The 71,125-nt window shown below is 45.5% G+C and overlaps 5 protein-coding genes across 5 annotated transcripts in view; all 5 read right to left on the bottom strand.

Annotated features, from left to right (window-relative positions):
* LOC126534526 (uncharacterized) overlaps nucleotides 1-3,261 on the bottom strand; it is a 13,524-nt gene extending 10,263 nt beyond the window's left edge. The window contains exon 1 of the mRNA XM_072289109.1: nucleotides 2,957-3,261. Within this exon, the coding sequence (XP_072145210.1) occupies nucleotides 2,957-3,211 (255 nt within the window). The 5' untranslated portion in view covers nucleotides 3,212-3,261. The remainder of the gene's footprint in view (nucleotides 1-2,956) is intronic.
* An 11,137-nt stretch (nucleotides 3,262-14,398) lies between these two features.
* LOC126533811 (uncharacterized) lies at nucleotides 14,399-19,215 on the bottom strand. Its single transcript, XM_050181016.3, has 3 exons — nucleotides 18,819-19,215; nucleotides 15,469-15,573; nucleotides 14,399-14,618 (listed from the first exon to the last, which is right to left on the bottom strand). Exons 1-3 carry the CDS (start codon nucleotides 19,068-19,070, stop codon nucleotides 14,535-14,537), a joined length of 441 nt encoding a protein of 146 aa, XP_050036973.1. The 5' UTR covers nucleotides 19,071-19,215; the 3' UTR covers nucleotides 14,399-14,534.
* Nucleotides 19,216-25,569: 6,354 nt separating this feature from the next.
* LOC129385363 (uncharacterized) lies at nucleotides 25,570-32,573 on the bottom strand. Its single transcript, XM_055071999.2, has 3 exons — nucleotides 31,819-32,573; nucleotides 27,251-27,355; nucleotides 25,570-25,759 (listed from the first exon to the last, which is right to left on the bottom strand). The coding sequence occupies exons 1-3, from the start codon at nucleotides 32,077-32,079 to the stop codon at nucleotides 25,676-25,678; spliced, it is 450 nt and encodes a 149-aa protein (XP_054927974.1). The 5' UTR covers nucleotides 32,080-32,573; the 3' UTR covers nucleotides 25,570-25,675.
* Nucleotides 32,574-44,269: 11,696 nt separating this feature from the next.
* On the bottom strand, nucleotides 44,270-51,087 carry LOC126533810 (uncharacterized). Its single transcript, XM_050181014.3, has 3 exons — nucleotides 50,839-51,087; nucleotides 46,006-46,110; nucleotides 44,270-44,471 (listed from the first exon to the last, which is right to left on the bottom strand). The coding sequence occupies exons 1-3, from the start codon at nucleotides 51,085-51,087 to the stop codon at nucleotides 44,385-44,387; spliced, it is 441 nt and encodes a 146-aa protein (XP_050036971.1). The 3' UTR covers nucleotides 44,270-44,384.
* Nucleotides 51,088-63,918: 12,831 nt separating this feature from the next.
* LOC140212782 (uncharacterized) lies at nucleotides 63,919-70,904 on the bottom strand. The gene is made up of 3 exons (XM_050181010.3): nucleotides 69,558-70,904; nucleotides 65,576-65,680; nucleotides 63,919-64,128 (listed from the first exon to the last, which is right to left on the bottom strand). The coding sequence occupies exons 1-3, from the start codon at nucleotides 70,263-70,265 to the stop codon at nucleotides 64,042-64,044; spliced, it is 900 nt and encodes a 299-aa protein (XP_050036967.2). The 5' UTR covers nucleotides 70,266-70,904; the 3' UTR covers nucleotides 63,919-64,041.
* Between the last annotated feature and the right edge of the window lie 221 nt (nucleotides 70,905-71,125).

Below are 71,125 nucleotides of genomic sequence, written 5' to 3'. Positions count from 1 at the left end.
CTAAGCCGCTGATGTAAAGAGTCGGAAACGAAAATATGGTCACCATGCAGTTCACTTTAATTTTTTTTCGACACGTCACAAAAACATCCTTAGCGCTTTTAGGTAGAACGAAATATTACGAGATGTTCGTACCAGCGTTGTTGCGGCCACCACATCTCCGGTAGCACGGTATTCCATGAAGGTCATGTTTTACGGACAAGTTCAATCTCTCTAAGGCTTACGAACAGTGATAACCTGAAAGACAGTTGCGTACTGACTCTAGAGGAAAAGCTATGCGAAAAAAAAACTGGCATCCCGAAAGGTGCCGCCATGTTGCTGCCTGCGATTTCCGTAATGCTAAACATAATTAAAATGATGCGAAAATCTACATTCACACGAAGCACATACGTACGGACAATGTGTGAAGTTCATTCCATACATTTTTGAGAGAGACCGGTGGCTGTATTTACAGATGTTGCGGTGCATGATAGGGTGCTTTCGCTAGCACCTGAACTAGAAGGCGCCCTGATACCGAGGAAACCTATTAGTCGCGTTGTATTGTGCGTCTAGTTTGAATCGCATCTGGTAGTCCGACTCCGCTAAGTAGGTTATATAAACTTCTGGAGTGGCAGTCCGAGCCGTCGCCTACGGGAAGGAGCGAAGCCGCCGGCAGCCATATTGCTAGTAGCAGAAGAGCGAGACTCCAGCATAGACGGCCGCGGTATGCGCGCGGTGCTCCGTGTGTTTAAGGTTCCGCGATGGAAAATAAAAAAAAAGATAACAAACCCCTGTAGAAAGTATGCAAGCCCGCATTTGCATGTCGCTGTTGTCGACGAAAGAAATATTCCTGCACCGAGTTATTGCCGCAGGCCTTGAGAAAAGCTGTCAGCAGGACGCTTCGCCAATCGCACTTCTTCGCTTTGTTGAATTACGAACGGTCTCCCCATACAAATTAAGCTTGTGTGATGTGAGTGTGTAATGAACATTCGTCACTGTTTACCCACTAATTAACGTGAAAGGTAAGATAGACGCTGTTGTGCGCCGTGTCAAGTGAACGGTCTTCGAACTTGTGCGGTGCATCACCGTGCAGCCTGAGTAAGGGTTTGCCGTGTTCCACTGTGTCGTGGGCATTGCTGAAATGCTGTTTGTCTAGTAGCCTTGGTAGATGTTATGAATGACGACGCCTTCCTCACCAACAGGGATAAACACTTCAGCACTCGCCTGTTCACTTTATTTTGCGACGGCGGTACCAAGTAACGATCGACTACTAAAGCTCTACGGCCACCCGCTTTTCTTGTGCTGTTTACTGTTTTTATAGTAGTAATTGCGCTTGGTACAGTAATACCTATAGTAACTTTTTCTTTTTTTTTGAGAGGCCGAAAGTCCCCATCGCGTTATTTATGTTTAAGTACGGCAATTACTTACTACATTAATACACAACACCAACAAGCTCGTTTGCACAATGTGCCGCAAGCTATGTGTTTAGTATCCCGAACAACTTGATAATCGTATGCTGAAGCCAGAGCCTGTGCCATGAACTTCCCTGTGGACGTCATTCTATATGTCATATGTGCTCATAAATATTGGGGCCATTCATCCACCCCGTATAGAGCTTCAGTCAGAAATGCTATTCAGACATAGGAACAGCAAAAAAAAAAAAATTCCAATTGAGGCCCAAATTTCTGCAATGCATAATGGTTAAGTTCAGTTAAGTTTGCTGCTCAGGATTCGCGTTCAATAATTTTTAAATATTACTACCTTGAAAGCAGGTTCACGCTTTTCCTTCGCAATTTGCTCGTTAAGTACACTTAGTGATGTGGCGTTCCAAAAGCCTTAGATAGCACCCTGCAATATCATTGTAGTAGAGCTCACGCTCTTGTGTTCACAACAGAGTGGCTTGCTGGGCTAGCTGGTGCAAAGTATTGAACAGGAAACCTGCGAAACAGAAAGGCGCGCACGCATTCAGAGCGCTCGTTCCAGCGGTTGACGCTAGGGGTTACCTATATGCGCCTGCCGAAACCGTTTATTTTCATGCCATTAACGGAAACACTCGTTTCCGTGCCATGACGCGGTGATTCTTGTTGAACTTGCATGCAAGAAAATAGAGATTTAAATAAAGTGCATAAATCCATTGCGAAAGAAAGAAACAGCGGACAGTGACAGGCGCCATGCGATTATCGAGCAAACGATGCTGGCGAGCGGCGCTTGCCACTGATAAATAATTGTGGCAAACTCAGTAACTTCCCCTGGCGTCGACTGCTGGAAGAAGCCCTCCTTGGCCGGAGTCACCGATGAGGCAGTGGTCAAAAACATATCGCATGACCGCCGGAAATTACATTCGCGCATGCCGTGTAGTATGCACTGCTGCCCTTAGCACACGGACATCTGGTCGGGCCACTGCTCGCACGCTCCATTTACTTTCTGGGGCATCTGTACGACAGTCCTGAACAGACGATGCGAGCTGATGTTACAAGTGAAACGTTACACCCGGTGTCATGTTTACACGTCTGGCGTAGCTATGACCTACTGAGGTGCCGCAGTACCCTCGGATAGCACGCCACAATCAGTTAAATGCTGTTGCAACATTGCGCAACCAAGAAACACGACGAACATACTCTGCGGTCTGCAACGACCGCTGCGGCGGTTCGAGCTTAGTGCCCCTAGCAAGATGGCGGTGACCGGCTTCACTTTTGGAGAGCCACCAGCACTCCAGAAGGTTGCGTGTACGACCTCCCTGCACTCTGCACAGCGTACATACATGTCGGGGCCCTTACGGTTGCCGATTTCAATGTATGGGCGATACGAAGAGCTTTTTGCCTAGAATGCATTATAACAACTCTATGAAGGATGCAAGAGCCTCGTTCTAGTAATCACATGTTTACTACGCGATCCCATGTAGCACTTGGGCACTGTGCTCACTTGTTACTTACGAACTACATACTTGTTGCCTGAAAGCTACGATACCACCAACACTCACCTGACGTGCTCCACGAGTGATACGAAGGAGAGTGTTGAGGTTGCCGCTGCTCGGTTGGATTCCGCCTTTCTTTAGGGCTTCGTGCGCGAAGTGCACAAAGCTGGTGCTGCCCTTAATTTCACGCGGGGGTGCCAAAGTGCACTTGCTTGGCTCCTCACGGTGACGGCGATACCGTATGCAGCCTTCAAACACGTCCGGCATGTGCGCGTAGCTGACTGCAGCGCAGAGCAGAATGACCACGGCGAACTTGAACATGGCTTTTGCTGGCTACAAGGCCTTGTCCTCGGAGGTGGCAGACTTGTGAAGAGACGGTGTTCCGCAAGCCACGAAAAGTGGACAGTTGGCTGTCAGAAGCGGCACTGGTTTTAACGCAATGCCTAGGGGAAGGGGGGGGGGGGGGGGGCTGGTTATGGTGATAAGAAGTCAGTTGAAATCGTTAGAGTTACAGTGCATTTGTATGCACAAGCGCGTGCAGACAGTATGTACAAAACGGTGGTATGTTTCGCTCACAGAATTTATCGCTTTGTCATGCCACGCTATTGGAAACCGGCGTGATAGCGTGTTTCTTAACGTGCCGCCACAGCAACTCCCTCCTTTTCTTTTTCTACTATGGGGCTGTTGAAATGAATGAAATATTCACTCGTCAAAAGTGCCTTTCCGGTTGCTTCGCCTTTTGAAAAGTTTGGCTAATGCGCACATGGAGCTGGTGTTTGCATGGTAATGCAGTGACTGCAGAGAACGCGATCAGGGTGCGGGATTCGTAATAGTAGAAAAAGTTATGCGGGCGTAAAGTTTAAGGGGACAAAGAGATTAAAACGCGCAGTCAAGGAAGCGCCCATGATTTTATTTGATATCAGCGTTTCTAAAACTGAATTGTTGTGCACTTTGCGCACATTATACTCTCGGTTTTTATCTATAACGTATTCAACACCAACATACACTTTATGTACCACGTTAGAAAAGCAATGCCTATGTTACGCTCGCACTGATTACAATGAAGGTGAGCTACTGCGCGCGTATTGTCTACGCCGTTTGCGCAGAGCCCCATCCACGCAGCATTCGCTACTTTAGGCAGATCAAACAGCATCCAGATTAAAGTGTGTGTGCCTAATGGAAATATAAGTTTTATATAAATGGTTATTTATTGGCATCATTACGTAAGCATGCGCATATAAATAGAATTTCATGTTCAATTTTAAGACTTTGAAAGCTAACCGAGTATTTAGTTGCTGATGTTAATGCATGTAGACGCAAGCCCATAAGCCAGCATGCAATATTTCTTACCATGAGTGCTAGCTGAAGGGCATCTATTTCTTTCACGCGTACAGAGGTGGTAATAGGCAAAAAAAAAGCGTGCAATTGCATATTTTATGACTGCATATATATAAAAAAACTTAGCCGTCGCTTATAAATAAAGATGTTATAAAAAGAAATATGTAAATTGTGTCAGAAAAGAAACGCAGACAACGCATCCAGAGATCATTAGGCATGGTGAGAACAGGAGTAAAGAGAAGCGGCGAAAAAAAATTTCTACAAGATATTTATGAGACCTTGCGGTTGGGCTAGTTGGTACGTGGTATTAAAATTATTTTGCGCTGTTTCCGTTATAAATGAGACTTACGCCACTAAGATAGAAAATTATATTTACTAGATCGTCAGCCATGTGCCGAAAAATATGAGCAACATGGCCATGCATGAGTTGGAACTTTAAATCGCAACGAGAACTTTGTAAGTAGATTTCATAGAAAGCCAATGACTACTGTTACGAATATATATTGCCCTGCGCCTTAACGTTAAAAAATAATTATGCAGCTGCTCGCCATGAACATTTCATGTCGAGAATAAAGGTTTCATTGTGGCAAAAGCTTTACAAAGCAAGGAATGAGTGCCCACCTTATACTGCTATAAAAGACCGCCTTCAAGCGATAATGATTTATTTTTATCGGAAGCTCCTGCTCTCTGACTTTCGATACTGTGCTACCTGAAAATTACGTTCAACAACTACATATCAACGATAGAAAGATGCAATAGGAATGTGACTACTACATTGCCATGGAAACTGTTTCGATTAGAACTACATGAAACCACGTAACAGCGTTAAAGGGGTCGGCAACAGATTAGCTAATCAAATTTTAGGGCTTAACGTGCAAAGCCACAATCTGATTATGAAGCACGCCGCAATGGGCGATTCTGGAATAATTTTGACCGCCTGGAGTTTCTTTACAGCGCACCAAACGGACGGTACACGGGCGTTTTTGCATTTCACCCTCACCGAAATGCGGAAGCCGCGGCCGGTATTTGAAACCGCGAACTTGTGCTTAGCAGCGCAACGCCAAATTCACTAAGCAACCATGGCGGGTAGCAGCAGATCGAGACGTGCGGGATTTATGCCGAAAATATTTGGAGTGGGATGTGTTCTCATACATTCGGGGAGGACGTCAGTACGTCACATAAACTCCTTTGCATGGCACCGCACTGCGAAACACTGATTATAAGGAAACGTGGCCGAGAGACAATGGGGCCATCCGTGAAGTCGCCACAGAAGCCTCCAGAGATTGGACCCTAACATAACATTTAGGCTACCGCCCAAACTTCAGCGCCGCTGGGCCAGTCTCCTCCACAGACGTAGCTGGCGCTTGCCGGAAGTTACGTGCACTTAATACGACCCACCGAGTCTCTAGACTATCGGTAGTGCCATGCGGATGAGTCTATAATGGACGTCATATGCGAGTCTCTTTAATACGTTGAACAACGACCGAAGTTGATTGATAACGGTTCGCGTCGACTGCGAACCGTTAATAGAGAAATTAGTATTGGTCCCTTGGCGCGACTGTAAATTTAGTTGTCCTACACCTTCTCTCTCCCTTCTTTCTCTTCCCCTTCTCCCTTCCCCCAGTGTAGGGTAGCCAACCAGACTATTGACTGGTTAACATCCCTGCCTTCCTGTATTCTTATCTCTCTCTCTAGTTGTCCGACCACCCAGTTCTTACTACGTAAGCTCTCAGTTGTACGAACGTCGGTTTAACGAATATTTAGGAATAACAAACTTTTAGAAAATTCCCGGTAGTTTTCCTATGCATTCTATGCAAAAATGTTTCTGTTAAACCAATTTTTTAACAGCGAACATTTCGGTTGAATGAACTTCTTTAGTGGGCCCTGGCAACACTTTGAAGCAAGATTTCTTTAGAAGACTATGTGCAGTGTGACAGTGAGCTCGTTACCTTTGCTGAACTATCAGACCTGGAAATTGTTTCCAGTGTTCTTCCCGAAGAAGATTAGTGCGGCGAGGGAGATGCAATGCCAGATACAGATTCAAATCATTTAACTCTAGCCGAGATTGTAGGGTACTTTTAAAGTTGCGAGAGTTCATGTCTCATCAGCAAGCTGTGCCAAAGTAAGTGCACAAAAAAGATAGACTCTCTGACAGCTTTGTTACCTCTCGTACTTTAAGAGCATAAGTGCAAATGAAGATAAAAGATTTTTTTTTTGAAAATTCTCTTCAGTCCCTATTCATCCAAACCACGGCGCACACTCTTAATCGCAACGAAGGCAATCTGCCGCCCATGTATGCCAGGTGCCTTAATCATGTTTTGAAACGCACATAAAAAGGGGCGCCAGCTCTGCCGCTTGTTTCATTGTGAACAAGGCTCCCATGGGGGAGCAGAAACGTAAATGACTATTTTAAACCATTTTAGTTGGTGTCCGGACCTCTTCCTTCTAAGTATGAAATAGGTAGTAACGTAACTGTTATGCACTTCGTATATATTGATGTACGTAGCTTTATGAATTGTATGAATTGCATTTCACACTTTCGATTCGATCTGTTGTGCCCTATGCTGCTCCTTATTTTAGTGGATCTTCACTTGACTCAACTTTCAGTTAAGTGAACTATTTTCTTCGATCCATTGAAGTTCACTGAAGTGACATTTCACTGTAGACTGTTTAATAAAGTAAGAGGCATGAACTTTAGGCTCTCAGCAGACCTGCCCGGTTTGGGTTATGCCTCATTTCTCTGTCATCACTCTTGCCCGTCTTGCTTCTCTTTGATTTCCTGTTCCCACTTCCCTCAGCGCCGAGTAGCTGGCAAGATGAGTCTACTCCAAATCGACCTTTCCGCTGTTCTTAATATTAGACTTTTCTGTTTCTCTCTAGCAGCCGCCCCAGATGGAAACAGCTTAGTGAGCGTTCTTTTGCTGTCATGAAATGCACCGTGTTTTTTTTTTCTTGTTTTGCGAAGCTTATCGGTATAGTTATGAATTTAAATCTTTTAATGATCTCCTACAAAATGAAGAATGTTTATACTTACACGAGAAGCTGCCGTCACGGCGACGACTAGATTTGTCACACTGGGGCATCGAGTGGCTTGCATGCGTTGCTTAGCGCACGTGTAAGTGCATCGCTGAGAAGTAAAAATATGCAGACGCAACGCGCATCATGGAATCCATGTGAAGCGCAGCTTTCACGAAGAGTTGAATGAAATGCTGTGAATTTGTCCGTCTCACTCGTGTGTCTACGGCGTGAATGACACGAGCGTGCGCACATGTGCTCTTGCGCACTTGTGTTGCTCATTGCAACACACACGTTGATCATCTTAAATTGCTAGTTGTTGTTGGCCTGATAGTGAGATTGTGGCTTAATGGTATACGTGAAGCTCTGAGGCCACAGTTTTTGTTTAGGAGGTTTCTTTAGGAGTCTACTCCAAATCATTATGTCATATCTCCCGCCATTTAGAAGCGAAGATGTGTACTTTTGACATATGGTAGCTACGGGGCTGCACAATTTATGGAGAGCTCGCACGCTGAGCCGGAATGCGAAAAATTAAATCACGTGGTCTTACGCGCCAAAACCACCATCTGATTTCCGGAAATTTCGACTACCCTGGTGCTTTAACGTGGACCTAAATCCAAGTGCATGGGTGTTTTCGCATTTCGCCCCAGTCCAAACGCGGCGGCTGTGACCGGGATTTGATCTCGCGACGTCGTACTTATCAGCCCAACACCATAGTCACTAAGCAACCGCGGCAGGTGTGCCAGAATACAGAGCAAACTGTATCTTCACAGTCAAACTTGATTCAAATCATTTTGCACATTGAAGACTTTTATAAACCAAACAGGTTTCCCCCCCAGACTGGTTGGTGTCCACGCTTGATGATGTGTATCGGCTTGCCTCCCGTTTCAAGAACGGTTTACTCGGATAATTGGCACGTGACATTTTTTTTTCTGCGTGTACATGTGGCTATGGTTCTCTTGGCCGTTATCTGTATGAACTTAGTGCAGCTCGAGTTGACAATTTGTAGTAGGTATAATGGAAGAATGCTAAGCAATCGTGGCCCAGTGCTTAGAACATCGTGCTGCTGTGCAGGGGCACCGATGTTCCACCAAATCGCAGTGCACACAATAGATTTTTGTAAGAGCTCGTTATTCGGCCACACAGCTGCAACATCCAGCGCGGTCAGGAATTTCCGGAAAGGTACGCAAAAAAACTTCGCTTTAAAAAGCATGGCAAACACATAGTGCTGTTGCACGGGAACGATCTTGTGATTTGCGAAATTTTCTCTACGATGGGAGATACAGAATGTCTTGGAACTGTTTGTCGTATATGGACGCTGTGCGACCTTCGCGGTGGCTGAGTGGTTATGGCGTTCTACTGCTACGCACGAAGTCGAGGGTTCGAATTCTGGGCAGGGCGGCTGCATTTCGATGGGAGCGAAATGCAAAAACGCTCCTGCAGTTAGATTTAGGTGCACGGTAATGAACCCTAGGTGGTCGAAGTTAACCGACAGCCCTTAAGTAGGGCGTACCTTGCAACGCGCTGTACAGTTTCGGTAACATTAAACACCACAATTTAATTTAATTTAATATACACCTTTCGGAGACATTTGTCAGCCATTCCAGATTAGCCTTACCGGAAGAACTTTGATTGGCTTGGCTTGGAAATGATGGCTAAAGAAAGAGCAGCTTGACATTAACAAATAAATTTTGTATTTTCGTAGCAAGTGCTGATCTGTTCAGTAAGCATGATCTAAATAACGACCGCCCTGTTAAACTAATCATAAATTTTTCACAGCTGAGACTGCACTTGTCGACATTGTCATGCATGCTCCCAAATGTTATCAAGCTCACGTATCGCTGTTTTCAGCATAGGTATACACAAACACAATCTTCACCATATATTTTTTTTTCCTTGAAAAGTGCTTTTGAAACTAGGGGAGCTCGTCTGATTGTGATAACATAATGAAAAAAGCAGGTAAGACTAACACAAAGAAAGGAAATTAAAATACAGCATGCTGTGTACTGCTGCATCTTCAGCTCAAGATTCCTCGTGTCTAATACCAAATGAGGCGCCACAAACTCCTCCTGTACTACGCCGAAAAGAGTGTTAAATGGGCTAAGTAATGTGAGATTGTGCGCGAGCATAAGAAAAAAGACAAGTGTGGCACCCCCTCCCCCCCCCCCCCCTCACAACGAAATACTTTTCTTTTATCTCAGAAGGCAGTCGTCATGTCGCTCATGCTTTCTGAACAGCACGTGGGATTTCGTATGCATCGCCCTGGGTAGTAGTAACCCATAACATAGTAGTATTAGTAGCTGGGACGCGGACACATTGCAGTTAACATTAAAGCCTAGGTTCACGAACGAAATGCAAAGGACAAGCATAAATATGATGGAAGAGCGCGGGCACCCTCTCCACCTGCGGAACCCCAGCAGAAGTGCCACCTGCTGTTGCTTCCACTGGTCTCCCCATTCCCAAAAAGATGCTTGCATCGCCGCTAGAGGGAGTCCTAGTCGACGCAAGAGAGACATTTTCCAGATTCCCATAAAGGGATTCGAACACTTATATCCGACCGTCATAGGTGTACATTTCACCACAGGCTCACTAGCATTAATCGCATTTTTGTAGGTGACTTCGCATTCAACATTTCCAGCGGGGTCACAACTGCCGCGGCTTAGAGCGCCCAGACGTAGTGAAAAATGCACAACGTGCTACAAAAATTCTACAAGAACCTGAAACGCCCGTACGATGAAAAAAGAAGCTTAAAGATTATAAGGAGCTACATCATCTGCAGCAGAAGGTGTATATATGGCGAACAAAATCAACACGTAAGTAAAACTGCTTTTATTGTGATGAAATATATTTTCGCTACCGAAGGGGTCGTCTTTGGAAGACCTCCAAGAGTCATCGTAATTTTGTATAACTTGAGGATTACAGATGATGTCTTCAAGCTTAAGGCGATAAACATTGCGAAATCTTGTCCGGCAGAGCCCGCTTTTCTGAAAAAAAAGAAAGATGAAGTAGGTAGACAGGCGGTAAAAGGACGTGTAGACTGCTTCATATTACCATGTAAATTACATAGGCGAGAACACACACAAACGCACACACGCATACGCGCACTAATGCAGATGTGGGCAAAATTAACTGAAACACGGGAGCTGTGGCCAAACTAAATCCTGTGATGCCCCTTTAGCAGCCTTGCGGAAACGAAGAAATGACATTTAGAAGGGCACACAATTGGCTAGCTCAATTTACATTCATGGCTGCGGGAGCACCACTAGAAACAAGCGCTAAGAAAGGGTGTTGTTCCTTACCACATTATTTTTGTGGGTTTACATATTTTCCTTCGAAGTACCCTGCACCTTCATTTTTTTTTTTAATTTTCAACTTGAAAGTTGTCTTCTGATAGTAATTCCTTGTGAATGTGAGAAGGTTGAAACAAGGTAAGAATTTTTTCTGGATATATGTATTGTTCGTTTTGCTGCAACAAACTTCAATTGGAAGCGAAACACCGCCGAGACGTGTGCTCTTTTTCTCATAGCCCCAGTCTTTAGTCGCGCTGTTGCACCTACGAAGAAAGTGGATCACCCTTGCCTGCAAGTCGGCCCTGCTAGTAAGCTCACGCTTTTGGATCTGTTTCTTTACCTGTGGACCGGAGCATCGTGGGCACCTTCTGCGGCTGAATACTTTAGCGTCGTTTGGCTGATGACACAGCTTCTCCGGCAGTTAGTACGCCCAAGACACGCTCTCCTGACACAAGTGAGTGCAGCTATGCTATAATGGTTTTGCGTATGGATCAACAGAATAAAGCTCATAAACTGCTGGCTTCAATATAATATGTAACCTAGGATGTCAGATAAAGGTGAATATTTCAACAGCCTTCGCACGCATTCTATTACTAGTGTGACAAAGGTGTACTAGCGTATAGGGGAAAAAACTGGGCAGAACACATCCCTGATGTCTGTCCACGTAAGCGAAGGATTCCTTGTTTTAAAAATTTTGCATTTAAATGCAGCACATGGTATGTACAATGTAGGGGACTTTCTATTTAAAGATTTAGACGTTTCCGTCTTCTTCTTGTTCCACAGCTGTCTGGATCTTGGGAGAGGGTGTCATTCATCATGGAGAAGTATTCTACTGCAGCCCCTTTTAACTTGATTAGCATTTTTGGCATTTTCACATCAGTTTTCTATCGGACATAACTCGCCTGCAAAAAATTCGACCAGTACTCAGCTGCGATGACTACCCAATTATGCGAATAGTATTCTTGGCATTGTCGGACCACATGGTACATAACCATTTCAGCGAAGTACCCAGCATGGTCTAGAGCAGCAGTTTCAGCGTAGAAGTGCTATCAAGAGCCCCGATGAAGCTAAATTGGGGAGTTTAGACTTCGTTCCGAGCCAGGGGAAGCAGAAGACGATCCAAAATCTGAAAAGAATGCTTTTCGCATGCTTGGATATTTATTTTTGATGAGATCTGTGAGAACTTTTGTATACGTCTCATGACTTCAATTCTGTTTTTTCTAAGTATGCTTTGTTTTTAACTACTTGCGAGACGCTACTGGCCATTTGTTCAGCGGCAACACCCTGTGCTTACAATATGCATGCAATAAATCCCTTCCCAATATGCGCATGCTTGATAAATCACGCGAGTAAACCATGGAACAAATGTAGCGCACAACCTCTAGTCGTACCCTGCCGTCGACCAGGGCTGATTAGATATTCATGAGTGTTAAGAGAGCGGAAAAGGTGGAGGACGTGTGCTTTGTAATGTATTGCGCTCGCAGCTAGTTGCTAGCAGTAAGAAACGGTAAAAAACAAACAGCAAAATGCAGAGAAGCGGCCAAGACAGCTTTGTTGTAACATGTGTTTGACGGTTTCACTGGATGTGGTCTCAAATGGCTGGGAAAATCCGCGATTTCTCAGCTAACGCGGTCGGTCACCTATTGCCCCGGGATTCACCACAACCCAAAGATTAGACGAAATTGTCAAAGTCTCGCCAGCAATAAAATGCCCTGAAGTTCTCCATACATAGGAGATTGTGCATGCATAGAAAGTTTTCCCGATTGTACACGTGAGCTCATTTTCTTAGTTTTTCTGCCCAGCGTGTGTTAGCGGTGTTAGCGTCACTTTATGAGCTACCACGACAACACGCCGGCGTCTGTAGTAAGTTTTGAACCCAGTCGACCATGGCTCTTGTACGTGCTGTATACGGTGCTTGTAAAATCAATAGGCAAAGAAATACACGCTCGTTTATTCTCGTATTAGGTGGACGATGTGTCCCCATAAATGTCGATGCCCTTAAGGGGCCACTCGCCGGGTGCTATCTTGGTTATACATGATTATAATGACGATGTTAATATCTATCCCCTTTGAGAAGGAGCGACAACAAATAGTCGCATAGCCTGCTTGATTTATTCGAGTTTTACTTTATCTATCCCAATCTAGCTTATTACGCACCTTATCTCGATCCTAACTTTTAGATTCAATACTTCTATCCCTAGATTAACAGCGATGAGCTTGCAATGACTCTGGTTCTATCAATCTCTTCCTCGTTTGTTTTTTTTACCATTAGCCTAAACGTCTCTTACTTATACCGACTGCTGTCCTTTCATCTTCTTGAAATCCCACCGCTTCTGGAAGGCGAACCTTCCTAAAGGTTTCGTCGGGTGAATATCTTGGCAATCCTTGACGATGTGCCCAGTCATTTCTGGGCTTTTTTATTTGAATCACACACATGGCGCTGATGACCATGTTTCTTCGCATCCCCTTTGGAATTGGTTGGATGTAAATGGTCGCCTGGCCTGCTTGATTTACTCAGGTTTTACTTCGTATATGTCGCTGTAGACATTGCCTATCTGGCCTTTATCTAAACTTTCAGTAGTGCTACATTGATGGATGGATGCTATGCCGCCCCCTTTAAAACAGGGGTGTGGGTTGCGCCACCACGCTCTTCTGGTCATTTAGCCAAATGGCTACCAATCACTTTTTTTAACGGACAGAAAATTTTCAATATCAAACTTTCTGAAGCTTAATTTCGAACTTCGTTTTTATAAGCCTCTGCTGGAACAAAAGTAGGAAGGCCACAAACAATCTTCCGATCTCTATAATCTCTATTGTGGACATGTTTACTTTTCCCTTGCTATCGCTGTACCCAAGGGCTTCAACGAGGCCAGCGGATCCTAAACCGTCAGCTGAGTAGACATCCTCACATTCTCATAAAACATGTTCTCTTGTTTCCCTAGCTCTATCCTAGCACGCACATGTTTTGTCTTTGCTGTACCTCGTTTTATAACTACGAGTTCTAAGGCCTCCTGATCTCTGTTGAAAATGCAAGGAACTTGCCTTCGAGTTATCACGAATGACTTCTTTCCTGATTTCCCTTTTCCATCTTAGTCAGTTACTCCTAGCCGGTCTCTTTCTTTCACTGCCGCCACCCAGAAGGTTAGTTCTGCTTGTCAGATTGTGTGTCTGACGTCCATCGTTGCCAAGTTGCTTACTATACCGGTCGCATACTTGCAGGTAAGCTTCCTATAATGCTTTTGCCACCACTGTGAGTCACTATATTTCCGTACAAATACTTTAACACTGTCGCAACCCATTTACCTGCTTTCATATTTTTAAATATTTCTTCAAAATGAATTCCACTCTGAGCTCCCCTCACTTTAAAGATTGTCCAGCCAATGTCAGCCTGCGCAGCTTCATTTATAGACTTCCCGTGTGAGTGCTGGAAGCAACGCGTCCCTTTTACCTTTGGCAGCCAAAGAGATTGCATTTCTGGCTTTAAGCAAACAACCGCATGTCCAAATGTCCGTCCTTAAACCATTGCACTTGAGGAAAGGACTTTGCCCGTCAGGAATGGATGGGTGTTGTAAGTAAGGAAGAAGTGCTGGGAGACAACATCAGATATTGCTTATTAACTTGCACCTTCTCACTAAAAAGCAGCTGTCTCGTCGACACCGTATGAGCCAACTATATGTCTGATGATTATTTTCACAAGTTCAGGCTGTTCTAGAAAAAAAAAAAAAAAGCTGTATGCAACTGATCAGCTGAAAGACACTAAATTATTCGCAAGGAATAATCCCCGTCGTTATGGGGGTGTCAGAGTCATTCCATGTCTAGGGTCACCGTAAACGTTATTGTTGAGACCTTGTATTAACATGACACAAAACAGCGATGATGAGCTTTATTGAATGCCTAAAATTGCGCTGATGCTGCGCCTGAGAGCTTGTCACGTGACGTTTTGTGCCAGAATAAAAAAAAAAAAAAGAAGATACTGCGCTTTGTGTAAAAGCCGCAAGCCACTATCCGCCGACAGGACCACACCAGGCATATTGAAGCCTCAGATGGCCATAGTACCGAAACCTAGCCTGACACTGACCGTTGGCCTGCAATAAAAGAAGAAAATGTATGTTTAACAAACTAAATCATAAGCAGACACCATAAAAAGTAAAAAGAGAAATAATGCTTGTTACCATAACTCACATCTATTGTTCGGATAAATTGCACATTTTGTTCGTGACGGCTTTGACAGCTGGCACTGGACTAAAAACAATATTTATGGGAGTATTTGTTTGTCCTGCCTTAATGGGGCAATTATTCACAAACCGTAAATACGGGATTGCAATGAAGAAACCAGTAAATATGGGTGTTTTGAACCCTGTCGAAATGAAAACAAACTGAATATCAGATATCGGACCAGTAGTATTTCACTGCAATACAGGGTTCTCAGGAAGATAAATATTACTAAACGGGAGGTTTATTGGCCTATTCTTGCTCTAGACTTTGTAGATAGACGGTACGAGTTCGCCAGTGGTATAATTTGCCCACGCATGCGTAGTAAATGATGGGAACTGAAAGCAGGGTCCCTATAGACTTTACATCCTCAAGCTCATAATAGTTGTTTCTCCAGAGGGAACAGCACGTGCATTGTGGTACACGATTAAAGAGGACACATGAATGCGCAGCAGGTGGTAACTTCCCGTTCTGACAAATGTACAAGCAACTGGCTTTGCAGCTGACGCCAGGTGGCGCTGATAACGTTACAAACTCGACGCAGTGCACCAACATTCATTCAGCCGGTTCTTGTCGCCAGAACGCCTGCAAAGTACAACAAATAACAAGCCACAATGGCGTGTTCCCTCGAAGAGTCTACCGCTCTGCAGTGGCAGAAATGGGCTGTAATAATGGTATCACTTGCTTAGCCACATTCCCCGTAGAGTAGCTGCATACACATACCTCATTTCCAATTGGTGGGCACCGATTCTCGGAGTAGGCGACCGAGCTGTTGCAGGCGCTCTTGACGGTCGTGAACTCGAGTCTAATTATAAGGCCATTGGACAGCTGCAGGAAATGCGAATAAAGGTGAAGCATGCCATGAAAGCGACGCAAGAAATATACTACGTCGTAGGAGAAACATGAAAGCAAAAAAAAAGAAAAAATATTCAGGGTTATTACACTCTGAAGGTTGATGACCAGTAAAGCTGTGTATAGTATTACTATATTGATTGGACAAAGACACATGCATGTAACTTCGCGATTCCACCGTGTTTTATTTTTTGTTACCATAGTGATCATAGCTTTATGGTCACTACGGTAGACGGCCATGGGCTGAACCACGATGCTGGAAAGATGTTTAGTAAATTCCAAGTCTACACATGACCGATGACGCGTAGTTGGTACGTTAAAATGTGTATAGCATTGCATTCCGAACCTATCCTCCTCGCGGTATTCGGGGTCCCGACGGACATGGCGCAAACGCTTGGCATTGGCGGCCCGTTGGTCGTCGGCGGTCTCCTACTGCCGTGCCCATTCCTGTTTCTGTTCGCGAAGACGATCTTCATGGGCACGCTGCTGCTCTTCGTTGGATGGAAGGCGGCTAGGCGACGGTCCAGACCCGTCAACCGACGCGCGCTCGGCGTTAGCGGCTTTCCCCCGACTTCGCGCCCATTCCCGCTGCTACTGAGACGCCCTCGCTCTCGAAGGCCACGCTGCTCTTCCTCGATGCGCACCATACACGTCCTACCCGTAGCACGGCACCAGAACGAAACTGCTGACAACTTCGGTAGGCGATGTGGACGTCGCAGGAAAGAGGCGCACACGCAGTGCTGCACTATAAACGCGCGTGTAGCATTTATAGAGGAGGATTCGCGTTCTACACGGCTCGATAGACGCACGCAATTTCTTTCAGAACCTAGCCACTTACGGCTATGTTGTATAACAAGAAATCCGTGCATTCATGGCGGGCGTGCTTGCCACCCTTGTTATGAAAGCCGGAGCAAAGTACGCCTACATGTTGAAAAGGGCAGTTTGGGGGCTTACCCCTCTTTCCCCTCCTATTTAACACAGCGCCAGAGACGTCACAAATGGGCCGTTTTATTTTGTTTCAGATTTGTTTTGAGTAGGATGCCCGGCAACCGCTAGTGGTGGAAACGGTAATGGCGTGGCTCGCAGGTACCCGACCGTGGCAGTTTTGACATCCCAGTGAAGCTATAGCGAGCGTCCGCACCTTGGTTATACTATGCTGGCGAAGAGCGGACTCTACAGTCTACGCTTATCAGCACAGGTGTAGCGGCACTTATCCAGCGCGCCAGGCGACGTGCGGCGCGCTTTCACGCTGCTAGTGCCTCTGGTCGAGAAGAGTGCAGAGTGTAGTAGCTTTGCTGGCCGAGCAGCATTCGGGTATGCGATTCGGGTGGGAAGAAAATAAGCGGGTCGAGTTTGCGCACTCACCACATGAAAAAGTCGCTCGTTCAACACGCGCTTGTGAGCATGCTCTTTGGCAACAGCTCATCGCCTAACCGTGCGGCCGACGCACGGCGCTAATTGGCAACACTTCTGTCGGAGCCGAAGTGACGTATGCAACTTCGGTTGGCCGCTGTATGACACGCGGAAACACGGAACTATTGTTCTCTCCGATACTACTGCAATTTATGCACTGGATCAGGGTGCGGAGCACTTTTCAATTTTACCACGCAACGCTCGCCACCGGCACCATGCCGTGGCGATCGATTATGTGCAAGCGCAGTTCTGCACGAGCTCAACAGGCTGATCCAGCGGGCAGGTGGAGTGGCGCGAGCCAATGCCCCATTGATTCGCACCACTAGGATCCGCCCTACGAGGATGGCTCCATACTTCATTAGAAATAAATGTTTTCTCTCACTCTGCCTTGCACTCACTACTTTGGAAGTGCAGGAATCGTGCAAGCTCCCGATAGCAGACGACATGGTGAAGCGCTGGTGAAGCAATCGTGCGTGGATGCAAATGTCGCCCGAGTTGGTTACAACAGTTCTTATAGCTGGCATAAGGATCTGAGGTACAAGCCCGATGCCCGAATGGTTGCGAAACCAGATTAGTAAAGCCACGTGACGCGTGAAATCGATCGCATGTTTTTGTTGAAACGGGGGCTTCGACGAGAAAACGGGATCGTCTCCCACCATATTGGTCTCGCGACGTGGTACTATCAGAACATTGATTACCGAAACAACGATAAGATACAGTCCCTGCGTCTACGCACAAGTTTGCCGAAAATGTTCAGGACAGCCCTACTCAAGTAGATGCGAAGCTGCGCCAGATTGCAGAAGCATGGCCGCCTAGCAGCCAAAGTTTGAGCACAGCTTACTTGAGGCAAAACAGTTCTCGAAGCGCGAGGAACAGCAGCAGTTCAAAACGCGCCCGTACGACGATGTCGCCTCGGTGACGGACGCTACGACACAATGAGCTAAGCAAGCAAGCAAGGTGCGTGAAGTAGTCGACAATGCTTTAACCTTTACAGTCATTTTTGAAATAAACGTGCAGGGCTCGTGAAAGCACTGCGCTCGCACGGTACTGCAAGAGAACTACGGCAGAAAGCGCCGCCAAATCGAAGAGACCTCGCATATGCGCGCCTTGAAAGCATCACAGCGGTAACGACACGGCGCAATCGACGTCACTGCGGTCGCGTCGTCCAGCGGACGTTTGATGCACGTAGCACCACGGCTGTCCGGTAACTTGTGGTATGTCAATACACCCAAGTCATACCAGATCGTAGTCTGGACGTGATTATGTAGATGATAACACCTAGTGCGGAGCAACAGAATTAATTTCCCTAACGCGATGCCCAGAAATTACACGCAGAGATAGCTCGAGCTGCAAAAATGAAAAACAAGCGCCAAGAAACGAAGAGTATGCATCTTTGTGCAGACTCTCCCGGCCTCAATTTTTTCAAGGCAGAATGAAAGCTTAGCTCTGGCGTTGCGAGACTCATTCTTTCACTTTTCGTGCAGCTTCATTCAACAGAAGATGATCTAATCTGACAAATTAAGTTACTAAATACTACACGTTAAGAAGAAGCCGACGAGTAGCACTGGTATCTATGACTTCGAGCTTTGAAACAAAGAATTAAAGGTGATCCAGGAAAAGGATAAGTTGGACTAATTGGTATAAATTCGTGTCACTACAAGGCCGGCGTGCAAACACCGAAACAAGGCGAATTAAAAGGGTTGTCCTTTTTCTTCCTTCGTCGGTTCCTGTTAGCGTGCATGCCTGCCTTTTATTAACGTTAGCAGAATGAGTTGATGAGGCGTGGCAACTTGTAGAGTAGCACTTACTTGAGCTGCTGCACGAGTCACATTAAGAAGAGTGTTCAGGTTTCCCTCATCCGGTTGAATAGTGCCGTTCTCCAGGGCTTGGTGCGCGAAGTATTGGTACGTGTTTGTGGTAAGCCAACTTTGGGGCGCGATGACGCAGTCACCAGGCTTTTGTTCCTCCTCCGGTTTTTCAACGCAACCTTCGAAAAAGTTGGCTATCTGGCATGCGACATAGGCCGATGTGAGCAGCACGACCAAGGCGAACTTCAACATTGCGTATCGTCGTAGGGGAGTGGTTAACGTAGCGAGCAGTATTGAAGAAAAGCGGCGGTAGGCCTCGGAAGAAGTGGTTGCACTGGCAGACAGACTATGCCGGGTCGTCCGGGCGGATTTGACAGCGGGCAAGGAAGAACGCACCGGCGTTATTAAGGATGTGTACATGGGGGCGCTGGCGACGCTGATAAAATGACGATTCAGCTGACGTATAACAATCTCGCTGCAGAAAATTTGGATTGTGAGATGTAGCTGCGTCTCCATGAAAATAATAGAAAAGCAATAAGTGCGGGTGGCGGGAGCGACTTCGTTGGTCACTGTATGCCTTACACTGTGCTTTGGGAGAACAAAGATAAAAGCTTTTGCTATCATAAGCTTGATAAAGGGGAACACTTGAGTGTCTGGTAAGTAGCCTCATTTCGTGGCAAAGGCAATTCGTTCTGCCCAAAATTGAAAGCAAGGTGCTGCAACCTGAGCTGCCGGCACGCGCTGCAGTAAAATGGCGATGGGTAGGGTGACAGGAACGACGCATAGTATGCTGCGCTGCTACGCGTGGTATCTGTGCAATCTTTCTATATAAGCATGGAATTAAAACGAATCTGTTGCCTAGGTAGGTTACATCCTGGTGTGTCTGGGCAGTGATAACTAAAAGGCAGCTTCGATTGTCTCCTGGTAGGCTCACACATGCGTGCTGCAGCAGTACAGTGATTTCAACGCCGAAACCGCTGAACGCAGACACCGTTCGAGTGATATTTAGAAAAGAAAAACATTGTATAGAACGCGCGGACAAGGTTGTGGCCAGCAAACGATAAACGTCAGCACGTTATCCCACTGTTTTCCATGTCTTATTTAGAGAGTTGCTACGGTTACCGTAAGCTATGAGCTATGATGTCGCGCTATGCGTTGAAGTTAGGTCAAGATTGCAGTAAGAGAGCTGTGTTTTCTAACTACTTCATTAGTTGCCATCCATTTTTATCATACATCTTGCCATGGAGTGCACCCGGACGATAATGACAGAGTGGCTGCGACCAAGAAAAATGTGAAGTGCATGAATAGTTTAACAATAAGCGCATGTTTAAAATATCGGGTATGTGTCACTATAAAAATGGGCGCAATAATCGAGAACATCGGTGCACTATCGTATTCGTGCGGAAATTTGTATTTCCTTCCGCGCATTCCGGTGTACTGTGGCTCTCAATTTTATCTGCGATACGCGACCCTTGGCTACTGCTGCGCTATCGATAGAGATGTGGTGAGGCTGTCTTCATGCTGAGCAATGCGCATATTTCTTAATTTCCGTCGTCTGCTTTCTTCACGGAGTGATAAAACACTGGTCCACCGAATAACTACCACTCCTTGGCGGATAAAAACTAGAAAATAGAGCACCGAAGCTACGGCAGCATGCGCCGTGAAGAAACACGCTGCGCAAAATGCTACAGACTGACCAGCCACTGCATTTTGGCCCCGCGAGGAAAGTGTAAAGCACACGGGTATCGACATTTCTGGAATGGCATAAGAACACGGTGTAGAAATGCACCGGTTCGGGCATGTTTGCCGTGTTCGCAGGGGTCTTTGCTCAACCTACGACACAAAACATTCAACTGGACTTGGCAGAATGCGGCATTGTCGCGTGCAACACAACTGCATCTACGAAAACAAGCCGTGTATAGCGGTGGCACCGACTTCGGGCCGTGCGGTGGTCACATCAAGCTATCGGGTGGTTCCGCGAGGTGTTGCCACCTGTTCAGCTGTCCGGCGCTAATACTCTACACGTGAAATCAACAGCAGGGTTGCCAGAGTCGGCTATTAATAGCCAAATTTGGCTACTTTCTATGCGGGTTGGCGTCTAAAATTCCGAGTTGGCTACATGGCTGTATTTGTACCATGTAGGGAACTCATTTATTGCCACTATATTTGTGATGTCACTATATGACCACATATAATGACATCACGAAGCACTAGAGGTTATAGAGGGGCATATTCCAGCAACCTCACGCAAAATTGACAAAAAAGCAGTCTGTCGCATGGCGGCAGTTACAAATTAGGACGTATCCGAATCCTGCACTCTCGCACATCATATATACGGATATATGTCAAACGCACAAATGCAACACGTGAATCCAGAGCCAATCTGGAGCATATATTATGGGAATTCCGAGGGATATATAACAACGACGGGAACGCGGCCTCTAGCAACAGCCTTTGAACGCGCTGTGAAGCCGCGCTGCTCAGCTCCGCCCGCGAGGATCAACTATATATGGGCCTTCCAGCGGGCCGAGGATGCCGCCAGGACCCACGAACTACTGGCCTTCCTCTTTGGCCCTCCCCACCAACTCGCAGGGCACGCAATAAAGTTACTTAAGGACTTGCGAGTCCTGAGGACCACGTCCACACTGATGAAATTCGGGAACGCTGGTTTGTGAAAACACAAAGCTCATTGCGCCTAGAAAGGTATATAGGCAATCTCGAAAATTGTGTTTTTAGGCAATGCCGGCCCTTGGAGGACGGCGTTAAGTCATGGCTGCCATATTTATACGTCATTTCAGCGCTAAGCTCTCTTCTTTTTGTTTTGGTTTCAGCGTCATCTGCTGCCGCTTCACGTGGGCTTCAGTAAGAAAAACGGTAAGGCTGACAGCTGTCAAGTACGTGTTCCGTGCCAGCTGCCATACGGCAAACTATTATGTGGGCTTACGGAACAGCTCAAGTATTCGCACGCATGTCGTGGCGCGTAATTTTCGCCCATGGTACTTTCAGTGTTTATCAAGGGTTCCTCGAAGCCTATTTCTTGGTTTCCCCGCAAATCAGCGCGTTATTTCTTTACCCAATAACTTCACGCAAAAATCCGCAAGTCGGTTTAAACGAAAAATGTTCCCCTGCCGTCTGAGCTTACTTTGTCCCTATACTAGCGCTGCCTCTTAAAAACGCAGCCGTCGAACACGTGTTCAGCCAGGTCTCGTTGACGAAGAATGATTTGAGAAACCGCATGTCGAATGAGACACTGCAAGCTCTCCTTCATTTTAAATTTCGTCTGTAGAATGGGGACCGCTGCAAATATTTTGAGCCAGATGGACGGTTTGTGGCGTTTCAACTCTGCAGTTCTATATGGTCCAACTGAAAGCGGAAGTTAATTAAAATGGCGTAGACTGTATATTTATTCCATTTGCGTAAATCCCCAGTGGGCGAGGTATTAATTGGGACTCTACGCAATGTCTTTTTTTTTTCGTTCTTTGTTTGTTGTAGTCAAGGGACTCCAACTACAACGATACGCACTCTAAATATATGAAAAAGGTTGTTCGTCCACAGTGAAGATGGCAAGGCATATGCTCATCAAAGGTTGGCGAGTGATTGCCTTGCCAACGTCGGGGTGATAACTCGTCGCTTTTCATACCGTACTCCTGCGATAGTTTCTTTCCCTTTAAACTATGGGCGTAGGAGTAACTGCAATTATGACTTAGTTTTTACATGCATGTACTTTAATGATCATTGTAAGCCCTCTTTGTTCGTCTTACTTGTCATTGGTTTCTATTTGCTCACGCTTATTTTTCAGCTGTCATGATAAAAACAATCTGCGTTCGATATACATAGTAGGTGTTTCTGGTACTGTTAATACGTGCATACTTTATTATTTTTGCACACAGCCCAGTGGTGGTTGGGCAGAGTTCTGGCCAGTTTGTAAAGGCATATATTGTGTTATACTGACTTCGTATTCTCATGCATAGTCTGTACAAGCTCAAGCTCTGCGAATTTGTCTTGGCCTTCCCAGGTGTGCATCAACGGCAGCAACAATAGCCATCGCGTATGACCACCCTATCAATACGTATAGTCATGTCAACTCCTTAAGGATGCACATCAGGTACTTCGCCCGACTACCATCGCGTCATCTCGCCTTCCTTTCTGCCGCTCCACCTCGTTCAGCGTTTAGCAGAATTATTGCCGCCAACCACAGAAGTTTACCGTCAAACTTCCCACCTGCAGCACGACAATCTCTACCGTTGTGGTGCCTGCATCCACTCCAGGCCCTTTTTGTCGTTCCCGGCATCAAAAAGAAAACGGAGATGTCATCTTTCGCCCTCAAATAAACCGTTCTTTCATTCCTACATGTAAAACACAACGAACGCCCCGACGTTTACACGGACGGTTCTGTCTCCTATAGAAGTTCAGCTGGAGCAGTGGAGCTTCCCGCTCAATCTGTCACTATCAAATTCAAGACGCCTCACGTTACATCATCGACGGCTGCAGAACTCGCAGCTATCCGTGCTGCTATGGAGTTTATTGGTCCCAAATCACCAAATCCATGGTCCATCTTTTGTGATTCAAAGGCAGCTCTCCAGTGTCTGCTGTCCCCTTTCAACCACGGACCAAATGTGCAATTAGTCGCAGACATCCGACTACTCCACCATTACGCAATCGACAAGGGACGCATCATCTACCAGTGGGTACCGCTTCACTGCGGAATTTCGGGAAATGACAGTGCGGATGACGCTGCCCGGTCGGCCCATGATGGTGCCCAGATTATACCCATACCGCTGTCAAGAACAGATGCAGCTGTCAAGATACGTGCTAGCTTCAGATTCTTCTCATTGTTGTTGCAAACGTAGCTGGTCGCGTTTTTTTTTTTTTGCAGGCTCCTGCGCCCAACCTCTCGCCTGAGTTCTAACTGCGCCTGGGCAAGGCCACAACGAAACTCGCCAATCGTCTCAACGCGCTCTCTTGCTCATGAAAAATTCATACGCCGCCTGTCGATGCATGCATCTATGGTGTAATGGTTGGAATACCGGGCCTCGGTACTAGATGCCGTGTGCTCGAACCCTGCCGCTGGATAATTTTATTGGTGTTTATTTAATTCTTCAAGAGGCACTACTTTGGTGAGACTGATGAGCTTACGAAACCATATGGAGGCAGAAGTTTAGACAAATCTTTGTACAAACCATCACTCCCTTGGTGGGTGACGAAAATCTCGCCTCGGAAGTTCGTGCTCCCACAATTAGCTAGGTGGTGGTAAGCGCACGGGCTTGTGTACTCACAGGAGTTAAACCGTTTAATCCTAGATGACAGCATGGACGTTGTGGAACACGAAACGGAAAGTCGAGCGGAACGGAGCATGCCACAGCTGCCGCTTCCCAGCAACTGGAGCTTATGGAACCGTAATCTCAACTGGGAAATGCTTGCCGCGAACGCTATGCACGAAAGCGAACTTTCGGGTTCTTTTTTTTTCTTTCCTCCGCATGGCCGGTGCCGCGGCTGCGCGGAGGCGAGCGCGATCTGGTAGCGCGGGAAGTAACAGAACGGTGCATGCGGGGCGCGCCTCCCGCTGATTGGTTGAGTTTTTGCCCACGGATACGACAGATGCAGAGGCGCGTAAACGTATGCAGCTTCGCTGTAAAAATCAATTGCAAGGGAACACAATTGCTGCATTTATTTTTTCCATCAATTATGAACAAACAAAGAAGTGCTACGAGGCAAAACCATACTTGCCGAATTATCCTTATCTCAAGAAAAAAAGATGATTACAATACCGATGATTACAATACTCCCTGACGCGACATTTGAGCGCATCCGTATAAGTGATTTTACTTCCTGCCTAATTGGCTTACGCGGACAATATGTCTCGTGCGGCACGAACAAACGGAGCGAAGTCTACCTCGCTAATCGGGAGATCGCGAACGGCAGCGCGTAGGTGACGCGTGGGCGCGATTCACGTCATTATTACTTACAGCGCGAACCGAACAACAGGGTCAAGGAACAAAGACGTAATACGAGCGCTGTGTTATGTTTGTCTTTCTTGACCCTGTTGTTTCATTCGCGCTATAGGTAATATTACACATGTACCGACTTTTCCAGCTAGTTACCGCACTTTGATTTACAGCAGCCTTCGTGATCTCCACTCATGCAGCCCTTCCTTCCATATATCGTATCGGTGGAGTCATCGGTGAACAGACGACGTGCGCTGTTGTGGTGCCATCTCGTAGCTATCTTTGACGCAAAGCCCGACTTGCGCGGCACTACGCTTTACTTCTCATGCTTTCGGCATACCCTCCTCCTCAGCTTTCCTCCTCGCGCTCTCTTCGCTATCGCCGTCTTTCATCCACGCTCCGCGTTCGCTCTTTCGTTTTTCGCTGCGCTCGTTCCCTAGCTTACGAGCACGCCGAGGGACGACGCCGACGCTCGCCGCAGGGACGGGCGCCTGAGAACTGCGCTCTAAGATGTGTCTCGTCGGTTCAGTCATGCTCGGTCAGGAGCGCGCGTCTCGCGCACCCCTGACTGTCCGTGGCTCAGTATATTCGAAGTATTGGATGATTGCCTTTTTCACTTTGAGAAGAACATAAATTTCATGAAAACAAATTGTGAATTATTTAGCTTGAATATTTGATGTGTTCGGATGATTTGTGCCGCAAAAAATAACGCCAGTCATTATCGTAAGTACCGCAGAGCTTTTCCTAGTCGGGATAACTGCAAACATCGATGTTGTGAGCTCACGACGCAGTGAGAAAAGCGATTATTAGCTTTATTTATTGCCGACGTTTGGCTGAAGGTGCGCTTGACCGCTGTTCATGTTTTGTTCTGGAAAAAGAAATTCGGTTGATATGTAAAAGCTGCAGGTTGCTCTAGTGCTGAGCGAGTGGAAAGCACCAGGCGTCTTCAAAGCCAAGATCGCTGCTTCGAATCACTGCCTGGCACAGCCCGTTCGCCTGTAACAAAAGAAGAAAATGAAACTGTAAAAATCATATTAATAAGCAGACGCCATGAAGAAGAAAAAACTACTGGTGCTTGTACATATACCCTTGCTCGAGCCACATCTGTGATCAGTCGGCTTAAACGCAACTCCACATTAGGCTTGTAACTATGTTTTAGCAGGTGCGAGTCCTCGAACCTTCAGTAGCATTTATAGATAACGAATGGGAATATTGCTTGTTCCCGACCTATTTTTACCACTATACAGCAACCCGAAATACGGAATTGGGATCCCAAAACTGCAGTATATGTGACAGTTTCAAACCCGATCGAAACTAAAACAAACGAAAGAGCACAGGTATTAAAATAAGTTACTTTTAATTGCTCTACAAGTGTCAGAAGGTCCCACTGATGCTAAAGGGGACGTTTATTTGTCTGTTCTTGCTGTAGACACTGCCAGTACATTCTGGGGGTTCGTCGGCTGTCTAGCTTTGCCCACTTATAGCTCTTGCTCAGCGCTATTTCATAGATTATGTGAATCTATTGCAGAACATGTTCTAGCCTTTAAATCCCGAAGCTCACTAAAAATAGCTTCTACAGAAGAAATTGCACGTACAGAGTGGTCAATTGCTAAAGGTAACACATGAGCGTGCTTAGTGCGCGAATGTTCCCCTCTGGCCTATGCAGAAGCACTCGACTTCGCCGCAAACGATGCGCGGTTGGTGGCGCGAATAGATTTACGGGCGCATCTCGAGTGCGCTGACATTGCTTCGGTTGGCTCATGTTGCTGGAGTGGCAGCAAAGTACGGGTGCCATTGGCGTTAGCCTTGGGAACGCGCTTGATTCAAGTGAGAACAGCAATAAGCGACAAACACACAGAATTACACGACAAAGCGTTTATCGAACAATGCGTGACAGACAACTGTTTTCTATACGTTGCCATATATAAAACTGTAAAGGAAGGATGGTACGCAAGTGACAGAACACTACCCGCCCTTTCACCATATCACTTTTCTTGCGCATTCGCAATAAGGGGAATTTACACATATGACGAACTGACAGATGATACTCTCGCAAACATTTCTACACCTTAGTTAAGTCATCACGAGCGATCAAAAAATCACTCTGTTTTTTATTCGCTCTATAACTTTATTTTTAGCAAAATGCCTTCCTCCTAAGCGTCGGTTAAACTGTGTATAGCTACATTTCCAGGATGACTTACATGCCGACAATTGTTTGTATAATTTGTCTTCTAAACCTGCTTGTCTGTCTCAGTTATATGTTGTGTGCTTTGAAGATAGAAACTTGTTTGTCCCTCTCTGGTACCTGCGGCGTGCTTTTCAAGTGAGGCCATTCTCGAAGTTAATAGAAACTAGCCGAATTTATTTTTCTGTTAGCATTCCTATGTTCCCTGTAAGCGTAAACCATAAAGGTACATGCAAAAATTGACTTTGTATGGCTGGCATCGTTCCCGTAGCCGCATTCCAGCAGCCTAGCTACATTCATACCTCATTCCCAAGTGGTGGGCACTGCGCCTCGGAATATGCAACGGAGCTGTTGCATGTACTCTCAACGGTGGTGAACTCCAATTTGATTGTGATAACGTTGGTCCCCTGCGTGAAACAAAAAAAAACAAAAACAAGAACAAATGAGAAGCACGTCACGATCCCGACGCTCTTGTAGTGTCCAACATCCACGTATTCTCCGAATACATGGATTGGTAGGAGAAAATACGGTGGCAGGAGCAAATAGTACATAATCACGTTGAGAGAAAGCAAACATACACCACGTGCGCTAAACGAAGCTCAAGGCATTTCTCAGCAAAAAGGTGCCATACCAGAAAGCTATTGTTTCATGTGCTGGATGTCCTAAAAAATTGAAAAAACATCAGAGATTCTCCGAGCAAAGCATCTGTCATGTTCAGAAGGTTGCAACGAGTTCTCGGTTCCTCATGCGTTACAGTCTGAATTTTTTATTTCTGACTGTTAAAGAGCACATCGCAAAGAGGTTTGTGTATTTATTTACGACTACTTTGTTAATGTACTAATTTTTGGGTCATCATAAGCATAATGCACAAGCAACAAGGGACGAATTTCGCTCGCCGACGGGTGCGGACGCCATCGCATGGTTGGGGCTGTAAATGATTTGTTAGAATCAGGCACAGTCACGCGCGATCGAAGCTTAAAGCAAAAGTGCCAACCACGGATGTAACCTAGGAGAACGTACTTTCTTTACGTAGCTCACCATGGTTTCGTGCCATTCAATTTGTCGAAGGTAAGCCGTATACAGAGTGTCCCAACTACCATGCATCAAATTCGAAAATACACAAATGCCACGTACTAGGTAATATTGCTTGGCGTCGCTGGTAGATACTCTGATTATTTTTGCATAGCGCCTAAAAATATACTTAGTAATGATTATTTACTAATTAAACTACCTCTCGAATTTTATAGTTAGATAAAAAGTGTCAATGATAAAATTCTAGAGCGACATGACGAACTCCCGTTCCAATAGGCTCAATTTGGCGGCAAAGATGTTGGGCCCGAACAAAAGGACATACCGCAAACAGGGTGAACTTTCCGAAGTTTGGCAATCGCAATAGCGACAAAAAACATGCGCATATCAAGTCTCATGGTATGTATCTTAAAAGCAGACAGGTCTTGTAATATAACAGCATATAATATTCGACGGTTCCTTTGAAATTTCTTATTTAACTGTCATTTCAAAAATATTATTGGGGCCCTCAGAGAGGGTATTTGATAGGGAACTTGGGCTAATATAATGTAGGAATGTTGTAATAATTAGTAAATATTTATACTGAAATGTTAATTCTAATCTAACCAGTGTGAAATAATCAGTAGCGGAACCAAATTTGGAAAAATTGCCCGCGGCTGATAGCACAGTTTTAAGCTTTGATTTAAATTGGTCGATCAGGAGACCATTCCTTCTACGAGAAATAAAAATGTTTCATTCGAGTTTATCGAACATTTGTGGTAATTAACTTTCAAATAATAACTTGACGGTACATATTTTAGTGCTAGTAAGTATGCAAGGCATATCGACTTCGAAGGAATTCATAAGATGTCACTGGTTTCAAGATATGCGCTGTCATACTTGTGTAAAAATACCTTTGTTCCACTTACATTGCTAAGGAAGCAATGCTTTGTACATTGAAGAAAAAAAAGTAAATATAACGCCAATGGATTTTGTCAGACATTTTGTAAATTATCTAGAAACTGGCGTAGTCCTTAGAACTCGTTTTAATTTGATATGCCTTGCATAATCATTGCCTACAAATAGTAGACAGGAATATATCTGCCACAAAGTAATTATTTAGAAAGTTAATCAGCGTAATCGTGGTATTCAAATAAGCATTTTGATTTTTTGTAGCAGTAATGGCCACCTAATCTATCTATCTATCTATCTATCTATCTATCTATCTATCTATCTATCTATCTATCTATCTATCTATCTATCTATCTATCTATCTGTCTGTCTGTCTGTCTGTCTGTCTGTCTGTCTGTCTGTCTGTCTGTCTGTCTGTCTGTCTGTCTGTCTGTCTGTCTGTCTGTCTGTCTGTCTGTCTGTCTGTCTGTCTGTCTGTCTGTCTGTCTGTCTGTCTGTCTGTCTGTCTGTCTGTCTGTCTGTCTGTCTGTCTGTCTGTCTGTCTGTCTGTCTGTCTGTCTGTCTGTCTGTCTGTCTGTCTGTCTGTCTGTCTGTCTGTCTGTCTGTCTGTCTGTCTGTCTGTCTGTCTGTCTGTCTGTCTGTCTGTCTGTCTGTCTGTCTGTCTGTCTGTCTGTCTGTCTGTCTGTCTGTCTGTCTGTCTGTCTGTCTGTCTGTCTGTCTGTCTGTCTGTCTGTCTGTCTGTCTGTCTGTCTGTCTGTCTGTCTGTCTGTCTGTCTGTCTGTCTGTCTGTCTGTCTGTCTGTCTGTCTGTCTGTCTGTCTGTCTGTCTGTCTGTCTGTCTGTCTGTCTGTCTGTCTGTCTGTCTGTCTGTCTGTCTGTCTGTCTGTCTGTCTGTCTGTCTGTCTGTCTGTCTGTCTGTCTGTCTGTCTGTCTGTCTGTCTGTCTGTCTGTCTGTCTGTCTGTCTGTCTGTCTGTCTGTCTGTCTGTCTGTCTGTCTGTCTGTCTGTCTGTCTGTCTGTCTGTCTGTCTGTCTGTCTGTCTGTCTGTCTGTCTGTCTGTCTGTCTGTCTGTCTGTCTGTCTGTCTGTCTGTCTGTCTGTCTGTCTGTCTGTCTGTCTGTCTGTCTGTCTGTCTGTCTGTCTGTCTGTCTGTCTGTCTGTCTGTCTGTCTGTCTGTCTGTCTGTCTGTCTGTCTGTCTGTCTGTCTGTCTGTCTGTCTGTCTGTCTGTCTGTCTGTCTGTCTGTCTGTCTGTCTGTCTGTCTGTCTGTCTGTCTGTCTGTCTGTCTGTCTGTCTGTCTGTCTGTCTGTCTGTCTGTCTGTCTGTCTGTCTGTCTGTCTGTCTGTCTGTCTGTCTGTCTGTCTGTCTGTCTGTCTGTCTGTCTGTCTGTCTGTCTGTCTGTCTGTCTGTCTGTCTGTCTGTCTGTCTGTCTGTATGTATGTATGTATGTATGTATGTATGTATGTATGTATGTATGTATGTATGTATGTATGTATGTATGTATGTATGTATGTATGTATGTATGTATGTATGTATGTATGTAATGCGAATTGATAGGTAACAAGCTATTTAGGAACGCGCGATACGAATATGCTTATATGTTTTAGCCGAACGCCGTTCACGTGCAGTTGGGGACAGAGGGTTCGGGAGGCTGCTCGGGCAGAAACTTGCAGGCAAGTCTGAAACTTGCCCGGAGCCCCAGCGTTCTTTTATAAACTGGAATGTTGCAAACACGACGCTAAGCGTAGTTGACGAGAACGATCGTCAACCGCACTTGTAGCCGTTTGGCGAAAACAAGTCAAGAGATTGCGGTCATGCGGCCTACTAAATGGTCACACAGATGTGTTCAGGGAGGCGCGATACAAGCCCTTCTTACACGACAAATCGGTGAAGTTCACCAGTAATGCTTATATGAATATATCTAGCAAGGTATTGTTGATTTCCATACTCCGTTTCATACGTAGCGTGTAACTACGCAAGAAGTTCGGTCATCAAAGTGAATCACTCTGCGCCTTTCGGGGTCACTTCTAATGGTGATACTTAGTCTCTCGGGCATTCGTGTGAGACTGGCGTAACGGGGTCCTACATAAGCACCAGAAAAGGAAAACAGCGAAAAGCAAGATCCTTCATAACGCTTTAATAACAGTCGTAAGAATCAGTTTGTTAAGTTTTAAGGGCTGAAAGCTTGCGGTTATTACTTAGCCTTAATAAAGAACCGTTTCACAAAACATCTCGCAAAAAGTTGTAAACGGTTACTTCTTGCCAACGCAACTACGGCAAGAAGTTTTGCTAGCCTCCACAGCGTTGCAAGCTACATCAAACAGTGATTATATCTAGGGCTCTCAAAAAGAAAAAGCCAGACAGCGACAGTTAAAACAGATGAAAGACAAGGGCTTCCGGAGCGCAGTAGTGTACTAAATGATTTGTTCTTCCGTATGTTTCCACGTTTTCTATTCGCGAGGGAAGGCAGATTTCCCCAGTAGACCTTCTCTCTTCGATGTCAACGGCTGTTGAATGTAGCCTTATCATCACCATCGGCACCTAAGTCTGCTTAGTACAATCTGACCATTACTTAAAACACTTTACTCAGCTATTATTTTCTTTACTTCCCTTTCTCTTCAGACTACACAACATTGGGCATCGTCCCACGTTTTCAGACTGCAGTATCTTTAGGATCGGCCTACGTTTTTCGAGGACTAAATAAAGTCGAACTTTCTGTTCCTGTTCCGATCTGAATTCGTCAAAGCCCTTGGCCGGCATAATGTATTACTGTTTCGATCTCTTTTTATTCCAAAGGTGCCAATTAGCCTTGAGTAATAGGTGAAAAATTGCTCGGGCCTCGACCGTCTGGACTGACGTTGCGCACATAAAGTAGGGGCCCAAGCACTTGTCTTCAAACAATATGTTACAGCCCTGCGTGACTCACAAGCGCCGACCTGAAAAATAGCACTTGCCTCATTTGCCATGCGCGTCAATTTGAGAAGAGTATTGAGATTCCCCTCAGCTGGTTGAATAGGGGCTTTCGCCAGGACCAGGTGGGCGAGATGGCGGTACGCTCTCGAACGCAGCCAAACAGGGGGCGCCAGGATGCAGTCGCCAGAATGTTGTTCTTGTCCCGCGTCTACGCATCCTCCGAAAAAGTCGGTCGTCTGGGACACGACAAGGGCCGAACTCAGCAAGAAGATTAAGGTGGACTTGAGCATTACGTATTGCATCTGGGGGCGTCGTTCTTGTAGCAAGGGTACTTGCGGGAATGGAACCGTAAGTGCCGGTATGAATATCTTAGGGGTGGCAGATAGACGGGAGGCGGAGTTGTCCGGTTGGATTGAACAGCGGGCGAGGAAAAACGAAATGAAGGTTTTCACGATGTTCAGTCGAGGACGCTGATAACGGCGCGATCCGGGTTTTGCGTTAGACTGACATTTCAGACTGACGGCGGGACATCTGGAATGCGAGACTTCACTTCGAGTGTGCGCATATAAAAACGAAAGCAGAGATAGTGCTGCAAAAAGAAAAAAAAAACTGTCCTAAGCTTTATCAAAGTGAACATGTTAACGTGTGACAGGCAGTTTCGCTTTGTTGCAATGAAAATGCGCGAAGTGACATCAGCCCCTCATAGAGAAAGCTATAACTAAAGAGCGTCCTCCCAAGTAGGTCGTTGTAACCTAGCAACCACGCGTGCACTAGAGCCCGCTGAGACAGATCAGATTGTTATCAATGTATTCCGAGGACGGCAGGCAAGCGCTAATCCATGTTCTGGTTTTCGTTTCGATAGTAAATCTTTTTCTTGTCGGTTGCTATTTCGTCGGCGTCTCTTAATGTGACACTTTCTAATGTTTGTTATTTAGCATGCCACATTTACAAACGTGTTAAACTGGGGAACTGCAATTTTTTTTACTCGAAGCGCACCAAGCTGGCATGTTTCATTGATGGCGTCATTGACTGAGCGCTTGACTGTAGCACTGCGGTGCACTTGGGTTCAAATTGCACCGCCAAACGGCCTTAGACAAGGTCAGCCGGGCCATAAAATTTTGGCTAGGAGAGCCTCCAATAGAAAGAAGCTGGCATAATTTACTAACTCAAAGTCCTCATAAGTAGATTCTGTCCACAGTAGGGTGGGAGTTCAGGGAAGCACTGGAGCTTATTCTTTGATGCGACCGCTGAGGACGCTGACTTCGGTGTAGCCGTGTATATGAAAGTGCAGGTACCGGTTAATTTTCTTTTTCGCTAAAGGTGTACGGTAAGAAGAGGATGAACTTCCTGACCATTGGCGACAAGGTTCGCATTCCAAGAATGCTGCGGTCGTAATCAAGAGGTTAGGACAGGAGACAAAAACATCTGTACGCCAAGAATGAGGCCTGCAATAACAGCGTGCAGCGATGCCTTCGGCAAAATGGTACCACTTGTGTCTAGACAATATAAGAAAGGGTGACCGACATATAAATGGCAAAAATAGGCGGAATATTATAAAGAGAAACAATTACGGCAATTCTTACTCGCGCATGCGTTGTCTCTAGATTGAGCTTGATCAAAGACGAGTACTATTTCATTTAGGACATGTTCACGTTCATGATAGAAGGCAGCTAGAGGTGCATGTGACTTGTATGCCTGGCAGGTTTCTCATCATCAGCTGGAAGCGCGAGTCACCCCACTTGAACACGGGGCAGTTCCCGACCCTCTGGCTGCTCAAGCTCGAGGCTTAATTTTACTTGAGTGGTATCGGGTAGCAACGCAACCGGTGTGACAACCGGCGCTTATTCCTGTTTGGCGCCCTAATCTCCCCCATTCCCGAAAAAGGCTCACGGTGCTGTCCGGACATTCTTGTAAAGCTACCTTGAACCACGTAACGCAGGCGATGTCGCTAAATGGAGTGTTATTCCGGTTCGTCTCATACACGTGCTGCGCCTCCGTCAACAGCTTTGAGAGCTTCCTAGACTGCAATCTCACACTGATGCGTGTTGCAGGGCTAGTTTATTCACACTGGCGGACAGCAAGTGGTGTTAACTTGGACGAAGCCATCAAAGAGGACAAGCACACCTCATGTGCAATACTGGGGACATAATTTTGCGGTTTCGAGCAAACGTCCACTTTTTGGAAAGAAGCAAAATCTGCGGAGAAAGCTTAAATCGCACATAGAAAGAACGTGGCGGTACATGAAATCAAACTTCTTCAACGTGGCGTAGTCGCAGCATTTCTTCAACGATAAATTCCTCATCACGGCGCAGAATGGGAGGGGGTATCACTGTTACAAGCAATCAATTCTGTTTCGTTTACGTGCCACAATTGCGATACGATAAACGGGCGCCTTTGTGGGAGTCTGCGGAAGAATTTTTACAACAAGGGGTTCTTTCTTGTACACGCACATCTAAGTACGCCAGCTAATAGGTTCCCATAGTACGCTCCCGCCTGCGGCAGCAACGTAACCCACGACAATGCTCTTACCATCTCAACGCAATAGCCACATCGGCTCTGGCCCAAACAAGGGGAAAATGAGCACTATATGCGAGTGAGAAGACAGTACACATTAAATGCACCTGCAATTTTTGCCCGGCCGGCTCTTCCACCTTTGATTAGATTCACGACAGGACCCACGGGTCGCGAGATTTATTTCTGTTGCAGACGTTGCCGGGAGTTACATGGGCTGTCTAAATTTGCGCACGCATAGCTGTCACTTCGCGCATGCATAAAAAATTACATGCATTCAGTTTCCAAAACCTGTATGCTTTCAACCCTACACCTCACAAAAGTAGTTTGTCTAGAGAGAATAGCAGACATGGTACGGTCCGCATTTACAGGTGAACACATGAGCGTACAGTAAATAGGCCTTTCCCCTTCATTTAGTGCAGAAGCGCCCGGCCTTGCAGCAGACGTCATATGGTTTGATGGCGCTGCTTGCTTTGATCGCCCTTCTCTGCTCTGATATTGCTTCAAGCAGTTGGTGCAGCTGAAGTGCCCACAAAGTGATGAAGCTCATGGACGTGTTGTCCACGAATTTATGCGAACTGCTCTGCACGCACGCAAATATGAGCGGTATTATTCGCGTACCCGTATTTCCGTGGAATCGCTACACACACATACCCTACTTCCAATTGGCGACCACTGTTCCTCGTAAAAGGCAACCGATCTCTTGCAGGCGCTCTCGAAGGTGGTGAACTGGACCGATGACGACACATCCTGAAAGCTTCATGAAACGGGAACAAATGGGAAGTATGTGTTGATTCCGATGGCTGGGTGATGTCGTACGTCGACACGTCGACATATTTACTGCAAAATAGTTGAAGTGCTCAGTGACGCTCAGTGATAGAAGATTATGGCACATGGAGAGATTGAGAGAAAAGAAACGCACGCCGGGTGCGCTAAACGAAACCCGAAAGTTTTTTGTAAAGGGTAAAAAACTACGAACAAACATCGGTTGTCGTACACGCGTCCTCTACCTACAAGGGCCTGTGCAAGTACCTGACACCGGCAGCCTTTCATTATATATATATATATATATATATATAGTGTGTTCGAGGTAGCATTAGCCAAGCCATTCAAAGGAAATAAAACATTCAGAGATCTCACGGACGCACTACGTAGAAGTTAATACATTATCGTATTTTCCACCGCAATTTATGAAATTTTTTTTGAAGCTTGACTAACGTTAGCGGACACAAACTCCCGCACACGCCCCCCCTTCTCCTCCCGCCACACACACACAACCGCGAGCGCGCGCGCGTCTTTACCGCTGTAATTTGACCGCCGAAAAAATGGCAAGGCGTGCACATCTGCTGTGCATAAACGACAAATGACGCTGGCTTGGCGCTCGCGGGCAAAAAGAAAAGCGTCGACTTGAACCCCAGGTGGCCGAAATGCTCGGTCTGTAATTCTGGGCTGAATAGATATCTTATAATACTAGCGCTAACGACACGAAGGGTGTTCACGTACCTGTAAGTGCACCCCGGCAGCTAATGTAAATAGCGCCTCAGATTCAATGCATCTCTTTTATTTCTTACATTAGGTTTACCCGTACTTTCGCGATACAGCGCATGCGACGCTTCATATTAGCCCATTTATGGCTAATACCCCCGCATGGCTATTGGGAACTGTGACACAGCAGATATCGAAGCGTTAAATGTACAGACAAACCTTTACTTTGACGCAAAACTTACATTAAATAAGTGCAGTTTTCCATGCGTACAACTTTCGACAACATTCTTCCCCCAACATAGATCAAACATCACCGAAGTCTCACAGTGTGCATCTACCTCAACTGGCGGTTACCCTTATGCATACCTTGTAGGCATGGTAGTACCAAACGTAAGCACAGCATACCGTTAAGATTGTGTTCTGTGCGGTGTATAAACATTGCATGAGAATACTCGTTGGATGATATGAGTATATATATAATCGTAGGCGTTCTATTTAGTACTATACCACATTTAGCCGTTACGTGATAGTATCACTTCACATAACCTTGAAGATGCGCATATTGACTTTTCATCATTTTTTTCTGGGTAGCAGAGAGAAGCTTATAGTAGTTTGCACTCTGGGTTGCTTTTTTTTTGTGCAGTAGACAGCACTTCCACTGAGATGAAACAGGGATTTTCCGCAACAGTTTTCTGCCATGTAGCACCAGTATGTTACTTCGTAAGTCTCGCACGCCATGATAACATGCTTCTCACAGGCTTGAACAAAAGCAACGTCACAACTTAGTGAGTGTATCGCACGTGCGTGCGATACAGTGGCAAAATGATAACAGCAATGACAAGAAAGACAGGAAAAGAAAACTCGTGTCGAAAAAGTACCCTTATTGTATATAAATATATATTGGGCAACCATTTAACGAGGAACATTGATTAGCAAAGGGAAGCTCTGTTTAAGGCCTTCAGGGAGCTTCGTAATTTTCTGCAACTTCAGCGTCACACATGAAGTCTTCGAGCTTGAGGTCATGAAGAAAGCGGAATCTTGCCTGGCATAGTCCGCTTTGCTGAAAAAGAAAGAACGAAAGAAACTATTACGGAGACGCGCAGCAGAACGAAGTGTGTGCACACACACGCAAACAGGTTAAGTACAATTCAACAGGGGGCACCAAATGAAAACTGGGTATTATTGCTGGATTGCGTCAGGGGTCCAGTGGCCGGATGAATGTCGGGCAGCGGACGAAACACGGGGTGATAAAAATCGAGATAGCAACGGCGAGAGAACGGTCTTCACCTCGGGGCCCACCGGCTTGCACTGTTTCTTGGAATAGCTGGTAGAGCTGTCGCAGGAGCTTTTCAGGACGGAGAACTCCAGCCTGGTAACTATCCCTCTCGACACCTGCAACGCAGCAGAAGCGTGGGACGCAATGATGCGGGTCTGCTGCTACAGGGCGATGAACAAGTTATGAGGGAAGTTTAGATGTCATATATTTCTTCATCGGAACGCTAAAGGGACACAGTAGTTAAGGTAATTAGACCAATTAGACCTGTAAACTATTGCATATAGGAGTCTTTACGAGAGAAGATTTTCGGAAAGATAGAAAGGCGCCTGTATAGGAAATACTGGTGGAAATACTGCCTTTTTGATCCGGCATTGGCTGTATATTATGTGAATAATTTCGGCGGCGTTTTCTTTCTTGTGTTGTCTGTTACAAATGCACCTCTATCCACTTCTGATTATTTTTACAGAAGAACTAGCCAATTACATTCGCTTTATTTGGAGACGTCAGGGCGAAAGCAAACTTCTTTAATTGGCGGAGTTCATAGGGCAGTTATGTTCTTTGGCGCGGAGATACGGAAAACAGGTGTAGTCTGTTTTGTAGGTGACACGCGTACTTTCTTCTTTGTGTTAAAACGTCAGCAATATAATGTTAACAGGACAGTTCCATGCCCTATGAGCTATTGAAAGTGGAAATAGGGAATTAGAGTCGGAGTGCCAAGGGGTCCACATAGGTGGTATACGAGAGGGTGATGCAGGCAAACGGCTTCGTTGCTGTTGCCCTCATAGTAATTAGGCTGTCGTCTCGGCAATGAATCTTAGAAAAATACCCGCATGGCTATGAGCATCTTGGATGAAATATAGCAGAGGTGATTATTTGATCACTGCTTTTACGGAACTTTTTCCCCAGTCAATTTTGACGATACTACGCCCGTGTTTTCACAAGCGCCCCTGTGTCGTTCTTGCCCAAATATGGCATATTGTTAGGTTATTTATGTGAAGCCAGGCAGGTGGCAACACCTTGTACAGGACAAGAATAGAGCTTTTTCCTCCTCCTCCTCCTCCTCCTCCTGCTCCTCCTCCTCCAAGTTTTGGTTTCGGGCTGGATAAGGTCTCCTCTGAAGCTTGTACTTGATTGCGAGGTTTATACCTTGGTACATTTAAGACATATCAACATATATGAGTTTAGCTGTGTTTCTACGTAATAAAGGACGGAGCTTAGAACATTAGAAAACTGCGCGTATATATACGGTTCAAGTCACTAAATTACGCCTATAACTGTCGCCAGAGTGCCGATATTGTTTCAACGGTTCGTGCTGAATAGCTAAGCAAGAAGAACAAAAATTCCCAAATCATTCCAAGCGTGCCAAATGATTATCAGTTCCCAAAAAGACGCCAAGACCGACTTTCAAATCCTTAAATATTTATACCTACGTCCCAATAGGTGAACTAAAGTATTCAGCACATTGGATTCAAACAGTTGCTTGCTTACCCTTAGAGATCTATTACATAGGAATGTTACGCAAACCGGCTCGGAATGATGTACTTAACAGTAATTCCACTACCTGAAACAGCTCGCTTCTTTTTTAACCACATAAATCACCACAGCCAAACAGATGCAATTTTATTCAACTTCCCATACGCTTTCAATAAAATCTTTCAGCAACTACTGCCATAAAATTAATTCCCTCTGGAATACTCTAGCACTATAAAATGTTTTATCCCTCTACCAACCTGCCGGAAGAAAGTGTGTTGTGCTTGAGAGATGTCAGTGCCATTCTTTTCCACATTGTTTTATTCTAATTTACTAAACGGTAGCGTATCAGTACGTTTCCAAATTAAAATTGTTAATGGTGTGAGTGGCTATATTATAGTACTAATTAGATTTCCTGTAGAAGATTAGATTGTACATAAGAGCGTAATGGACTAGATGATCATATTATTCTAAATACACGTTTACTAGATTTGTTAGGGTAGCTGGCAAAGAGCTTTGGATATAAAAAAAAATATCAAAAAAGGACTGCTCATTATCAATGTTCTGTAGAAAATATATATCTTTAGGAAAGTGTACAGAGACAAATATTTATGTATAACTATTTTTCATCATCACAGCAACATCCTAAGAGAGTTTACATCTGCGAAATAGTTTACGATGTTTCGAAACAGGACATACCTATGGAGATGCCTACAAATATTACACGAGGGAAGCGTGATACTAAAGTACATAGCAGGTTAGTGGACAGGTATACGAAGTAAGGATAGTAGTTTTATCGGCCGTATAAGCATGTAACATGGGCATACTAACCAAATTACTAAGCACGGTGTCACGCGCGCACCACCAAACATGAACACACCTCACCCGATGACCTAGAAAACTCGACGTCAAAACGATGTGGTTAGGAAGCATGGCAGCATCAGCGAGCGAATTGACCTTCGTGCTGCATCGCGTACCAACGCGAACTACGCCGCGAAAACGCAGCGCGCGGCGGACTCTGTCCTCGTCGCAGGTGGCCTTTTTATTTACTGCGGGCCGGAGTAGAACGCAGCCCACCTGGAGCCTTCCACGCGACAGAAGACGGCGCGCTTCCTCCGCGCCCCCCTTCCTTGCGTGCGCGAGATTGAGCCGCGATCGCCGGTTCACCGTCGCAAGTTTTGACTCGCACATACAGCAAACGGCGCGCGGCTACGATTTTATCGCCCCTGGACTTTATACGGAACCTCGCCACGACACCAACGGCAAAAATGCGCCTGCAGTGACCATATAATTGCGATCACAGTAAAAAAAATATGTACCAACCGTCTCAGTTGAGTGACAGCCGCGCCAGTGTTCTCTATAGCTGTTTTTGTGGCAAGGAGTATGGCTTTAACAGTTGAAAGGAACTCAGGGTTGCTTAAGCCTTGGAATGGCTAAACCCAATTCCACATCAAAGGTAATTAGAAATTATTGGTATAGTAATCAGAACAAATTTATTTGTATAATGAATGGCTTTTGAGTTAGAACTTAATTTGTTACTGATTCATTTGCTACACTTTCGTATACTAAAAGAAACTTGCTCCAGCGTACCAATACGCTAGCACATGGTAAGTGTTTAATTTTCTGTGCCCAAATGAGGTTTGTGAGTTTTAAAACGTAGAGAGACTCACACAAAATGTTCAAAATTAAGCTTTATGGTTTGTCTTACAATTAGGCACTGGGAGCACGCGAAGACCACCTGTGCAAATAGGTTATGTGGCCAGGTGGACACAAAGTGACACGACAATTATCGCTGTCAGCATGCCAATGAACTAAAATTAAATAATTAACTTTTTGTTGACTGCAGTAAGTGGGTATGCTTGTACTGCAAAGCTAGGGACTGTCGTGTTTATGCACAGTATCAGTTGGAAGAATTCTTCTAGCATGCTTGTGCTCCGAGATCATCATCATCATCATCATCATCATCATCATCATCATCATCATCATCATCATCATCATCATCATCATCATCATCATCATCATCATCATCATCATCATCTTTTGTGTCCACTGCAGGACGAAGGTCTCTCGCTGCGATCTCCCATTAACCCTGTCCTTCGCCAACCGATTCCAAATAGCGCCCGCAAATTTCCGACTCCAAATTTTACTTGTCGTTCGCATCATTACGCATACAAGAGAGAATCGGCACAAAGTTCTTTCCTGATCTGACGCGGCTGTTGCGTGTGGCATTTGCCTCCGCCCCGTACAATGGGGTAGAGGCATTGGCAAAGATAACTGTACCCCTTCCCTTCTGGGCTGGCGAAATAAAGAATCGAAGAACTTGGAAACGCTGTCGCAACACGTGACCGTGCAGCCTGTAACGATGGCGGCAGCTGCTATGCCGGTATAATGGCGCGAGCGGAGAAGCCGGAGAGCAGTGCACGTGCGTAATATTGACTACACAAGCGGGCTTGGTCCTTGCCTGGGCTGCGCAAATAAAGTGACTGCTGATTTCCAAGTACTGTAAGTTTTATTCAAATCAAGACGCAACAACTGCATGGTGCAGCGCGCTGTCATATCTTTATTTGGCCAGCAGGGAGGGGAAGGGGAACAGTTACGATCACTCCCTATGGCACCGCCCTGTTGTCAGACTAAACGCCGCACGCAACAGCCGCTTCACATCAGGGAGGAGCTTTGCGCCGATCCTCACTCTCTCGCATGCGTAATGATACGAACGACAATGAAAATTTGTGGAGTTGAATATCTCGGAGCACTGACATGCTAGAAGAATTCTTGCAAGTGAAACTGTCACAAACGCGACTTACGTTTGAATACAAACATACACAATGCAGTCAATAAAAAGTTAATTATTGAAATTGAGTTAATTGGGCTGCTGACAGTGATAATTATCATCTCACTTTGTGTACCCCTGGTCACATAATTTATTTTCACGGGTGGTCTTCGCGTGCCCCCCAGCGCGTAACCTTAAGGAAACCTTAAACCTTAACTTTGGACACCCGGTATAATGCGTCAGGCATTAGAGGGTGTTACATACTTATCACGCGACGCTACATGAGGCTCTGTCACCAAAATAACCTGGTTCGCTGCTTGCGTGACGTCGAGTACGGTGTCGCGATTGCCTCCTCGCGGGAAATGAGAACCGGTGGCCAGGGCAAGGTGGGCCAGATCGCGGTACACCTCCGCGTCTAGCCATCGTGGCGGAACGAACACGCAGGCGTCCGAACTGCGGTTTCGGACAGATTCTTGGACGCACCCGCGGAAGAAATTGTCAGAGGCCGACACCACGAGGAATTGGAGTAGAAAATGCAGGACAAAGTGTGGCATCGCGCTCCTTGCGCTTCTCTAGAGAGAGAGGAGGAGGAGGAGAGAGAGAGAGAACATTTTGGTAGGAACCATCTTAGGATGTCTGTCGACGTTAGGGCTCCTTTCGCATCCCCAAACATATGTTCCCGCACGAACTTTTGAGCTTTCTGCTGCATTGACGCCAATACCTTACACGAACTTGCCGAAATCACTATGCTAATTAGTTTATTTCTGTATTTCAGTGGGAAAAAAGTTTAAAGAAACAAAAAAGTACCGTTCTAATTGGAGCTGCGAAAAGTCACATGTTTTAACCTACCGCAAAGTTGGCTTCTGCGATGAAATGTGGAACGCACTGGAATGGTACCGAGCAAGAACATGAATGATGTTTCGAAAGCCTTTTGCAATAGCAGTTTTAACAAATACAAATAATACCAATATGCAATAGTTATATTCCATGGCTTTCAACAGCTATCGCGGTCTAAAGATTAATTATACTGAGTAATTTAGTTAATAGAGAGCGAATACAATGCAAAAAGTATCAGAATACACATAAAAAACAACATATAAGCTATAAAAGTGAGATGAGCACAATACCACGCCCAACTTCATATGTATATATATATATATATATATATATCTGAATACAAAAAAACGATGCACTGCGACGTATTTGGTATAGAATACGGTAGAATAAGAAAAACAGTGCGTAAGACACAAGTTTGAATGCATAAACTATGCTAGATATCGATAGCAGGCATATTACGTACACAATTGGTGTTTCGGTGCTTCTATTCCAAATAAGTAAATCCGACAGGCAAATAAAGTTATCGAAGGCCTTGATCGGAGATAATTGACCAGGTAGGGAAAGTTGATCCGAACACGCATGTTGACCTCGAAGTTATGGACAATTTGAGGCTGTGGTTGTCGTCTTTTGGAGGTATCAGTAGATGATGCGATGCAGCCTGACCTAAGGGTACAGTATCGCTGATATAATCTGGGAAGCATGCTATATAATCGTCATTTCAGTAGTGCTTGCACAGATTGCTGAACGTTGATAATACGAAAAGAAGACACCTATACGCTTTTGGGAAACGTGAGCTACCGATATTTTGCAAGCATGATATATTAAAAATGAATATTCAAAGTCTCGTCAAATATAATTACTGTCTTGCTTTGTATTCAGACGAGAGTGCGTGAGGAAAATGTGGTTTAGGTTAAATACTACAGCACGGCTGTCTGATGGCATGGTAGGACGTTTTAGTGATATTATGAGGCATGGCGTTTTGCTCGAATAGAGGAACAATTGAGAATCTTTGTGACAATTCAATGATTCCTCTCAATACCATGGCACACTGCTACATTGTGCACCATCCGTCTGGAAGCCGGCGGCAGAAGAAATATGGAAAGGAACAAGCTTTCGGAACTCTTACCTTGATCACTTTTCTTCTTCATCCTCGCTTTCTTCATTCGGCAAGAACATATGCATGAAACTCGGAGAAAACTTTTTCTTGAACAGGCGCGAACACACACCTGGCGTTACGGCAACGGCAAGGAGAAATATATTCGAATATTTCAGGTTGTATTAATTGGTTATCGATGAGCCTTGCTAATGCAGGCAGACGACCAAAATTAACAAGCATGGTGTCACGTGCGGACAAGCAAAGATAAACACATCCCAGCCACAGATTGCGGAAACTCGCGGTCGAAGCGCTTGAGCGAGAATACGCGGCAGCTTAAGCGAGCGAATTGACCTTCGGGCTGCCGGTCGCATCAACGCTAACTTAGCCACAAAAACACAGCACACCGCGGGCTCTGTACTCGTCGCAGATGGTTTTTCAGATAGCGTCTTTATTCCGTGTCCCTGCTTGTTCATTCGCGCTGTAACTAATAATGCAGACGTACCGAGTCTCCCAGCCAGCTACCGTACTTCGATTCAGAGCAGCCACCGCCGACCTCCGCTCGCGCAGCGCTTTGCTTCAATATATGGTATCGCTGGAGTCACCGGTGAACATATGACGCGAGCTACTTTGGTGCCACCTCGTAGCCGTCGTCGCCACGAAGCCCATCTTGCGCGGTGGTGCGCCTGCCTTCTCACGCTTTCGTCATACCCTCCTCCTCCGCTTTTCTCGCCGCGCTCTTTTCGCTATCGCTGTCTTTCATCCGCACTCCGTGTTCGCTCTTTCGTCCTACGCTGTGCTCGTTGCCTAGATCACGAGGACGAGGAGAGACGACACCGACGCTCGACGTAGGAGCGGGCGCATTTTTAAGCTTGACAAGAACTTGAATTCCGAGAAAAGAATTGTGAATTATTTAGCTTGAATATTCGATGTGTTGGACTTCATTTGTGCCGAAATGTTATTACCAGTATTTATCGAGTTGCCACAGAGCTTTTCCTCGTTGTTGGAAACCGCAACCTTGCATGTTGTGAGCTCACGAAGCAGTGAGAATAGTGAATACAAAATTTATTTAATGTCCACGTTTTGTGCGGAAGGTGCGCTTGACCGCTTTTTGTGTTTTCTACCGAAGAAAAAATTGCTTTATGTTTGAAAGCTGCAGGTTGCTCTAGTCCTCAAAGAGTGGAACACACCAGGCGTCTTCAAACCTCATAACATCGCGGTTTCTAATCACTGCCTGGCACAGCCCATTTGCCTGTAACAAAAGAAGAAAATGTAAATGAAACATTCGTAATATTGAGCAGACAGCATGAAGAGAGAAAACAGTAGTGCTTGTTTGGTAAGCTTATTGAAGCCACATCTGCAGTCACTCGGCTTTAGTGCAACTGCAACTTTACGTTGGGACTAAGCTTTAGCATGTGCGAGACCTCGCTTCTTTAATAGTATATACAGAGCAGTATTCATAGCAATATTGCTTGTTCTTGACCTATTTTACCCGTTATACAGCAACCTGAAATATCGTATTGGGATGCCAAAAAAGCAATGAAATGTGATATTTTCGACCATGTTCAATCATGTTCAATAAGGAACATGTTCAATCACCAACTCGCCCAGCTTGCTCTGTAAATTCAGATACTTCCGATCTCAATTGAAACCAAAACAAAGCAAAGAACAAAGGTATCAGAAGCCGTTAGTTTTTATTGCACTACAAGTGTCACAAGATCCCATTGATGCTAAGGAGGACATGTATTGGTCGGTTCTTGCTGTAGACGCTGCCGGCGAGTTCTGTGGATTCGTCCACGCATAGCCGTTACCAGGCACTCGCGTTGACAATTATGTGAATCCATTGCAGAACAGATTCTAGCCTTTAAATGCGGAAGCTCACCAAAAGTAGTTTCTACAGAAGGAATTGCAGGTACAGAGTGGCCAATTGTTAAAGGTAACACACGAGTGTGCTTCGTGTGCGAATGTTCCACTCTGGCAGATGCAGAAGCACTTGGCTTTGCTGCAAACATTTCGCGGTTGGTGACGCGACCAGACTTACCGACGCCTCTCCAGTGCGCTGACATTGCTTCGGTTGGCTGATGTTGCTGGAGTGCCAGCAAAGTAAGAGTCTCATTGGCGTTAATCTGGGAAACGCACTTGCTTCAAGTAAGAACACCAAATTACCCACAAACACACATTACACGAGAACGCGTGTATCGAACAATGCATGACTGGCAACCAAGCGTCTTCCATGAGTTGTGATATATAAAAGGAAGCATGTAACGAAAGCGACAGAACAACACCGACCCTTTCACCACATCACTTTACTTGCGCATTCGCAATCAGGGACATTTTCAACGATGAGAAAGGAACAGATGGTGCATTCGGAAATATTTCTATAGCCTAGTTAATTAATCACGACCGATAAAAAAATCCCTCAGTCGTTTTTGTTTTTGGCAATATGCTTTGCTTCTAAACGTCAGTTACAGTGCGTATAGCAGCGTTTCCACGATGGCTTACACGCCGACATTTGTTTATGTGATTTGCCGTCTAAACCTGCTCGTCTATGACAGTCATAAGCGGTGTGCTTTGAAGATCGAAACTTGTTTATCTGCCTCTGGTACCTGCGGCGTGCTTTTCTCTAGGGAATTCTCGAAATTGTTTGCAACTAGCCCAATTTATTTTTCTGCGAGCATCCGTATGTTCCCTGTAAGAGTAAATCTTAAAGACACATGCACAAAGTAACTTTGTAGGAGTAGCATCATTCCCGTTGCCGCATTCCAGCATCCTAGCTACATTCATACCTTACTGTAAAGTGGTCGGCACTGGTCCTCGGAATATGCAACCGAGCTATCGCACGTACTCTTGACGGTGGTGAACTCCAATATGATTGTGAAACCGTCGGTCCGCTGCATGAAACAGAAAAAAAAAGAAACAAATGAGAAGCACATCATGAAGCCGGCGTCATTGTAGTGTCGTATGTCAACGTATTCTCCAAACAGCTGGAGTGCTAGGAGAAAATCTGTAAGCCTGTAACAGGGAGCCAAGGCACAGTCGGGATTACAGCCTTTTGCCTTGGATGCCACTTCAAATAAAAATTTGGTGGTAGAATAATATATAAAAAAATAAAATTACGGTGGTAGAAGAAAATGGTACATATACAAGTTTAGAGAAAGCAAACGTACAACAGGTGCGCTAAACGAAGCTGAAGGTCTCTTTATCAGGCGCAAGAAGGTGCACATGCCACAATGCTATTGTCGCATGTGCTGGATGTCCTAAAAACTTTGAAAACATTACAGATTGTCCGAACAAAGCCTCAGACGTTTTCAGCGGGTTCCCAGCTCCTCATGCCTTACAGTCTGAAAATTTTATTTCTAGCTGCTCAAGAGCACCTTGTAAAGAGGTTTGTGTATTTTTTTGCGACTACTTTCTTAATGTACTAATATCTCGGTTATCATAAGCATACTGCACTTGTAACAACGGACGAATTTTCCTCGCCGACGGAGGGGAGGGGGGGGGGGGTGGTTGCGTGGTTGGGGCTGTAAATGCTTTGTTCGAATCAGGCGCTGTCAGGCGCTATTTGAAGCTTAAATTAAGGGTGCCGACCACACGAATAAATGCAGCGTGGGAAAACTTACATTCGTTTCCTAGCTCACCACGGCTTCGCGCCATTCACTCTTTCGGAGATAACCCATATACAAGGTATCCCAACTATCATGCACCAAGAGTCAAAAATATGCAAATGCCACGTAACTGGACCGAACCAAGGTAAGGTTCTTTTCCTTTGCTTGGAGATAATGAGATTTTTTTTTTGTATTCCGCCCAATAAATAATTAGCCTTATAAATTATCAACATTTCAAATAGTATAATTAGGTGGCAAGTCTCAATAAGAAAATTGTAAAGAAACATTAAAAACTCCCGATACAGCTTCCTGTTGCGTATTAAGTGCAACGTATTTGTGTTATTCCGGGCGTGAAAGAACTCGCGAATACACGCAATATTGCCGTGCGATTGGCCAATCGATTCACAATGCACGTGTTCGCGGGCTACCGCCATGCTTGGGAAAACACTTTTGTGTTGCACGGGTTAGCAACAGAAAGCAGTATCGGGAGTTTCTCATGTTGCTCCATAATTTTCTCACTGACACTTGCCACCTATATTATACTATGTGAGAAATTGAATAATATAATTGATTATTAACTAAGAGAATAATTGTTTCATTAATTAACGCCCCCTCGAACTCAGCGCGGGGCACCTGCGTTATATGGCAGATAAGATTGTCTGAATATAAAAGAGGTGGATTCAAACTCCGCCCACCGCTAGCCAAATTTCACTATATTTTTTTTTCGTCATTGAAGAGTGGTCTGTAACCAGTGACTTTAGAGAGGTCGATTGAAGAACTGTGCATGGCCCAAGTTGGTACCGAAGAGGTTCATTGAACAGCTGCTCAATCCCAGTTTCACATACTCATTGACGCAAGTTTTTCCATTGGTTGGTTTTGAACCAGGTTCCCTCAGCACGACAGCCCGATGCCCTACCCATTGGGCCACGCACTACCCATTGATAGAGTTTGGCGGGAAATACGTAAGGGGAGAACGAAAGGACATACCACAACCTGAATCAAGTTTCCCAATGACGTAGATCGCAGAAGCAACGTAGAACATGTGCATATAATGCCGCGTCATATGTATCCTGAATGCATACAGATCATTTAATGTATTATCTTACAATACTTGATGGTCTGGTTGAAATTTCTTACTGAATGTACATTTCAAAAAATGCCCCTTAAGGCTCTCAGTGGGGGTGGCGGTGGGGGTAATACACATTGGCGTTGGGGGTAACAAAATACAGGAGTATTGGAATAAATATAGAATATGTTATAGTGAAATCACCATTCTAATGTAGATAGCGTGGAATAACCAATAGCTGAACCGAATTTTTAAAACTTGCCGGTGTTTTATGGCACGAATTGTAGCTCGTCAGTATGCAAGGCATAGCGACTTTGAAGGAATTCAGTATATGCCAGTTATTTCGGAATATGCGCCGTGATACTTGCGAAGAACTACACTGTTGTTCATCTTGCATTGTTAGGGAAACGTTGTTTTATACATTGAAGCACAAATTAAGTGGAATACCAATGAATTACACCAGATTCTGCAAATTGTTATCTCGAAACTGGCGTAGTTCATAGAACTCTTTTTAAGTCGATATGGCTTGCACACTCACTAGCTACGATTCGTGGACTGAAGTATGCGTCGCAAAGTAAGAACTTGGAAATGTAATTAGCGTAATTATGGTATCTTGCACATGAATTTCTCGTAATAGTAATGGCCGCTTGATCTATCTATCTATCTATCTATCTATCTATCTATCTATCTATCTATCTATCTATCTATCTATCTATCTATCTATCTATCTATCTATCTATCTATCTATCTATCTATCTATCTATCTATCTATCTATCTATCTATCTATCTATCTATCTATCTATCTATCTATCTATCCATCCATCCATCCATCCATCCATCCATCCATCCATCCATCCATCCATCCATCCATCCATCCATCCATCCATCCATCCATCCATCCATCCATCCATCTATCTATCTATCTATCTATCTATCTATCTATCTATCTATCTATCTATCTATCTATCTATCTATCTATCTGTCTGTCTGTCTGTCTGTCTGTCTGTCTGTCTGTCTGTCTGTCTGTCTGTCTGTCTGTATGCGTGCGTGTGTGCGTGCGTGCGTACGTACGTACGTATGTATGTATGTATGTCGGCCTATCTATCTATCTATCTATCTATCTATCTATCTATCTATCTATCTATCTATCTATCTATCTATCTATCTATCTATCTATCTATCTATCTATCTATCTATCTATCTATCTATCTATCTATCTATCTATCTATCTATAATGGTAATTGATAGGTAACAAGCTATTTCGGAACGCGCTATACGAATGTGTTTATATGTTTTCGCCCAAGGCCGCTCAAGTGCAGTTGCGTAGAGAAGGTTCGGGAGGCAGCTCGGGTAGAAACTTGCAGGCAAGTGTAAACGTACCGCAGCCCAAGCCTTCTGTTATAGACTTGAATGTTGCAGACACGACGATAAGCGTAGTTCGCGAGCGAAACGTCAACAGCACATGCGGCCGTTCGTCGAAAACAAGTCAAGAGATTTCAGTCATGCTTTCCACGTTTTAGGTCAAATCCCAGCTGCTGCGCTCACACAGTTATCTTCGAAGAGGCGAGATAGAAGCCTGTCCTACACGGCAAATGGGTGAAGTTCACCAATAATGCCTGTATAAATATATCTAGCGAGGTGGTGTTGATTTCCCTATTTTGTTGCAAACACACTGTGCAACTCTGTGGAAACTACGCAATAAGTTCGGTCATCACAGTGAATCACTCCGCCCCTTTCGAGGTCACCTCTAATGGTGATACATAGTCACTCGAGCATTCGCGTGAGACTGGTGCAACGGGCTGCTAAAGCAGCATCAGAAAAGAAAAACAGCGATAAGCAAAATGCTTTATAACACTTTAATAACAGTCGTAAGAAACAGCTGGTTCGTTATGGGTTAAGGGCTAAAACCTTGCACTTATTACTTAACCTTAATAAAAAACAGTCTCACATAACATTTTGCAAAAAGCTGAAAACGGTACTTGTTGCGAACGAAACTACGGAAAGAAGTCCTTCTAGTTTACACAGCGTTGCAAGCTATGTTTAACATGGAGTATATTTAGGGCTCTGAAAAAAAAAAGCACGACATCACCAGTTGATATACATATATATATACATAAAAGACTTCCTGATTACAATAGCGTGTCACATGGTCTTCCTTGTGTGTCCATGTTTGCGTTTCGGGAGGAAAGGCAAGCTCCCCCAGTAGACCTCGTGTTTCTCTCTTCGATGTCAACTGCTGTTGAATATAGCCTTAACATCGCCATCGGCACCTGAGCCTGCGTTAGTTTCATGGGATGTTTACTTAGAGCCCTTTGCTTAGCGATTACTTTGCTCAACTTTTCTTTCTTTTTAGAGTGCATTATGTTAGGCATCGGCCCACAATTTCGGACCTCACTATCTTCGGGATCGATCTGCATTTTTCGGTCCGCAAACCACACCTTCGGTTCCTGTTGACGCGTGCCGCTTGAACCGGCTTATACGGGTTTCGATTCGACCTTTTTTGACTCATCACGTGTCGTTACTTCTCCCTGTTTAGCTCTACGCTAACTTCATGCGTTTTTCAGGCTTTATTTCAACGTCTTTCTTGTTCTCCTACATCCACTAGCGGCCTCAAATCATCACATTCACGAGAAGAATGTGTTTAGGTACCTATATCTCATGAGCCTGAAATTGATCTGAACTCGCCAAGGTAGAGTTTAGCCAGAATATAGTATTGGTTTTCAACACGTTCTTATTTTAAATGCGCCATTAGCGTTCCATAATAGGTGAAACATGGTTCGGGCCCAGCCCTTTTGGATTGGCGCCGCGCACATAACTTAGGGGCGCAAGCCCTTGTCACCAACCACGAAAAGTAAAGTGCGGATGACGGAGCCCCTGCGCTTGTCTTCAAAAATTACGTTAGAACATTGGGTTATTTGCGAACGCCAACCTAAGCAGTAGCACTTACCTCAGTTGCTATACGAGTCAATTCAAGAAGAGTGTTAAGGTGCCCCTCGTCTGGCTGAATATGGGCGTTTGCTAAGGCCAGTTGGGCGTAACGGCGGAACGTGCTCATACTGAGCCAGCTTTCGGGTGCCAGGACGCAGCCGCCAGGGTCTTGTTCTTGTCCCATCGGTACGCATCCTTCGAAGAAGTCGATCATCTGGGGCGCGACAAAGGCCGAGCCAAGCAGCACGAGCAAGGCGGACGGGAACATTTCGTATTGTCTCTGGGGCGCCCTTTTTCCAGCCAGGCTATTTGTGAGAACGTGATTATAAGCGCCGGAATGAATACCGCAGTGGTGCCAGACACGAGGCGGCTTTATCCGGCTGTATTTAACAGCGGACGAGGAAGAACAGAATGCAGGTTTTAAATATGACAAGACGAGGACGTTGATAACGCTGCGATTTGGGTTATGTGTTACACTGACATGTCAGAGTGCAGGCTGAAAATTTGGAATGCGAGACGTCAAAGCGAATGCATGCATAAAAAGATAGAACCAGAGAGTGTGCTAGCGACAAAAAAATATGCCCTAAGCTTCATGAAAGGGAACATGTGAGTGTGTGACAGGCAGTTTAGTTTTGTGGCAATGATAATGCGCAAAGTAAAAAAAGATATATTGGGTTTTACGTGCCAAAACCATTTTCTGATTATGAGGCACGCCGTAATAGAGGACTCCGAAAATTTTGACCACCTGGGGATCTTTAACATGCACCTAAATCTAAGTACACCGGTGCTTTCGCATTTCGCCCCCACCGAAATGCGGCCGCCGTGGCCGAGATTCGATCCCGCGACCTCGTGGTCAGCAGCCCAGCACCACAGCCACTGAGCAACCATGGCGGGTGCGCGAAGTAACATCAGGCCCTGATAGACAAAAGCTATACCTAAAGAGCGACCTCCCATGCGAGGTCTTGTATCCGAGCAACCACGTGGGCGCCAGACCCCCTAAGACAGATCACATTGTTATCCATGTATTTTGAGGACGTCAGGAGTTCGGTAATCTATGTTCTTGTTTTCGTTTCGATAGCAAGTATTTCGCTTATCGGTTCACATTGCACGTTGTAGGGTATGAACTCATATTTCGTCAGCGTCTCCTGATGTGCAGCTTTCTAAAGTTTGTTATTCAGCATGCCGCCTTTAGGAACGTATTAAACTGGTGAACTGCAAACTTCGTACCTGGCGCGCGCCGAACTGGCATGTTTCATTGATGGCGTCATTGAGTGAACGCTTGACTGTAGCACTGGGGAGCACTTAGGTTCAAATTGCACCCCCAGACGTCCTATGACAAGGTCAGACAGGCTATAAAATGGTGGCAAGGAGAACCTCCAATAAAAACAAGCTGGCATAATTTACTAACTCAAAGTCCCCTTAAGTAGACTCTCTCCACAGTAGGGTGGCAGTGCAGGGAAACACCGGAGCTCATTCTTTGATGCCACCGCCGATTCGGTGCAGCCGGGTATATGAAAGTGCAGGTACCGGTTAATGTTTTTTCGATAAACACGTACGGTAAAAAGAGGATGAATTTCCCCACCATTGGCGACAATTTTGCATTCCATAAACGAAGCGGGCGTAATCAAGAGGTTCGGACTGGAGCGAAAAACATGCATACGCCAACAATAAGGCCAGCAATAACAGCGTTCAAGGATGCTTTGACAAAGTGGTAACGCTAGTGTCGAGACAACATCTAAAAGAGTGACGAATATACTGTTAGCAAATATGGGTTGGCTATAACAGAGAAGCAATTACCGCAATTCTTACCCGCCCATACATGGTCGTTACATTGAACTTCATTAAAGACCAGTTCTATTTTATTGAGGGCATCATCACGTCCTATTTGAAAATCGCAGAAGGCCGCTAGAGGTGCATGTGACTTGTACGCGTGGTAGTCCTGTCATCACATCGAAACGCGGATTTGAGGACGGTGCCATCTCTGACCCTTTTGCTGCTCAAGCTGGAGGCTTTTTTTTTTTATTTGAGTAGTATTGGGTAGCAATTGAACAAATGGCACATCCCGTGCTTCTTTCCGTTTGGCGCCCTAATCCGCCCAATTCCCGAAAAACGTCCATGATGTCGTTCGGACAATCTGGCTAGACTGCCTTGAACAGTCAGTGCCGTTAAAGGTGAGTGTTATGTCGCTTCGTCTGATACAAGTGATTTGCAGCCGCGAACTGTTTTAGAACTTCCTAAACGCCAATGTGACAGTGTGATGTGAGGTGTACATGGCATTCACTTGAAAGAAGCCATCAAAAAGAACAAATATACCTCACATTCACTACTTGGGATTCAATTCTAGCGTTTTGAGCAAACGCGCACTTTGCCAATACGAGGAAAAGCTGCGGAGAAAGCTTAAATGGCACAATGAAGGAATGTGACAGCATATGAAGTGAAACTTCCTCAACATGGTGTAATCACAGCATTTCCACAACAATAAATTGATAATTACTGCGCACAATGAGAGAGGGACATCACTGTTACAAACAATAAATCCTGGATTTTGCGTGTCACAATCACTGTATGATAATGTGGCGCTGTATTGAGAGACTACAGAATGATTTTTTACCACAAGGGGTTTCCCATATAGACAACATGATAGAGGCTCATTGCAAGGTGCTATGCAAGCAGCAATGGGACGAGCTGTGCGACTCGGTGGAGGGCCAGCTCAAGAACGGTAAAAAGCTGGGGTCTCCTGAGTCACCTACTGCACGATGGCAACACCAAGTGAAATCAGAAGAGAGCTTTGGCGAAAGCTGTTCATTTGGCCACCGACTCGACTCCAGATGAGGTGGTCACAGAGCAGCTCAGAGACAAGTACCTGGCGGGCACGGACGATCCGGTGCGCCCCCCCCCCCCCGTTTCCCGAGTACGAAGGGCGTGACGTACCATCTATGGACGAGGATTTTACCGTGGCTGAGGTCAAGCGGGTTCTCGCATCCCTAAACGGCAGATCTGCCCCTGGGCCCGACGGGATCACCAACAAAATTCTCAAGCGCCTCAACGACGACTCAGTCGAGTTTCTTACACACAAGATGAATGAAATCTGGTGCAGCGGCCTCATTCCCAAGAGCTGGAAAGCTACCTACACAGTACTCATACCCAAGCCAGGTAAGGCGCCGAGGATCGACAACCTAAGGCCCATCTCCCTGAGGCCGTGTGTTGGGAAAATGGCCGAGCATGCCATTTTCATCTCACCGACCATCTCGAGTCTAACGAATGCTATACACACTACATGTTTTGCTTTCGGTCGGGGCTTTCGACTCCGGACGCCAGGAGGCTGATCAAGCACGAGATCATTGACTCTATTGGATCTGGAAAAGGCTTTTGACAACATATCGCACGCCTTTATTCTCAAGAGCCTGACAGAGTGTAACGTCGGCCAACGGGCGTACAATTTCGTGCGCTCCTTCCTTTCCTCAAGGTCCACAAGACTCAAGATTGACGAGTTTTTGACCCACGAAATTCAGCTTGGGCCAAAGGGAACACATCAGGGGGTGGTGATCTCGCTAACGCTGTTCAACATGTCCCTAATCAACCTGTCGACGGCCTTGAAAAAAATCCCGTACATTAACCACACGATCTACGCGGACGACATCACCATGTGGTGCCCCAGCGGATGTGAGGGTCAGGTCGAGGGTGCTTTGCAAGAGGCCATCGATGTGACGGAGCGGTATTTTATCCCCACCAGGCTAAGGTGTACGCCCGCTAAATCCGAGCTCTTGCTCTACAAGAAGAGGCCCAGAGGCGGTTCTCACCGGTACCGGAAGCCATCAACAGAGTGCCACATTACGTTATTCACCGGTAAGGGCTCCCCAGTTCAGCGGGTAGATACTATCAGGGTCCTAGGAATGTTTATCGAGTCGAACGGGGCCAATGGAGACGCTCTCAAACGCATTTGTTCCAAGACCGAAAGCGCCCTCGGCCTGATCCGAAGAATCGCCAACAGGTACCGCGGAATCAGGGAAGACAATCTGATCCGGATTATCCACGCCTTCCTGCTATGCCACCTAGCTTATTCAGGGGCTATGATCAACTGGATCGTATCGGAGTGCAACAAGATCAGTGCCCTAATCAGAAGAGTCTCCAAGGTTGCCCTCGGCCTTCCCATTCGAACGCACACAAAATACCTGCTCTATTTGGGAATTCACAACACGTTCTAAGAAATCGTTGAAGCCCAAGAATTTTCCCAGTTTATCAGACTCTCCGGTACCCCAGCGGGCCGAGCCATACTTGGCAAGCTGGGACGTAACCCTGCGGTCGTCAGTCTCGACGCTGTGAAGCCGCCCAGCGACGTAAGCTCGAAGATTTACATACACCAGATGCCACGCAATATGCATCCCACCTACAACGAAGGACGAAGACGAGCCAGGGGTAAAGCTCTGCTCGACAGTGCCCGCTTGAACAAGGACCGAACATGCTTCGTAGACGCTGCTTCGTACGTTCAAAAACAGGCCTCCAACATTGGCAGCACAGGATGACGGAACCTATCATTTCTCATGCTTGTTAGTTCAGCCTCCCGCGCTTTACCTCGCACCCATTGCACACGGCAAGTGAGTGTTGTCCCACTTATACGTTATGTGGAACTTCATGGCGACGCCGATGCCAACGTCAATGACGACTGCAAACATTTGGCTGGAGTGTCCATTTGATCGTCATCGCAATAAAAATGCAGTCGTAGAATATGGTCACCTCTATTAAGCAGAGAAAGGGTAAGTGCTTTAGGAATGCATTATTTGACCCCACAGCGTTTCTCCGACTTGCAGGAAGCGTTCATCACATACGGGCAAAAAAAGTTGCAACCAATTTACACATGTCTATTCGCTCCATTTATTCACCCTATTTATTCACACTATTCACCCCACCACCTCGTACTTCGGCTGTAACATGTGGAACGCAATAATAATAATAACAGTAGTAATAATAAGAACAGTAAACTTTACGACAAATTTTTCCAACACCGGAGGGTTATTGATATATTTCTGCTGCAGACGTTGCCAGTAGCCTCTCCCTAAGCATGGACCGTCTGAATTTGCGTCCGCAAAGCTGTTGCTGGGTGCGTACACGAAAAATTACATGCATTCACTTTCCAACACCTGTATAAGTTCATCCCTATAGCTCACAAAGGTAGTGTCTCTAGAGAGCACAGCGCGCACAGTATGGTATACATTAACAGGTGAACACATGAGGGTACAGCAAACAGACTTTTCTCCTCTATCTAGCGCAGTGGCGCCTGGCTTTGCAGTAGACGCCAAGCGGTTGGTGGCGCTACTTACACTGAACGCCCTTCTCCACAGCGCTGATATTGCTTCAAGTAGCTGTTGCAGCAGGAATGCCGGCAAAGTAACAGTCACAAATCGACGTGTTCTCTACAAATTTATGAAAGGCTTTCTGTACGTACGCAAATATAATTTGTATAATTCGCGTACCCACATTTACGTGGAGTGGCTACACGTACATACCTCAGTTCCAGTTATTGGGACTGCTCCTCTGAAGAAGCAACCGATCCGTTGTAGGTGCTCTCGGAAGTCATGAACTGGACTGATAACGGCACCTTCGGACAGTTTCATGAAATGGGAACAAATGGAAAGCAATTGATGATCCCGACGGCATGCTAGTGCCGTACGTCGACATATTTAGTGCAAAATGCCTCAAATGGCCAGAGACGCTCGGTGATATAAGCGTATGGCACACGATGTTATGGGAGATAACAAACGGACACCAGGTGTACCAAACGAAGCCTGAAAATTATTTCTAAAGCGTAAAAAAGGCAAAATACCTTAATTCTACCGGCACACGTGTTCGATGCGCAAAGAAAATACGTTTGTTAGAAACAATACAGACACCCAGGGAAAGGCATAAGTCAAAGCGAGACCGGTGCAACTTCGTCCAAGCTCCCCACGCCATCCAACTTAAATTTGGCTCATACGGTAAACAGCACTCTGAGGGGGTCTCTGTGTTTATTGCGACCCTTATGCAAAACCACTATTTCTTCTGGCATCATCAGAATTTACCTGCCGAAAACACAAACGACAAATATATAAATGCGCACTTGCAGATTGAGTACGCACTTCGGAAAAAAAAAAAAAAAAGACATCGGTTTGTCGCACGTCCGTCCTCAACCTACAAGCGCCTGCTCAAGTACCGAATCCAGGGAGCCTTTCACTATGTATGTGTATATGTATACCACGTGTTCGAGCCAGAGTTAGCCAAGCCATTCAACATAAAAAGAAAGATTCAGACATCTGACGACTGCACATCGTAGCAGTTAATACAGTATGGCATCTTTCACCGCAACTTTATGATGTTTTTTTTAGAAGTTTGACTAACCTTAACTGACACACACATGCGCGCGCACATACACACAAACAAACACGCACGTGCTTCTTAACCATTTGAATTTGACACGTTGCATGAAATGAATATAAAGACAATGGTGCTATACTTTACTACTATACAGCGTTTAGCTTCTTCACGATAGTATCGCTTCGCATTATGTTCAAGATGCGCATTTCTCCTTATAACGGAGGGAAGCCTATTGGGTGTCAGCCTAATGTTCTTCCTCGCTTTTGTGTGTGTCTGTGTGCACTAGACAGCACTGCCGCTGATATGAACTAGACACTTTCTTACCAATTTTCTGCCAATGTAGCTCCATTACTTTTTTCATAACTCTCGCGCACGCCATAGTAGGCTTCCGACAGGCTTAAACGAAAGCAACACCACAACTTGGTCAGTGTATCGCACGTGCGTGCGATACACTGAAAGAAAAAATGATAGCAGCAAGACAACAAAAACAAAAGAAAAGTCGTGTCAGAAGGTTACCTTTATTGTATACAAATATACCTTCAGAAACCATTTAACAAAGAACATTGATCACCGAAGCGAAGCTCTGTGGAAGGCATTGAGGAGACATCGTAATTTTCTATAACTTCAGCATCGCACATGGCGCCTTCAAACTTGGACATGAAGATAGCGGAATATTGCCTGGCAGAGTTCGCTTTTCTGAAAAAAAAGAAAAGAAACAAGAGAAAATGTTGGGAAGGTGCGTGACAGAGCGACGTGTGTAACGCACACCTGTGTAATGCGCACGCGCGTGGTGCACAACCACGGGCGTGCGCTCGCTAAGTACGAATTCAACAGGGCGCATGAAACGAAAACTGCTTATTATTGCTGCATTGCGACCGGGGTGCAGTGGCCGGATGAATGTCAGACAGTGGAAGAAACGCAGGAAATAATAAAGAAGAGAGAAATACCAGTTTTAACAACTTCAAATGATACAAGTACTGTCAGCCCGTCATGGGCTGACAGTATCATCAAATAAAATAATAACGATAGGCAACACTTAGGTTCTAAGCCTTATTCAAGCGGTCGAAAAGCTAAATATACCAAGTAATTTTGTTAATGCAGAGTGAATACAATGAAGAAATTTATCATACTATCCATAGGATATAAAAAATAAGCAATACAAGTTAGATGTACGAAATACGAATATATACCTTATCTTTTAATACAAGAAATGATGCACTGCGAGCTCCGTGTTAGAGAATGATGCAGAATAATAAAAATTGTCCGCAGGACGCGACATGTTCAAATGCAGAAACTATGCTAGGTAGCGGTAGCATGCATATTACGTACGTAATCGGTGTTCAGGTGGCTACTGTTTCGAAGAAGTGAACGGGGCTGGCAAATAAAGTTATGAAAGGCCTTTGTCGGGGATAACTGATCCTGTATGGAAAGATGATACGAACAAGCATGTTGACCTTGAGGCTATGGTCTGTGCCTTTTAGAGGTGTAAGTAGATGGAGCAATGTAGCCTCACCTAAGCGTGCAATACTGGTGACATAATTTGAGATACATCCTAACCCTGGTGATTTTCCTCCCTCTGAGGATAACTGCGATTGCAAAGGCATGTTCACTTTAGTAGCGCTCGCACATATTGCTGATCACTAATACTACGAAGGGAAGGCTCCTATACGCTTTTGGAAGCGTGAACTACCGATGTTTGGCAAGCATGCTATATTAAGAACGTATATTCAAGGTCTTGTCAAATATAATTGGTGTCTAGCTAGGTCTTCAGAGGAGAGGTTGTTAAAAAAAGTTGTCCTTGAGGTTAGGTCGTATAGGACATTGCTTGATGGTAAGGTAGGACGTTTTACTTATATTATGATGCCTGGGATTTTGCTCGGATAGTAGAAAAAATGAGAAAATTTATGAGAATTCATTTATTACTCTCAGTACCATGGCACACTGCTATAAGGCGCACCATCGGTGTGGAAGAAGGCGACAGGTGCAATAGGGAAAGGAACAAGCTTTTGAAAATCTTACCTTGATAATTTTTTTCTTCATCTTCGCTTCCTCCATTCGGCTAAAGCAGATTCATGAAACTCAGAAGAAATAGTTCTTTTTCTTTTGTGAACAGGCGCAAACGCACCCTTGATCTTACGGCAAGGGCAGGGAGAAATATATGGGATCATACCAAAAAAATATTCCAGGTTGTATTAGTCCGATGAGCGTTGCAAGTGCAAAAGGAGAAAAGATGAGGAAGAAGAAAGCAGGCCGAGGAACACTGTTTGACGTTGCATACAATCAACAAAACGAATAACTTTTTGATTGCTCTCTTGTAATTTGTTTGTTTTTGTAATTTTCCTTTTCTTTCCTTTTTTCCTGATCGAATTCGTAACACTCCAAAAGACTAGGTAATCGTTTCAGCACGCAATTGTTGGCAAATCCCCCAGTGTGGGTATGAGCCATAACATGAAGCCGCCGCCGCCGCCGCCGCCACCACCACCACCACCACCACCACCACCACCACCACCACCACCACCATCATCATCATCATCATCATCATCATCTTCTTCAAATTTGGACCCGCGTATTGATGTGTCCAGGTAAGACAACGCAAAAACTTGCACCTGTTCAATAACAACCTATAATGACACAACAAAGAGGCAGCTTGATGCGCGCGGATGCGCGCAGACAATTTCGTCGGTGATTCGGACATTGGCGGTAGTAACGTGAGAGTCGGTGTTGAAATCGACTAACAATTTTTCCTATTTTATTGAAACCTTGTGGGGAAGTTGTTTAAATGCGCCGTTCTTTATAATCAGAAAAACATCATTTAACTCTAGGAATTCCTTGTCGAACTTCAACGTTAAATCCAGGTGATATTGAAACCGCGCACGCTGTGAGCGTAGCAAAGGCTGCCCCGCCATCATATCAGATGAAAACGCCCCGTGACGAAAAGCGCTACGAAGTTAAAAATTATGGGGTTTTACGTGCCAAAACCACTTTCTGATTATGAGGCACGCCGTAGTGGAGGACTCCGGAAATTTCGACCACCTGGGGTTCTTTAACGTGCACCTAAATCTAAGTACACGGGTGTTTTCGCATTTCGCCCCCATCGAAATGCGGCCGCCGTGGCCGGGATTCGATCCCGCGACCTCGTGCTCGGCAGCCCAACACCATAGCCACTGAGCAACCACGGCGGGTCGCTACGAAGTTCGAAACTGGACATCGCGGCCTGTCGCGACACATACCAATACATCATAGCTTGCTCGACATTTGAAGCGACTTCCACTATCAACGTTTGTCGCGACGTGCCATTGTGGAAACTTTGTCAAAAACTTCTTCATGGGGTGCTTCTGTGTGGTGTAGCAGCAGCGCCTGCGGGGTTTTAATGTAGCTTTGGCAGAGCTTTAAAATTCGGTGATGAATATCACAAATTAGGAGTTGTTTGAAAGCTAACTATCTTAGCTTGAGGCACCTTTTTGTAGGGATAGGGCTTCTAACGCCCATCACCCGTAACAGAACGGTGGCGCCATCTGGGAACGGGGTAGAGAAGGAGCAGTTTAGGAGGGCCACGAGGTAACACGAAGCGGCGCCACCCATTGAAGGGGTGAAACTAGGGAAAATGCCCGCTAACACCCCGAGCGGTGTCAGCGTTTCCAGGTTTGGCTACTTTACGCCAAATTTGTTACCTTTGAAGGCTCGTGGCGGGAAAATTTTCGCGTTGGCTAAATGGCTACTTTCTGGCTACTTTTCAATAAAAAATTTTTCTAGAACTGCAGAGAAACCAGACAAAATGTTACAACTAAATAGCATAATTCTCTGTACTACACCTCTTATGACACACACACCACGTGCAACGACCATCCTCACCATGTGTATTTGGAAGGGAGGACAAACCACCGCCTTGCGACCTGCGAAATTTATTCAAAACGAACACCTTCCGGCTCATTCCATGGCACGTCTCCTTTTATTGTTGAGACCTCAGAAAATCATAAAGTGGAAAGGCGTTTTATTACGGTTTCATGAAGAATTTGAGCAAATACGTTTGAGAACACATCGATATATGGTTACGAAACTACTATAAATACATTTTTCTGAAGTGATAAAGAAACCTGACTAGTACACGATATTTCCTTGCAAAGTTGAGATATGACACAGGGATACACTGACAAATGACTAAAGAGCGAGAATTGTTCGCAGGACATGTTACCTGGTACCAAAGTGCAACGACAACTATCGGCGTTTACTTAATCAGTTATACAGGGCTCCCATATTCTCGAATACGAATATGGGAGCCATCAGTCATATAGAACTTGTATCCTGGAAGTCACGTTTTAAGTTAGTCGAAGGGCTCTAAACATAGCCGCTCCAAAAGGATGAGTTCATAATCGGTCAGAGCAACCTTTTCTTATTAAGTGATTCGTCATGGCGGCCACCTGGCGACTTTTTTGCTACTTTTCAGTACATCAGTTTGAAATCGCTGCTTCTAAAGCTTTCTCATCGACATGGACTGCGTTTTGTAATGATTGTGTGACGCCAGACATTCAGGGGCCCATGGCTGTGTCGCCTGCTTTGAAACAGTTGAAGACAGCATCCTATGTCATGTTCCGCAAGCTCTGGCACCCAACCCCGGATCAAGGGCATCGGCGTAGTACGGTGTCTGCGATTCACTCGAGTGGCAATAGCAGCAGCAAACTACCGAGACGCCCATGCAAGATCAAAACGATGCATGGCGGTCATGACGTATTTCCAGCTCTGGCAATCACTTCCGGCGTTTGCAGTAAACAAAAGCAGGGCCTTCTAGATTCCATTTGCTTAAGTGAGAGCCGTTTTGTGGGCTGTCTACACGTTTCTTTACTACTTAGTGTCACTGAATGCCTTACGCTTCAACTGCGACAGAAAAAAATATCAAATAGACGTTTTACACTACTCGGACACCGCTAAGATTTTGGGAGTCTGCTGCAGGGATGCGTACAATTTATAATGCAATGCATAACTGAAGCTCGGAAATTTGGCGTCATGTCACCTAAACTTCTCGCCTCGGAGCAATAGGAATAACTGGTGAAAGTGCCGATGCTCTGAAAGAACGACGCGCAACTACAATAAAGACTTGTTTTGGGTCATGGAGGGAATGCCAGTATTCTCAAAGCACTAGTTTTTCATGAGAAAGGTATGTATCCTTCGCAGAATGAATCCGTAGTGCGTCTTACCTTCCTACTGGGCGAATACCTTCGTTCAAATTGGGACAACATGTTATTCTTGGTTCACGAGACCTTAGACAAGGCCAGAAAGGTATCGAAGTGTGTGGCTGGAATAGTCAAAGATTGCTCTGAATTAAACGAAAACTATCATATTTACAAACTCAAAGCTCTGTGATGTACGAGTTACAGACAGTAGCCTGGGAATTCAGAGAAGCACTGGAGCGCACGCCATGATACCACAGCGGCAGTGGCTGACGTCAGTGCAGTCGGTTATATGAACGCGCGACTGCGGATTGTTTCTGCGATGTGCGTGTATGGCAACAAGAGGATGGACGCCCTCGCCGCTGGCGACAAGTTTTTTGCAATCTAAGAATGGCCCTCGCGTAATCGAGAGGTTTGGGTAGGAGAGAAAAAGTAGGCGCGCGCCAGGAACGTTGCCAGCAAAAATAGCGTACAAGTATTCCTTCGGCAAAACTTTGACGCTTCCATCGAGTTAATAACGCGGAAAGTGACTGGCACATTAATCGCTAATGTGGATTGACTAGTGTAAAGAAACTAGCAGCGCAATTATCATTCGTCGGTATAAGCTGCATTGAAGGCAAGTGCACTTTAACCCGTGTTCGTGTTCTCTTGCAAAATAGTAAACGGTAGCGAGAGAGGGCATTAACTTGCATGCGTGGCAGCACTATTCTCATCGCCACGCAGAGCGGGTCCCGAGGCCCGCACCAGAATATATTCTAGGTTTCGAAAGATGCGGCTGCATCTCTAGCACCACTTCTGGTTAGCCGAAGTGTCGCTACTGAATCGTGTAATAGGAGACAGTCCAAGCAATCTCGCCGGCTACACTTTGGCGACCTCGGACGTCAGCTGACTGACATCCCCCTTTAAGGTGCCGCAATTTCAGACTATCTGGCTCCTCAAATGGAATGCCGGATATTACCTAAATGGTATAATGTAGCAACTGTATACTTGCGTCACATCTTATGCTGCGCCCTGTTCGAGGCTGTAATCTCATTTCGAGTAACAAGCCTGTGATGCGCTCCGGGCATTCGCGCTAGTTGTGCTTGAACCTGCAGTGTCGCGTAACGGGCCTGTTGTGAAATCCTAGTTTTACGCACGTTCGTCTGAAAACGGGGGCAGTTGATCCATATTGACGAACGGTAAATAGAATTGATATAGATTAAGCTAATAATGAAGATGTGCACAAGGTATTCGATACTTGGGATTGAATTTACATCTGTTTAGAAAACGCTCAATTGATCAGAAAAACCAGGAATGTGCCGAAGAATTACGCGCGTATTGAAAACACGTGACGCAGCAGCAGCTAGCGAGCACCCATTGTCACACAAATGCAAGAGCGTTCGCAAAAAAAAAAAAAAAAAAAAAAGAGAAAGACAAGCGCCGCTTGAAATATTGCCGTAGTGAACGGAACTGCGCAGATTGAAACGGTCGGGTTTGTGTAGGCATGCCAGAAAACTCAATCGTCATTCGTGTGCCTAAGAAGCGGCCAATGTTCGAGGGTCCCCGCAAGCGTGTATGCTAGCTTAAATGGACATTACACAATAACAGCAGCGGTTACAACCTTTATTCAATGCCCAATTGTATGTTCATGTTGCGAGGAAGCGCCTGTCATGCTTTGACGGCAATAAAATCCTGTACAGCGCAGCAATGATAAGAAGCTTTAAGAGGCATTACTCCTTCATGAGTGGAGTACACATGGCATGATCAAGCGTTAGGGTACCATTGTACAGGAACCTTGCTTGGCACAGTCCATTGGCCTGTAACAGAAAGGATAAGATGGCAATGTAATAGGCGAAATGATGAACGCAGTAACAAGCGCAGAAATATTGAGCGCGCTTCCACTGTGTGAAGTAGAACCAGCGAAGCTGTATTGGGACGACTATATTGGCAACTATACTTACAGAGGTCGGTATAGGACTATTATATTGATTGAACAAAGACACAGACATAACTTCGTAGTTTCTATAGTCTTCATCTTATCTCTCTCGTTACCAGTGATTATAGCTTTGTGGTTGCTGCGGTACACCACGATCGGTTATACTGCTATGCTAGACAAGTTCTTGCGAAAGGTTAAATCTATACACGACCGGTGACGCGTGATCGACGCACTGACGTCCGTGTAACACTCAATTGCCATCTGTTTCAAGAGAAAGCATACAATTCTCGTGGCGGCGGGGCGAGCTAGGTTCGACGTTGAAGTTGACGATTGGTGGGCAGACTAAAAAAAAAACGTTTTGTTATGCTTCTCCACCCTCGAATGGGAGTTTCCAGATGGCCATTCAGGTCATGTGTCATAACATGGTCGACGAGATGATAACATTGAGAGCGACCGCTGCGACTTGTCTCGTTTGCACGCATGCGCACGGGGTGGCGTCGGAGCAGTTTTCGGCGTACAGGTGACACATTGGACGGACGGATCCATTAGCCATATACAGCTCCGCTGTAAATGGCCATATGTTGTCTGCCAACGATACTGACAAATCTAAATGCAGTACATTTATTCCCCAATAGCAAAATTAACGCGCCTAAGCTTTCGTACAGGCAACGTTGCGGAAGATCAATATGAAATTAGTTATGGCATCCTCGTAGCGTAGTTAGGCGCTTATTCTGATACACGCAATAAAGATGGGAATATTGTGAAAGTAGTGGTGGTTTAAAACCCGCTATCCCTAGCAAAGTAAACATTACAGCTACCGGTTCGGTTACATATCTGAGCACTAAATGTTTACCGGGACGGCATTTTGGTAAAATCTGAGATTTATTGATCTGATGATTTATTTTTGTAGACATTGCATATAGTGCTTGTACGAGGTTGGGTGGCCGGAACAGGTCCCTACGTAGTCGTTATAAATTGAGTGCATTGAGTGCAGAAGATCGGCGAACTTTCATCCCTCAAGCTCGCATAAGCAGTTTCCCAAAAGAAACCACACGCGTAGTGTGCAGCAAGCGCAGACGCAGTAATTAACATACTCGTGTTCTAATGTTCTAATTATGGATGGTTCAATTACGAAAATGCCACTCCCGCCTGCAGCAGGCGACTGCTCGCCGTATTTATGCTCGTATATTCTATAAATACTTTAAAGAGTTTGGCTAACGTTAGCTGGGCCACGCTGCACAGCCGTAAATTGTTCCGTACCTACAAAAATACGACTGGTATCAGTCTCAGTTCGCGGTTACTCTGTTAGAGTAGCTAAACGTACATACCTCACTTCCAATTGGCGTGCACTGCTCCTGGGTGTAGGCAACGGAGCTGTTGCAGGCACTCTCAATGGTGGTGAACTGAACTCTGTATACGATGCCATCGGTTAGCTGCGTGGAATGAGGACGAAAAACATGAGAGTATGATTGGACACCATTGCAGCGTTTGTAAGTATGGACACTTCCTGCGAAAGAGGTGACATAAGTTAAGTTGCTGGGTTTTACTTTCCGATTATGAGGCACGCCGCAGTGGAGGACTGCGCAAACTTAGACCACCTGGGGTTCTTTAACGTGCACCTAAATTTAGGTACACGGGCGTTTCAGCATTTCGCCCCCATCGGTATGCGGCCGCCGTGGCCGGGATTCGATCCCGCGACCTCGTGCTCAGCAGCCCAATATCATAGCCACTGAGCAACCACGGCGGGTAGACGTCACGTATAGTCAGTGACTTTCGGCGAGAAAAAGTGAGCGAGAAAAGACAAATGGACACATGGTGGGCTAAATGAAACATAAAATTAGTTTTAAAGCGCAAGACAAGCAAAAATGCTACAATACCATTGACGCACGCGCGGAATCCGTCAATACAATTGAGGAAAAACGTACATGGGAAAAATTCGTACAGGCTGCGGTGCAACATATTCCAAGCTCGGCACGTCTTCGACAACAATTGTCATTTCTCACAGCTAAACAGCGCACTCAGCTTGTATATTTTGTTGCGAAATTGTGTTTTTTTTTGTTTGCCACGAGAAATGCGCAGAAATAAGAGGCTGCGCAGCCTGCACTTTATGGCGCTTCTATTTTTCCCATGGCTGGAACTGTAAACGTTTCACTCAAGTCTGGCGGGATGCGTAGGTTAAAGCGAGAGCTTTGACCGGTATCTTATAGATGTAACTTCGGAGGACAGCTTAAAGCTAGCCTTCTTTATCTAGCCCACCGCGGTACGGCGTGTGTACGTGCATCGTTGGTTATATGCAAGTGATGCACTGTATCACAAAATATGGTTGTAAAAGATGCAATTTAGAACATATAGAAAGAAAAAAAAAAACAGTAGTTAACTGACGGTGGGGCCGCGGCACGGGCAGAGGGTTCTTACACGCTGCTAGTTCTTTTCGCACATAGTTATACTAACCTGCCTATATAACCACTGCAGGTTCATATCCAACGTTTATGTCAAAAGATATTACGACTGAAGCAGCACCTCTATGAAACATGCGAGCGCGTGGCAGACGGCCTCGTCGTCCGCATGTTGCTCGACGTCGAATCAAGAAAACGCGAACAGTGCCTTTGCTCCGAACTGCCTGCACGTCATTTTGAAGGTATCCTTGTTTCTCGTAATACTGCGCGAGATCGCAAGAAAAAAATGAAACGGAACAATCTGGTAGGGCAAACATGCTGTATGTCATTCGCCGTTAGCTCGAAAGCTGGTCTCAGCAGGACCACGCACTTCATACTAGTCTGCTCGCGTCAGCCCTCTCGCTCGCGCTTGTTTGGTTCGCTTTGATTGTCGTGGTTTGAGATTGTTTTGTAGAAAGTACTATACACTTGCGATTACGCTGGAACCTTCGACGAGGTATGTATAAAAGCCGACCCGTTTGACCCGCAGATCAGATTTTCGTAGATTGCTGACTTTGCTACATGTCTCAAATTCTTTGCCTCATATCAAGAAACAAAAACACTTAGATGTGCGCTCAAATTTCGCATTAGGGAGTACCGTAATCCCTGGTGAATATTTCACGTGTGCAAATGAGGACAGGTGAGCATGAAGAGACGTTCGGGTTACAGGGAACAAACAGAAAAAAGAAGAGTCGGCTCTTGTTTTTCTTTTTTTTTATTCCTCTGCAGCATGTGGTTGTTGAAGCCATTGGCGATGCCTGTTCCCGTTCGTACAGATGACGGTTTATAGAATGTCTCATGCGAGTCTATTGACCAGAGGAATTGCGCATGGTAGTACAGGTTTCTTTTAAGTTTCCTATGCGGACTCGCACACCTTCAAGAAGCACGGAGGTAACCGATACGGCTGTTTCAGTACAGAAGATTCGCTGTGGGCGAAACCTTGTTCCCAAAAATTTACCCTAACTTTCGGGGCATACGCTTTCGCTACGGAGCGCATCCTGAGGGTAGCGGATGCTAGAGAGACGCTCAACGCGAAACAATGAAGTATAGGCGTTTTGCTGCCAGTGCATATGTTGCGAGGAAGATTTAACACTGCTGGATGTTTGTTTGGAGCGACAGAAAGGGTTCGTAGGTGCAAATGTAGAGTTAACCTTTCCGATATGCTACATAAAAGTAACTTGGAGGAGGGCTGCCCGTTTTACGCGTACGCATTTAAGATGAGCGCTTTATGGCCAATCGCTGCTTATGTACTTTGAGACTGATACAATTTAAAACAGAAAACTCGAACTTGCATAGTGGGATAGTCAGTATGAATGTCAGCCAAGTTTAAAATGCTTAAGCGGTGTAGTACATTCGTATCAGCGCAAGCAACAGGCGATGCGCAGTGCTGCAAATAGGTATGGGTAAAGACGGCGAATACACAATCACGTAAGAAAATTCAAGCGTGAGCGCTCCAGTAAATGGGCCATCGGAGGGCTTTTTCGACATGGAGGATACGAGGCTGCACTAGACTGTCGGTTGTTCTCTCGCTGCTTTGATCCTTTCTGCTTGCTTTATTTTTACCAGTGAGTTTCGAATTTCCGTGACGTGAGAATGCATCATATTTTAAATACTGAGGAACTGTTGCGTCGCTATTGTCCACAAATGCGCAAACACTGACAGAATGTAACAGTGTCTTGTTTCATGCGATCTGACAACTTGTACAAAAAATGCGTCAAATAATTAAGCACGGCCCGCTTATCGGGATAAAAGCTGTGGATTGCGTGTCCACAACGTCACGTCGAGTGACAGACAAGGAAACAATAAACCAGTGTTCAGAAAAAAAAAGCGACCATAATTTTGAGTGGAGTGAATCCTTAAAGGGGGAGAGGCGAACCGACAGCAGCGCAGTGACGTCTACGCGGCATGAGAAACGCCCTCAGAAATAGTCCACGCTAAAGATTTGAACTTCATGTCCTGTGCGACTGTACCAGCTGATCGCCGTTATACTCATTCCGTAGGCAATTAAGACTCATCAGAATTCAGAGAAGTGGATGTCTTTCAAGGCCGATGTGCGAAATGACCAACAAGCGGGAGTCGAACCAGCCTGAAGGCGTAGAAATAGTCCGGCGTAACGTGCGCGTGACCTGGGTTAGGTGCTGGCGAAAAGTAGGCCCTCTACCGCGGGGAATTATCACGGCACAGCCAGCGCGAATGAGTAAAGAGCAAGACCAGGACTGAAAAAGAACACAAACGAACACAAACTTTACTCATTCAAGCATGAACCAACCAGCGCAAGCAAGAGTTTTACTACAGCCAGCGTGTCCGGCCGGGTCGAGCGACGCGATCTAGCCGTAGTATAGAGGGGGGGAATAGGACATGCCCTATAACGCAGGAGCTGCTCGAATCGAATGTAAAGCACGGCAGCTTCATTGTGAAAGGTTGCGGGCTTTACGCCGGCCGCAGAAGTCGCATTGGAAGAGCGCAGAAATGCAATAATACTGGCGTGACGAAATTTGGCGAACTTTAACACGGGGTGGTTAAATTAATCCACATATCTCGTTACAGTATGGCGTGCCTCACAATCAGGAAGATATGACATGCAAAACCTCAGAATTTAAGTCACGTAATAGTTACATTAGTATACCGTGTGGACGCCCTTCTGATCCTCCCTATGTCTGAAAGCACTCGAGGCGGAATAATCGCGCAGCCCTGTTGTATGCTACGTTCTGTTTTCTTGCTGCTAACCACATTGAAAAATTGGCTCACTAAAACAGGGTTTAAGTACCATATTCAGGAAGAAAATAGCTAACGGGGGTGTGGTGCTGATGTCTATGTGTCATAATTTAAAGTAGATGAATTGTTGCTGATCGGCAACCAAAAGACCACTGCTTACCTGAGCTGCTGCCCGGGTCAAATTTAGAAGAGTGTTCTGGTTCCCATCATCCGGTTGAATAGTGGCGCTTTCTAGGGCTAGGTGGGCGTACTCCCGGTACGGCTTCGTACTCAGCAAGCTTTCTGGCGCGAGTACGCAGTCGCCAGGCTTTTGTTCTTGTGGCGGTTTCTCGAAGCATCCCTCAAAAGGGTCAGCCACCTCGGATGCGTCAAAGGCTGAGCACAGCAGCAGGAGCAACGGGAATACGAACATTGCGTACTGTCGCAGGGGCGCAGTTTCCGTAGCCAGCATACTTGCAGGAAGGGGCCGGTAGGCTTTAGCAAAAATACCAGCGGTGGTCGACACACAAAGCGACGTTGCTTGGTTGAATTTGAAAGCTAGTGCGAACGCACAGCCTGTTTTAAGGATCTTGAGATGGGGCCCCTGGTGACGCTGATAAAGCAATCGTTCGTCTTTTGTGTTATAGACTGACCTATCACAGCGATGGTATAAAGTTTGAAAACAGGGATGAAGTGCCTCAGACAGGCTGGCCAACGTTTCGATAGGAGGAGCTATCTTCGTCAAAGGCGGCCTCGTCATCCTCGGCGTGTTAGTTTTAAAGGGTGAGTGCAGTGACGTCACGTGCGGGTGTTGTCGCTGGCGGCTGGTTTTAAAGAGAGAGTTTACAAGAGGAAACAAGCGCTGTCGTCCGACGTCTGTGAGCTTCATTCTCAAGACGAGGGGACAAGAGCGTCCGAGTGGGCACGCGGGGCGAAAAGAATAGAAGCAGAAAGAAAGGAAAAAAAAGGAAAAAAAAGAAGGGGTGGGGGTGAGGAAAGCCAGGGTGGCACCAAGACAGACAAAAAAGGGGGGGAGTGAAAGAAAAAGAAGGAGAAAAGTGAAATCTAAGAAATACGGGGGCTTGGGAGCGTGTTGGGGATGCGAAAGGTTAGGAGGTATTCAGGGGGAGTCGTTGGCGGCATGTTTTTGAGGCATTAAAACGGCCGGTCAAGCGGTCAGCGCGCGAGTAACACAAAAGAAAAAAAAAAGAAAAAAGGAGAAAACCCAGACACACACACAAAAAAAACATGAGTTGAAAGTGACTTGAGTAGCATAGTAGTAATACGTCAAGTAATTTTGAAATAGTTAAGGTGGCGACGAGGAGTCTGCGGTGCAATGTATGGGGTGACAAAGGCAGCGGCATGGTCTTTCAAGGGGCACTGCCCCACGCGCTTAACGTAGGTGTCGTTAGGCGGCATCCAGAGATGTCGATACTCTGGGTTGAGGCGCCGAAAAAGGCATATTGACTTCGGAATGTGTTGTCGAGGGGATTTCAAGAAAAAAAAAAGGATTAAGAAAAAAAAAGGGGGGGAGGGAAGCGAGAGGGGGAGGGGGGCCGAAACCGGTATAACAAACAGGAGGGTGACGCGCGCAGAAGGGGGCAAGTGTACATGGAAGAGGGGGATCGCACAGTTGGTATAGACGTAAAAACCTGAAAGGGTACATTAAATTGAATAGTAGGCAGGAAAAAAAAAATTTTTTTCCTTTTTTTCGAAATGGAAGAGTAGGTGAGGTTCTAAAACATTAAG

This window comes from Dermacentor andersoni, chromosome 7, assembly GCF_023375885.2.
Source record: "Dermacentor andersoni chromosome 7, qqDerAnde1_hic_scaffold, whole genome shotgun sequence".
Lineage (NCBI taxonomy): Eukaryota > Metazoa > Arthropoda > Arachnida > Ixodida > Ixodidae > Dermacentor > Dermacentor andersoni.
Note: the sequence above shows the minus strand (reverse complement) of the source record. Positions and strands in the feature narration are given on the sequence as shown.

Coding starts and splice junctions, on each gene's coding strand:
- LOC140212782 (XM_050181010.3), bottom strand. CDS start 70,265: ATGAAGCTCACAGACGTCGGACGACAGCGCTTGTTTCCTCTTGTAAAC. Junction 65,681..69,557: donor TGACCCGGGCAGCAGCTCAG/GTAAGCAGTGGT, acceptor CATTCCACGCAG/CTAACCGATGGCATCGTATA. Junction 64,129..65,575: donor GCACGCCAATTGGAAGTGAG/GTATGTACGTTT, acceptor TTTCTGTTACAG/GCCAATGGACTGTGCCAAGC.
- LOC126533810 (XM_050181014.3), bottom strand. CDS start 51,087: ATGTTCCCGTCCGCCTTGCTCGTGCTGCTTGGCTCGGCCTTTGTCGCG. Junction 46,111..50,838: donor TGACTCGTATAGCAACTGAG/GTAAGTGCTACT, acceptor TGTTTCATGCAG/CGGACCGACGGTTTCACAAT. Junction 44,472..46,005: donor GCCGACCACTTTACAGTAAG/GTATGAATGTAG, acceptor CTTTTGTTACAG/GCAAATGGGCTGTGCCAGGC.
- LOC126533811 (XM_050181016.3), bottom strand. CDS start 19,070: ATGTTGAAGTTCGCCTTGGTCGTGCTGCTCACATCGGCCTATGTCGCA. Junction 15,574..18,818: donor TGACTCGTGCAGCAGCTCAA/GTAAGTGCTACT, acceptor CATTTCCTGCAG/CTGTCCAATGGCCTTATAAT. Junction 14,619..15,468: donor GCCCACCAATTGGAAATGAG/GTATGTGTATGC, acceptor CTTTTATTGCAG/GCCAACGGTCAGTGTCAGGC.
- LOC129385363 (XM_055071999.2), bottom strand. CDS start 32,079: ATGCAATACGTAATGCTCAAGTCCACCTTAATCTTCTTGCTGAGTTCG. Junction 27,356..31,818: donor TGACGCGCATGGCAAATGAG/GCAAGTGCTATT, acceptor TGTTTCACGCAG/GGGACCAACGTTATCACAAT. Junction 25,760..27,250: donor GCCCACCACTTGGGAATGAG/GTATGAATGTAG, acceptor CTTTTGTTACAG/GCGAACGGGCTGTGCCAGGC.